Here is a 72,089-nt window from a genome sequence, read left to right as displayed (position 1 = left end):
ATGCTTAAATTCCCTAAATGTGTTTCAGTGTATGCCTGTTAAAGAGACCTGATTATATGTGGTTACCTGGAATAGCAGGGACTGGATTTAATGATCCAGGAGGTCTTTTCCAGTTCAATATATTTAAGTTCCTAAGTTAGGCACTGGTGGTTTGTGTGCAGTTCAAACCAACATTTCAATGGTAGATATAGCACAATTTAATACAGAACTTTAAAGTGTGTAACTGGGATAATAGCAGTCCTTCCTTAATGGTCCTGCAAAGATGTTCCAGCCTGTTACAAATACTGTGGCACAGAGCATTAGATTTCTGAGAAGGTTACAAGTCTGCTGCCTGAACTACCTGTGCCAGCACTATTCATGCGCAAACCACCTAGTGAGCTCTGGTTCCAGTACAGAACTTGGGTTTCCTTTACCTGGGTAAAGCAATGTGTTGGAAAGCACAGTGAGAATGGGAAGCTTATACTTTGGTGGATTTGCCTTTCAAATATTTAAAGAAGGAGAAGCTAATGTTTAATACATGACACTGTGAACCAAGAATGAGTGGTTTGTCATCTGTTTTTCTACTGAGTGTTGTGTGACCCCAAAAAAGTGGAGATGATACCAACATTAAAACCTCACTTGTCTATTCACCAAAATCTGCTGAAATTGTTCTGCACTGCAGTTAGCCTGAACTTGTACCTAAATTGCTTTCATTCCATATGAGACTGCTGGTTAGATAAACAAGGGTTCTGGACCATCTGGGATTGTAAGCTTGAGTCTGAATTCTGCCTTCACTTGAGCTGAATCCATCTGCTTTGTTGTGAGAATAATTCCAGAGTTGACAGTGCTGAAGGGTTTTTCCATCATCATACACTTTTATCCAGAAGGGCATATACTTTTATATATTTATATTTTTATACATATATATATATAATTTATAACTCTATAACTAATTTATATGTATATTTATAATAAAATGTATAGAGAAAATTTATATTTCTATATATATACACCCCACCCCTCCTTCCTCAGCTTGATAAAAAGAGCCAATTGAAGTTTAAGATAGGTGCCTGTGATTTAAATTTCTTAACTCCCCAGTAGGTAAAGTCCTAATTGAGAGAGCTGCTCAGCTCACCCCACAGGAGGTACCTTGTGCTAGTCAGCTAAAGCTGTCTTCAAGCTCTAACTGCATCCTGTCATACTCCATTGTCTCTAAAGGAGGTTTAGGCACCAGCATCCTGCTTAGGCAACTAAATTTTGTACATATAATCTTAAAGCAAGTCCTACTGCTGTTGACTCACATTAGTAGAACTTGTACTCTGACTGCTTGGCAAGCATAGCTTGGATGCTTAGACCTATTGCTGACTAATAAGAATATAAAAAATACACTCCTAGAGTAAGGTATTCTATGCTTAATAAGGTTAATCTGGAATTTCTCTGAATTTGTCTTCACCATCCGTGAAGTAATGATGATGATATTTATTTGTTTTTCTGGGTTACTGAGGTTTTCTGCAAACCCATTGAGATTCTCAGATGACTGATACCACAAAATTGTAGAGGAGGACTAATGAGTTGTTTTAATCTTCTTCTTGTAGGTGTTGGAATAGTAGTAACCAAGAATCAATTAGTCCATGCTCATTAGCATTGCTTTATTTTTATATGAGAGTTGTCTGGAACAATATTTTACAGTCTACTCTGGTATGTATTGCTCTTTTAATACATGTACAGTTCATTTGGAAAACTGCCTTGGCTTTGCACTGCTCTAATTATGTTTTTAAAATTACTGTCACAGATATACTTCATGGGAACCTTTCTTTTATCGATTCTTGTTGCATTTGCAGTGCAGTCTTTTCAGTCATTATCTGGTAAGTATGTGTCACAGTAAAACTGAAGAAAGAGGAGTGATCTTTTTATTTCGAAAAAAACTTCAAAAGTAAAAGCAGGAATTCTAGGTACCTCTGAACAGTAGCTTCTTTGACATGCAAGTCATTTTTTTATTGTTGAACAGGGGTGGTTGAAGCAAAGCTTAGCTTTAAGGTTTCTGGAGAATTTCCCTTGATAGAGGAGGTGGTTAATAAAAACATTAATTGCATGAGATTATTTCTCATCTCTCAGCATGCAGTATTGTTAGAGTAATTATATGACTTTGATTTCCTCCGTTGGGAGAAAAAGTATGGTTCTAAGAGCTGGTACTTTGGAGTAACTTAGGAAGAGGCAGTTCAGCCTTTTCTGGCCAGTAACAGAATCAGTAAATGCATTTAGTCAGGAGTTTCAGACTTCTCCTGTCCTAAATTAGAAAGTTTTGCTCTATGTTGTCTTTTCTGGTGGGATGGAGAATATTAAGGGACAGAAAATCAAATGCCAGACTTCAGTCTGTTAACACTCACATCACTTTTTTTACCACATTGAAAGAGATATCAGAGACAAAACAACATTGCTGATGAACGGGGAGAAAACTCCTACCATCACATACAAAAATGATGAGGAATCATCTAAAAAGCACTTTCAGCTTTGATCAAGTGTTTCAATTCAAATCACAAGACTTGTTCTCAATAAGGAAATTGTGAAATGAATATGACCAGTTATGAAAATAATTTCTTCCACTAAATAAATTTTCTTACATCGTGTTTTAACCCCAATAGGCAGCTTAATCCTATGTCAGAAAATAATGTTTTCTGACATATTTCTGTAATAAAATACAGAAAAAATTACTTTCACATTGACAACCTAAACCTATAGGAAATAGTATTAAAAAACCCAACACCATTAAGTCAAAAGATTATTTGAATTAAGACATGTAGCTGTGAGTAATATGCTGAATATGGAAGTAATTCTGAAATCCTGCTTTCTTTTCTTACTACTATAATTTATGTAAGTTGGGAATCATGCAACATATGTATAAAGTATATAGTTAGATATTCTTCTTTCAATATTTCCTAACCTTTGAATATTATCTTTATATGTAACTTTATATCCACATAATATTTAAATATTGATTAATAGACTTCCTGGGCACAGTGGGGTATTTTTAATAATTTCTTTTGACATTTTTTTGAAGCCCGTAATTCTCCTGGAAGAAGATCAGAACCATTGTCAGATGACGCCCCTTCTTCCTCAGAGAATAGCAACGAGGATGCTGCCAGACTTGTACAGCAAGATGAAACTACTTTTTCAAATGATTTAGCACAGCAGGAGTCAAACCCTCAGAATCCTCTTATTACAAGCTGAAGTGTAGTTTTCTTAAGGTTGACATCCATTGGGAAGATGGGATATGAACAACTACAAATTTAAGAACTGGCAACCAACCCTGTACATGGCATTAATAATGCAATCCAACAACTGAAATTGTAGGGAAATTCACTGATCTGATTTCTCTGTTATAGAGGAAAACCATCCCTATAATTTATTTAACGCTCCCAACAGATAATGCAGAGTATCTCACTATACCAAACACATGATCATACTGTATGGCATTGAAGGACCTGGAAGGAAACATGCAAAGTCTTTGCCTAATTGAAGAATGAGCAAACATCCCACAGGTTTTGATGAAGAAGTTTTACTTACACATCTAATCTCTTATTAAATTAACTTTACTGCATTTGAGCTTATTTATTGGTCAAGTTACCAAAGTTTTCCAAGTTGGAATCATGGAAATTACACAAAAGTGAAACCCAGTGACCAGCACTTTCCAAGTTCTGTGGCACACCAGCCAGGACTTTAGTACATGCAATGGTAACATTTAGGGAGTTTGTATTTTATATTGCATCCTATTTTTTCTATGCAGAAAGTGTTTTATTTTGAAAGAAAATACACCAGGAGTATTTGCAATATGGTCATAACATAGTAGTTCTGCTGGCTAAGCCCTAGTCAAAGTTTTACAAGCATCAGCAGTTCCCTGGTGGACACAACAGAATATTTCCTTCCCTGCCAAGAGCAACTGACTAGAGGAAGTAGCTCCCCTAATGAATAAATAAAAGAATATTTAAGTGTGATCAGGTGACACAAAGTGGACAAACATTTTGGGTTTGGATTCTTCCATAGATAACACTGGCAAGGATTTATTTTGTGTTTTACAGTAACTCTTAAAGGCACCTATTTAATTTTATAAATGTTGGATGGGATAAATGGATAACATGTATGGAGTGCAAATACCTTCTGTCTGATTTAAAGCTATCTGTAAAGTGGCTATAGGAAAGGTCTAACCTTTATAGCAGGTGTGCAATCACCTCTGCAAAATGGTGTAGATCACTGACTAAATTGCATCAATCTATGCATTATTGAGGGTTAAATCCACTCGCCTTGCACTACATTATTTACTCTTGTAAATAAAAATATTTTTCTAATTCAGCCTGTATGTGGAAGAATTTCTTTTAAAGCACCGGTCAGATAAAATATTTGCAAATTCTCCAGATCCTTATTTACATGTCTGTTTTCTTAGCTGCAAATCAGCCGTGCTTTATTTGAGGAATGCAGTGGTGTTCTCAGAGACCAGACCTGGAAGAGTTTTTGTTTTGTTTTTCAAGCGAGACATAGGAGGTTTCAGTCAGAAAGGAATGATTGAAAAGGAAAAAAAAGCTCTGACCTTCAAGAGAGATTCATATATATATATATATATATATATATAAGTGCCTGTACACACATATCATCAGGGCGTGTTTCCCTTGCTGAAAACTGAAAATTCCAAAATGTTGAGAGAAGACTTGATGCTTTGTGGCAGCAGTTCCGTTGACAAATCAGAGGAAAAAAATTAAGATATTGAAGCTCCCTCCTTCCTCCAGCTCATAAAGTAAATTATGGGCCATGGTACTGAGTTTTTCATTTATTTGATCAAGAACTGTGCAAAGAGTGCTTTTTGTTCTTAGTAAAGTTGTAGATACATCTTTTGTTCTTTTTATGTATAGGTAGGTATTTTGATGTGTTACAAAGAAGCTTGACTTTTACATGCTAAGTTGCTGTTGACTTGCTGGGGTTAGATGCTGTGCTTTTGATATCCATTGCAAATGAATTCCCATTATTTTTGAGTCTGTTTTGAGTTGCAAAATTTGATACATTTAATTACATCAAATTCCTTAACACAAATGTATGGATATTTCAAGAGCTCTTTCAACTTTACTTTTATCACCTAATAAAGAAAAGCAGTATGCATCTGTATTAAAACTGGGACAAGTTTAGATGGTAAACCCTGAAGTATTGCGGAAAGTCAAGTGTAGCCCTTGAAGACAAGTAGACAATTGTCGCAACATAGTCATGGTGTTAGGTACCAAATGGCAAATAGAGCTAAATGGTCACAAAAAACTATTTGGACATGCATATGGCAAATCTTGCTTGTAGTTAGCTACACATGCAAGGTGTATTTTACTACAAATGTCACATGTAGCAAAATTGAAGCCCCTGGTGAAATATTAATCCCATGGGAGTTTGTCAGTGGTGGTGGTGTTATTGCAACCCATGTGTTGCAATCCAGGAGTTTAGATTGTGTACATACAGGTTAGAGTTAAGTGTTAGCAGTCAGGCTGACTCCATTTTCCTCTCCAAAGCCAACGTTCTCTACTCTGGTAATTAACTACATCTGTATTTCAGAAGGCAGTTGCTGAAGCTGCAATATATTTCTTGACGCCAGCAGTTAATAGTTTAGTCTTTGTTTATTGTTACCTATTACATCAGAAGTTCTACCAAAGTATACTTAAAGTATGTTAAGATAAGCAACTCTTCACAATAAACTGGCAATCCTTAAGGCTAAAATAATAAGTTACAAGAGGTGAAGGATAATAATGTAAGATCCAGGGGGCTATTATTTGACAACCTGGAGAATCAACCAATTCTCAGAGAAAAAGAGAGAATGGTTAGTTAAGCAAAGCAGCTACGTAGTTCTGCTACATCCACAAGGAATGGGGGGAGAGGGGGAGGGGGAAGAGCTGCTATATCAAGAACTATTTTTTGTAAATTGAAACAAGATCACTGAAGTTTATAGGTTCTGCAGCTGGTGCTGGGTGGTTAGGATGGGTATGAGGAAATAATAAATCACCCTTATAGAGCTAAAATGCTCTATATAGCTGGCTTATACACATTTGATAGCAGTCCAGTCTTCTTTAACAACACAGGTCACTTGTAAGGCAGTTCAAGTGATGCCCATTTTTCTCTTTCTCTCTTGTTTGAGCCCAGAATCGTCTTCAGCAAATGAATTAGAGACAACAGAGAATTTCAGAGGGTTATTTACAAAATAGGTGCTCAATTATCTGAAATTAATGCAGTTTACACCAAGTAAACCAATTTGCATGTTACAGCAAGTGACAAGGGAGAGAATTTGTTACATGCAATGTATCAAAGCCCTATGGGAAGAAGGGAGGATTAGATAGGTGAAGATAAGCTTAAAAAAATAAATCAATGTTGAGTAGTTCTGACTAGTTAACAACTATAAGGTTATGAAGAAGACAGTTCAAACCAGTTATGAAAGATTTGAAACTATGCTGAAAAGTTTGTTCATCTTAGAATTGCACAGTATGGTAGTAACAGGACAGCCTCAAATGTAGGAGGCATCCTTATGGGCGTGTCTGCAACCACTGACTGCATGGTGCTGCTTCCCAGTCCATGCAGTGATGAGCATTACATCCCAATAAATAGGCATGAGGACGGAGTCAAAGTTCTATATTAATATATCTTGCAATAGAAATTTTATTCAGTGATAAAGGGGACAATATATGGGAATTAGTCCTGGTGTACTGATTACCTATGATAAGTACACCCTTCATTGGTATAGCTCCCATTTGAGCTACTGGGAAAGATTAGATGGTCTTTAAAAACCATGTGTGAAACATGGATTATCTGTGAAGAGAATTGATTTATAGCAGATTCTTGTCTATATAAGCTGTCCCCATTGACTAATGGACTATGACATTTAACACTGGCTGTTGACCCTTATCCTGGATGAGAGACAGCACAAAGGTACAAAACAAGTTGAATAAGCTTTACCTGGAGAATTCCACCCACGTACCCTCTCCTTCTTTCCATAAATGAATGAACTGCATTAGAAGACTGGGATGTAGGAAGAGAACAAAAGTAAAAGAAAAGTCTGGAATTTTTTTAGGACAAGCCCAAGGGTAAGGAAACTAAAGAATATCAAGGGGAATCTGAGCATGGAGCAATTTCCTATGCTATCTTCTAAGATGTAGGTGGCAGGAGCAATTCCTGAATAATCAACAGAACATGGTAAATGAAGAAAAAAGAAAAAATGCATCACAGCTTCAATGTTTATCAAAATACCTAATTCCTATGCCAAAAGACCAAAATATTATTTGGAATAAGAAAAGTAGCAGTGAGTCTATGCCTAAATAGAAGGTGTCTGTGTAAAAGCAGCCACATACAGATAAGTGAGCATGAAAAGTAGGCAAGATCAGGAGTAATGAGTAACCAAAATGGAGACGATCACTTGCATAATTGCAGTTACAGTTGCAGTAAACATTAAATATGTATTAAAAAACCAAAACGAAAACCAAGCAAAAACCTGACCACCTGCAGCAGATTAGACATTCTGAAGCACTGTTGTTCCAAACTTAAATTGCACCAGGAGTGTTGTGTGCCCATTGACTTAAGGGACTTGGGTTGTTTGGCAAGTGCTATCAGATACCCATCCACCTTTGGGCATTTTAATAACCCCTTAGAAGAAAACCGGCTGCAACAGGTTTATTTATAAGTGTGCTCAGTGATCTTTTTGCTAACGTATTCCTTGACCTTACTTTCCTTCCCAGTTTGCATTTTCTGATTCCTGTTGTTTCTTTCATTTGTCCCCAGTGACCTCTCATTAATCACTTATCAACCTCCTAGATAGCTCCTAATACTCAGCATTGCTATTTGCTCTTATCAGTTCTGCCAGGTGAGCAGGAAAAGGCACGAGTCTGTTAGCAGAACCCAGAGCCCTTTTATGACAGTCTGCCGAAGCAGGAACCGAGATACCTGCTTGGCATTTTCTATCTGTTCATTACAGCACAGCCTGAGTAATGGATTTACACAGCAAGTACTTGTGCAAGTTAAAAGCAAATCTCCCTGGCTAGATATGTATTAATGAACTAATCAAGGTCAGGTTGTGCTGTCTGGCTGCAAGGAGTTGAATTCTTCCTGGAAATTCATTTAACTCCTCTGCTGCTCGTTGGAATTAGTCCTGGTCCATAAACCTTCCCTAATGGTGCCTGGCCATTGTTTGTCTAGGAGGATTCTTCTCAAATGGGCCAGCTCCAGTTGTGCTTGGACGGCTCTTCTGATTTCATTTTTGGGTCAACCACAGCATGCTAGTCCCAGGAAAGAAGTTAACCAGTGCAGTTTGGTTGGTTACAATACCAAGAGGGGAAACCCAGATATACCTGCTGTAATGTAGAAAATTCTAGACTATTATTGTTACAGAAATAGGAGAATTTTTGGAGGATCAGGCAGCCTGATCAGGAGGAGCAAGTAGATGAAGCTGCCTGCAGTCAGATAGAAGCAGCCTCAAAGTCACAGGCACTGGTTCTTATGGGGGAGTTGAACTACCCTGACATCAGCTGGAGAAGCAACACAGCAAAGCACTAACAGTCCAGGTTATGCAATGATGACAGATTCTGACAGAGGTAGTGGAGTATCCCAGAAGGAATAGCATGCTTGTCAACCTCATACTAACAAAGAGGGAAGGCCTCCAAGGTTGGAGGTGTGAAGGAGGGAAGGGGACAGCCTTGACTGCAGTGACCATGAAATTGTGGAGTTCAGGATCAGGCAAGAAGGAAGCACAGCTGCAAGTAAGATTGCAACCACAGACTTCAGGAGGGCTAATTTTAGCCTGTTCAGGGATCTTGGAAGAACCCCAAGGAAACAGGCTCTGGAGGGAAGAAGGGTTCAAGAGAGCTGGTTGGTATTTAAGGATCACAGACTCAAGAACAGTGCATCCCAATGAGCAAGAAGTCAGTTAAACGGGGCAAGAGATTTGTGTGAATGAATAAAGAACTCCTGTCATTACTCCAGTGTAAGCTGTAAGCAGAAAACACATAGGAGATGGAAGTAGGGTCGGGGCACTTGAAATTAATATTGTCAGAATAAATACGAATGAGACAAGGAAGGCCAAGGCCCATCTGGAGTTAAATCTGGCCAAGGATGTCAAGGACAACATGAAGGGCTTCTTCAAATACAAAAGGAAAACGAAGGATAACGTGGCCCTGTAACAGAATGGAGGGGGAACCTGGTAACAGAGGATGCAGAGAGGGCAGAGTTACTGGATGCCTTCTTTGAGTCGGCCTTCACTGACAAGAGCAGACCTCAGGAATCTCTAACCAGGAGACCAGGGTAAGGAAATGTTGGAAGGAAGAATTTCCCTAGGTCAAGGAGGATTGGGTTCAAGAACACCTAGGCAAACTTGACATCCACAAGTCCATGAGCCCTGATGGGATGCTTCCATGAGTGCTGAGAACTGGCGACACCACAGTTAGGCCCCTCATGATCATCTTTGAAAGGCTGTGGCAATCAGAAAAGATGCCTGAGGACTGGAAGAAAGCAAATGTCTTCAAAAAGAGCAAGGAGGATGTCCTGGTTAGAACGGCTGGGACCAATTCATCCCTGGATGGGTGTAACCCAAAACTGTGTATTCTATAGCCTCCATGCCATTTCCCAAAAACTGCTGTCAGTAGAGGCCTGCAAGGTGGGAAGATGTTCCTGTACCCTTTTATGGAATTCCCTGCTCTGATATCCTTATATGGAATTCCCCGCTCTGATAAGAGGGACTGAGCATCCGCATGCCCTTTTATGGAATTCCCTACTCTGAGGGAGGGACTGAGCACTCCCGCCTGAACTGGAGAGTATATAACTGGGAGTTTCAGAGCCTTGGGGCTCTCTCTCGTGGGACCCAGAGGAAGACAGCAGACCACCGCTGCTCCCAACCAGGCTGAGACCACCACCCTCGACTGGACTGCAATCACCACTTCTGACCAGACTGCAGCAGCTCTCCCACCAGCAGGTTTATTCCCTCTCCCTTTGCTTTGGACTCGGGGGGTGGGCCAAGGTACACCACTTTTGTTCATACCCCAGGGTGCTGGGTTTGTACATTTGGGTTTTGTGGATTAAAACCAATTGTCTGTCTGTATAATTGTACTTATTGCATTATTTTAATAAATTGTTATTCTGACTTATAAATCTCTCTTTTGAATTGAGTTCATTTTGCCTTGCTGGTTAACTTTTAAACCAGCACAGAGGAGAATCCAGGGAATGACTGGCCAGTCAACCTCACCTCAATCCCTGGAAAGGTAATGCAGCGCCTCATTCTGGAGGCCATCTCTATCCACATGGATGACAAGAAGGTGATCAGAATTAGTCAGCATGGATTCACTAAAGGTAAATCATGCTTGGCCAACCTGATTGCCTTTTATTATGAAACAACTACCTGGATGGATGAGGGGAGAGCAGTGGATGTTGCCTGCCTTGACTTCAGGAAGGCTTTTGACACTGTCTCTCACAATATCCACATAGGCAAACTCAGGCAGTGTGGACTGAATGAGTGAACAGTGAGATGGATTGAGAACTGGATGAATGGTGATACCAGAGGGACATATTCAGTGGCACAGGGTCTAGGTGGAGGCCTGTCACTAGTGCTGTTCCTCAAGGTTCAATATCGGGCCCAGTACTGTTTAACTTATTCATCAGTGGATAAAGGGGCAGATGCCTCCTCAGCAAGTTCACTGATCACACAAAGCTGGGAGGAGTGGCTGATACCTCAGAGGGCTGTGCAGCCCTTCAGAAGGACCTCAAGAGGTTGGAGAGATGGGCAGAGAAGAACTGTCTGAAATTCAACAAAGGTAAGTACAGAGTCCTGCACCTGGGGAAGAGTAACCTCATGCACTGGGACAGGCTGGGGGCCAACCTGCTGGAAAGCAGCTCTGGAGAGAAGGACCTGGGGATACTGCTGGACAACAAGCTGTCCATAATCCAACTGTGTACCCTTGTGGCTAATAAGGCCAATGGTATCCTGGGGTACAGTAGGAAGAGCATTGCCAGCAGGTGGAGAGAGGTGATCCTGCCCCTCTGCTCAGCCCTAGTGAGGTGCACCTGTGGTACTGTGTCCAGTTCTGAGCTCCTCAGTACAGGAGAGACATGGAGCTCCTGGAGCAGGTCCACTGGAGGGCAACAAAGATGATTAAGGGACTGAGCATCTCTCTTATGAGAAAAAGCTGAGAAAGTTGGGCTTGTTCAGCCTCATGAAGGGACAACAAGAGAGGACCTCATCGATGTCTATCAGTATCTGAAGGAAAGGTGTCTAGAGGATGGAGCCAGGCTCTTCTCAGTGGTGCCAAGCAATAGGACAAGAGATAAAGGGAAGAAACTGATGCACAGGAAATTCCACCTGAATATGAGGAAGAAATTTACCATATGGGTGACAGTGCACTGGAACAGACTACCCAGAGAGATTGTGGAGTCTCCCCCACTGGAGATATTTAAGAACCATCTGGACACAATCATGTGCCATGTGCTCTGGGATGACTCTGCTTGGGCAGGGAGGTTGGAGCACATGACGCACTCTGGTCCCTTCCAACCTGACCCATTCTGTGACTTTGTGATCAGAAATTTTCCCCCTAGATCTTTTTAAGATTTTACTGCTCAGCTGTGTCTGATCCCAAGCAATAAGTTATACCTAAAATCACCAGCAGCCTTCAGAAGCACCAATAGGCTAATATTTAATAGTTAATTTACTGACCTGAAAAGCTACCACAAATTAGAGACATTAATCCAAATATTCCATAGCCTAGAGTAATTCTGACCATATTCTTTGGATACCCAATTTGGACTAACAGAATTAAAAGTGGTTATCTACGCTAATTGAAAGCATGTCCTTACAGAGCCTGAAATCCACAACAGGAGTGACAGCCAGGCAGAGATAACCGTGACAAGCACAGGTGCGAGCTCAGCAGCTCTTGGGGCCAGAGGCTCTCTGGCAGCTGTGTTGCTGCCCAGGCAGCTTTTCAGGCTCTCCTAGGCCAAATTCTTCTGTCCCACGTGGCACTGCATTAGTGTGTTCTGCAAACATACCCTCTGTGCCTTTCCAATGTTAAAAGGAGATAAAAAGCTTAATTTCCACATCTTGAGTATCAGGTGAGAATACCAGGATATCCTGGGCACTTGCATACTATCAGCCTTGCATGGGTTTGTGTGGAGGAATAGTGTTGGTGATATCACTGTTGGTGATATCAGGGATAAAAACCACCTTGTTCAGCATTTTGATTAATAGAACATCCACCTTATAATACCTATGGACCTTTCCAAGAAAGCTTTGTTACCCAACATGATAATTCAGTTAGCAAGAGAGAGAAAATAAAAACAACAAAAAAAGAAAGAATCAGAAAGAATAAGAATCCAATAAAAGGATTTTCTTTGAAACATTTAAATGGTTGCACTAGTGTTAACAACTACATGCCTAGGACAAAAAAGTTCAGCTTAAAATATGCAGCTTTTGCAGATACACAACATCAATGCTCCTTAACAAAAGAATAATTCATCTGAAATGTCTCCAATATTTGTTTCACCCTTGATCTCCTTGACACGTTGCAGTTTAACCCCAGTGGGCAACTAAGGCCCACACAGTCAACTCATTCACACACTCATCCCAGGATGAGGGAAAGAATTGGAAGAATAAAAGTGAGGAAACTTGTGTGCTGAGATAAAGACAGCTTAACAGGTAAAGCAAAAGCTGTGCACACAGGCAAAGCAAAACAAGGAATTCATTCACCACTTCCCATGGGCAGGGAATATTTCTAACACTTTCTTTAACACAAAGGTAACACTCAGGTAATGAATTTTTAAAAATTCAAAATAGTTAAATTCTCAGTTCAAGTCTTTTTCTACCTTACAGCTCAAATTTGGACACCTAATTTTTGTTAACATTTGCAGTTATAAGTTCCCAAATCCATTTGAAATACCATATGTCCATATTTTTGCCTAATTTGCTCCAGCACTCTTGAAGACTCAGAGAAATAGTACTAAGGAATTCGAAACTCAGAGACATTTGTGGTACATATTTCTGACTATCTTTGATTACAGCTTCTGGTTACTCTAAATGCCAAAAAAGTGTCAGCGTGAAGGTGTTCCAGTACCTAGCATGTTCAAGAACCTGCTACTCTATTGCTACCTTTTTTTTCATATATATAAATAAAATATGTATGCCTAACACACTGATAGGGTTATGTGATTACACTACTGTCTTTGTATACAAAGGCAGATTTTTTATTTTTAAAACAGCTTTGTGACTAGAGAACCTACTCAGGATGAAGCAGAACTCAAGAGTCTCTTAGTCCAAGGAGGTTCATGTCTTCATCTCTCGCTCCACAGAAAACAGCCCTGCCCCTACAAATTATTGATATTTCAGAGGGAAATGTGAAAGTCATGTCAACATCACCTGTGTTTGTGCCACAGGGATATGAATGGGAGCTTGGCTTCAGAGTATCTACTCCATAAGCATTATCAGGAGTTATTTTACCCTTTAGTGCTATCCTAACCCAGAGCCAGCATTTTGAGTACTGCTGGTATACATTAGTTTTTCTCAGTTTCTACATGGTCCTGTGGAAACCAATATAGGGCTAAGATCTGTCCCTTTTGGGGGGGGATTTTGGGGTTTTCTTTACTGATGGCATCTGATCTGGGACACATGCACCTAATGCTCTTCCCAGAAGACTAACAGGAAAAAAAGCACAGCTATAACCTCCCTAACATGCCAATATTTCCTAAATTCAGCAATCATGGAGTCATAGCTCTTTTCTGCTTAAGTTTTGAGCCAGCCCTAGGCTGAAGACACCGAGGTTAGCTCACAGATAAATCAAGTCCCTGAAACAGTGTTGCCATCTCACATTGTCACAGAAGCGGCAGTCCATGCACACATCACTGCCATGCAGTTTATAGCCTATACCACTGGTAGGTAGTACCAGAGCTGTCTGTCACAAGGCTGGAGGATCTAAGTATCACACCACACTAACCCTCACCTTGTTATCCTCTCCAGTGGATGGCTTCTCATGCCGTGTGCTGGCTCCTCTCTCAGCTGCCTAACTTTCCTTTCTTTGCACAGATGTATCCTCAAGCTAGGCAGTGTAATCCAAAAAACTGTGCTGCTTCATCTTTACTTCCAGGAAAGGAATTCTACCACTCAAGGCAAAGAAAAACAGGCGGGATTTTTTCTGTATTAAACATTGTATTGCCTGACAAACTCGAGTTAACCATAATGCAGTGTCTCTCAGTTCCTTTTGGTTTCTGTAATCCAGAATATTGATATGTTTTTAGTGAAAAATCTTTCAGGAAAAACATGACATGGTATGCCATATTTTGTAGTGATTGTTAGACTCATTTTATGCCATTTCCCACATAACACAATGTGCAAGCTTTCTTCAGAAAGACAAGCATTCTACCCTGTATTTAGTAGCACCCAAAGCACCAAAATCTGATCCATGTCCCTAAAGCATTATAGTGACAATAAGCAATAAGTATGTGTAGATATGTATTGCCATACTCCTTTTTTTGCTCTCCTACAGACGCAATAAATCTTAACTGGTGTTTTCCCATCATGTCCACTACACATATAGCAGAGCTAGTTTTGACTGTACTTAAAACTTCCACAGAAATTAGCTCATGACTAGGAAAGAGAAAAATAACACTCCAGCAAGAAAAATCAACAAAAAGATCCTTCAGAACATCACTGATATGCCCAAGAAACAAAAAAAATCCTTCCTTTCTCACATATCTCCTCTGGTTCAAGAAAATACTCTGAATAGAAACCTCATTCCTTCCTGCTGCAATACAATGGGATCAGAGCACGTTAACAGGTACCAAGTTACAAAAGAGTTAAACACTTACCTCACATTAAACATCCACAGTCTTAGACAATGTGCCTCCAAGAGCATCCTTGCCTACCATAAGCTAACCTTCAGACTCAGAAATACAGAGCTGTTTCTGACTCACACCAGTAAGCCAGAAGCTGACTGCCCATAGCAAGGGGTTTTTATTTCAGTCACTTTTCAGCTGTTTTCAATAATTTTATTTTACTTTTAATCCTCACCAACTGTGCCCCAGAAGCCCTGACTCAGCTATTTGAGATACTTTTTCTCTCTAGGGCAATTTTCTCATCCTTCTTAAGCGGAAAAACTGCTTGAAGCTTTTAGTGAGAAAAGAAGTTTTCCAGTCCATCTTGAATGGTATTCACTTGTAATCCAATAGATATTAAGTAATATTTTGAGGGCTATTTAGTTATTTTTCATTTCTACTTCATTTTCTTATTTGCATGTGTGGAAATACATATGGTTACTTAAAAATAAACAACAATTTTGCCTGCTTTGATATCTTATGCAGCACCAGTTATCTTACAGACCTAAGACTAAGAACTGCCTATCATATGTTGTGCACATTCAGGCATAGGCACACTTTGAATATTGTGCCCTACAGAGGCCAGTGTTGATGCCTACTCCTGAGGTGACTGAGGCATCTGGCCCAGGTGAGGCAATTTTAAATTCCTCTAGGATTTCCATCTAGGAGAATTGCCAGGACGTGTCAATAGATGGTGTTGAAATGGCCCTTTCTACCGACCAGGTGCAAAATCTGTTCTCAGCACTGTGATGTTCTCCATTAACCATATTTTGCTTCACTGAAGATGCTGTATGTATGGATGCTGTAGGAATTATGCCATCCACTCTCCCTTGTCAATTTTTAAAAGGTTGCTAAACCTTTTAAATGCTAAATTTAATAAGAAAACACTGAGTGTCGTAAAACTGATCTATCTGACATTTTGGCTTGAATCTATGACAGAACAAATGAAGGAGGAACCTCCGCTGATCTCCCTCTCCATGCTGCCCTGTGCCTGAGCCAGCCCAAAGCCCTGAGTCCTGATGTTTGAGCTCCCAGGAATCAGGGTGTCTTTGAGACCTGACAGCTCCACCATGCTGATGGGGCAAGTATGGGGACTGCCTCAGGAGAACATACCTGGCTGTTGCATCCTGCCACATCTGCCAGGTCTTCGCTGCCCTACAAATGCCCTAACACACCCAGGTGTTGTGTCTTGCACTTGTGGATCCTACAGCTGAGTGATGTCAGGAGATATCCATATCCATCACAGCACAGCTCATTGCAACAGTGGAAGACCACTTAACAATCAGAATCTCCAAATTTGCCAAGAACCAGACCTCTCATTCTCTGGAGGGGTTAGTGGTGACCGTGAATGACCCACACAAACTCTCTGACTATTTTTCAGTTACTAGTTTCAACAGTGTTGTTTTCCTAGCTGTAATATTTCAGCTTTTTAGCCACTGGTATATGGCTACTTTCTCACTTAGGTCAATCTTCCAGCTGCAGACAAATGTCCCAAATGTACCACATGAAGTGCTTGCACTCAACGCATCAGCACCCCTCCGTGTGTGTGCATACCCAAGGAGAGGTGGCCTGGCTGCTGTCCTGCTGAGGGAGAGAGGTGTCCTCTACCCCTCCCCAAGATGAACCACTGAGATGGGGTGCCCTGAACACTGAGTTTCTTTCTCTGAGCAACTTCAGTGAATGCTTTGAGCCCATCTTATTGAGGGCTTTTTTGAGATTGTGAATGCTTGGGTGGTGGTCTCCTACCTGTCTGAGAAGTGTGGACAGGAGGTGCTCCATCACATCCATGACCATGGGGTACCTAAAGAAGGACCGCCAGCTCCATGCATCTGGGCTTAGGATGCCTTACTAGGCTCACCAGGCATTTTGTTTTATTCCAAAGGAAGTAAAAGGTATTCCTTTCTCTGTGATTCAAGGCAGTGTTGAAATTGCTAATGATGAATACCAAGTGATCTCTGCCTGCTGAGATGTGCATGAAGTCATTTAACCATCAGGTCCAACCTGACAGTCAGCTCCAGTATCAATTACAACTCATCCCAATCCCAGAAGGTCTGGCCTGTTTTGGATCTCTGTTCTTCCAGCCCCATTCCTGCTCTGCCTATGATTCCTCAAGCCCCAGCATCCCAGGCTTGCCATGTGAGGGAGGAAGGGGACAAAATAAAATGTCATTCCCTGTCCTTACTTTTCCCAAGTGGGGTGAACCTCAGCTGGGGTGTTCAGCTGTTTCAGCAGCATTGGTATGTTTAAGGGGAGGGAAGAAGGGCTGTCACAGGTACAAAGGACTGTACCACCTGAGACACAATAAGTTGCTTGGGATTTTTCCTTCTCCTTTCTTCTTTCCTCTTTCCATACAGAAGTGCCAGCTCTGAGGGCAGTGAGGACATTCCCAGCCTGGCCAAAGGGAGCAACCAGGCTGAGCAGATTTCCCCAGGACATACTCTGACTCAGTTTCTTTCCACTTCCAGCATAAAAGCCCACAATTTGAGCCATTGTGCTGCCAATCTCTTCAGAAATGCTCCTTATGTTACACCTGTTCTCAAGCACAGGCCAAAGGATGCTCTGCACCTAGTGGGTAGGAGCAGCCATATGCTTCCCACTCTACTGGGGAGTATTTCAGACTGTTCCAGTACAATCTTTGAGGAAGACAGAGAAATTGCACTGATAGGTATTTTTAGGAATATATTTTCAAGTAATATAGCAGCTGGAAACAAGAAGGAAGAGTCAATACCATATGTTTGTACTACGCAGCAACAGCAGAGCCAGCCTTCAGCTGGCAACCATTTGAGACTCCGTGCCTGAGGCCATTGCATTAGTCAGCTCACACGTGCACCAATTTTCCTAATGTCAATTCTGGCCACATATTGCCTCACCAAGGGCAACATTTGGTCCATAAATTGTTTGCATGTCCTGTAATTTATGCATTTTGCATTGTGTAAAAAACCCCAGTCTACCATCTGTGATGTTGGTTGCAAAATATCTGCTCCTGTAATTACCCTGACTGTTTATGCTGTGGTAATGTGTCCTTAGATGTTGAGCCATGTAAAAATATTGATACACCCCAAAAGTGTAAATGGTAATTAGAGAATTTCATCAGGTGCTGAGTAAGACACAATGCTTGTGACACTTTAATTCTAGCCTTTGCTCTGCTTCTCTGTCTTGTTGAAACACTTGGATCCCAATTTTTTAGGGGAAACCTGCTTAGGAACAGCTCCATGAAAATCAGTGTAACTGCTATCCAATAGGCAAAGTGAACACTCAGTTCTCTCATGGGGATTACGTGTTTTCTTTGCAGCAGAATTGTCAAAAAGATAGTAAGATCTACAGATTGTTCGCTGTAAAAGTATCATGAGTGGGTTTACACATACAGTCTCATGCCTCTGGCATGTGGCAACACCAGGAGTGCCCATTAGATAGTGAAAAAACATCCAAATACAGATAAAGCATTTGCATGGAAGCACAGCCCATTGAGATTATGCAACTGAAACACGGCCTGGCATTCCCTGGTATGTGAGTGGTATCCTCCCTTATGCAGCTCTTGAAATAGTGGAATTTGTCTCTGCGCTGCTCACTATTTTTAACAGACCTGAGTAGATGCTGTGCTATTGTGTGTTGGTTCAGCTGTTGCCAATGGTACCACACCAGCCTGCACCCTGAAATAATTCGCTGTAAATCAGAGAATAGTCTTTCTCAATGGCACAGCCAGCGGATGTCCTAAGGACCTGGCTGGGTGCCCACCACTGTATGGTGAGATAAAGAAAGAGACAATGAAGCATTTAACCAGCATTGCTGACTAGCAAGAACACTTCAGTGGTAGGCCTGGTGCAGCTCAATGCAGTCTTATCAAGAGTTTGAAACTAGGGAAGTAAATGTGGCACAGCAGAGGATAAAAAAGCACAGGAGCACCAGCAGGGGCTGTGGACAACATGGTTAAGTTTGCAAGCAGAAGGGAAGAACAGTGCGGAGAACAGAGTGGAGAACAGTCCCATGAGCAACTACGCAATCAGCTGAAGCATTGTTTGAACATTTTGAAGGCTTCTGATGAGTACAGCGCTCCATGACTTGACTGCTGTTGGTTAAATAGTGACAGGCGTTGCTGAACTTTGCCCCAGGTAGCTCTGCAAAGGGTTTGGAAATGGAAAGGTGGGTGACACAACCTGTGCGTGTTTCCTGGGTGCGCTTTGATTCCCAACAGACAGTGAGTCATGGAGGGTGATAAATTACAGTATTTCTGCATGGGTGTAAGAAGCTGTAAGTTTTAAATCACGGGCCTAGGGTGCTTACTGCTTACTGCATTTTCAAAAGAAGACAGTTTACACCATAGTGCATAAATATTGGTGTTACAAGAAATACTTCTGCTACCTTCATTTCACTAAAGCATGGTATAATTGGGAATGAGAGCTGGTTTGGGGGATTGTTCCTCAGCTACCATTTAGCTCATAGTTAGGAAGTCTAATGTCATTTTTAATAATCTCTAAAGCATTTAAGGAGTACTTTTTATTTCTCTCTGTCTGCTTAATTTTAAGCTCCATAGGTCATGTGTGAGACTAAAAAAAAGAGTAAGATAGATATTTTTTTCCCAGTTATAAGTCAGACATCACAGGCTATAAGGAGCATTTTGGAAACACTCTGTTTGCCAGAGAAAACAGGGAGAACCTGAGTTTAGTGCAGTGATAGAGATCATTTGTTATAACTCATCATGCACCCTGTTACCATAATAGCACTGGCTTTGCTCTCCCATGCTTGCCTTCACTGAGGACAGTCTGCAGCAACCTGCCAGAAAATATCTTGACACACACAATTGCACTGAGCAATTCTGTTTATTTTTCTTCATATGAAAATCTCTCATTCATATGAAAATATTGGACACACAGGAGCTTTTCTTTAGTGCTTGATGATAACCTCATTTCTTGCACATTGCATCAGCTCAGGCTAGAACTTGCCTGCATACTTATTTTTCTGTAGGCTTCCATGATATGTATATAAACAGATATTATGAAAAGATCTTATTTTTCTTAAAACTTCTCTTTATTTTTACATTCAATGAGGACAGACAAGATGAATATTCATGACAAAGTATAAAGTCATATCCTGTCCTCAAAACAAATAAAAGATAGTGTTTAAGAGTTTAAAAAAGTATTTTAGAAACATTGTATTTCCAAAATTTCTCATTACAGAAAATTCACATCTTTTAGAAAAGTAGAGTTCAATATCCTTGTGTGTTAAGCCATATTATGAAAGTATGTAGTTTTTTTACACCTTTACTTTAAGAAATCTGTCTCTGCATTGCTAACAATCTTTAAGTAACCTGCTGATGGAGCCAACAGCCTCCATAATATGCAGTATACACAGTTACAAACGATTTGAAAAGTTATATTACAAAATATACAGTAGTTCCTTTTTACATTTTTATAGATAAACATTGCATAGTTTTCAAATACGTAATATATAACACAATCATGAGCCTTTTTCTCTATAACTTATGAAAAATTCTGTACACTCCAACAATTATAAATAAAGTGTAAATATCTTTTAGTAAGAGTAAGGGGGGAAATATACCAAGACATATTGTGCTGTCAAGTGAAAAACAGAAATATTTGTTGGAATCTGCTTAACACAATGGAACAACATGGCTTGGAGCAAGAAGAGATCATAGGGGAAACGTTACAATGAGGAACCATAAAGTACTGATATGTCTGACAATTATTATCCCGATTCTTTTGTAAGAATCACTTTCTCACAGTTATTATCACTGTTCTTGATGGCTATGCTTCAAGATGCAAAATAAGGTGCATGGTGTTTAAGAAATGAGTAAAAGTAGACTAAAATGTTTCCTCTTTCAATGGGTGGTCAATGGAAACTTGAGATAACTTGGAAAGAATTCTGAGTATTTTTCTCATGTTTTTCCCAAAGAAACAAGGCATAGGAAATGCACACAGGGATTTAAAGAAACAGACTCTAAAAGCATCCAGAATTGTGAGAATAAAATGAAGAAGAATTATTGAAAATATCAAAATTCAACTTTAAAAATAAGATGTTGACAAAATTCTTTTCAACTCCATGAAGAACAAGGAAAATAACTTTTGAAAGAATAGTTTGACATAGCTCTGCTGTTTGCTACTACACTCCAAAAGAGCAGAACTATACCAAAAGTATATATTTTTAAAATTCACTCAGATTCTAAGCGTTTTGTCACTGGTTCACAATTACAGAAACAGTTGGAATCTCAATGTGGATGCAGTTTGCAAACACATTTTCAGCAACATAGTTTGCCAGTTTGAATGTCAGTTTAAAAAAGTAAATGAAAACAATTTTCACTTCTAAAATGTATGTATTTACCTAATAGCCAAATTAAACCTACTGAATTCCAAGCTCTGCAGAAAACAGCCATTCTGAAATAAATGTATTCTAGCAGCACTGAGTGGCTACATCACACTAAGGGTCTTCTCAGTGTTTCCATTACAGATTTAAATTAAAACTCAGCCACTTAAACTGGCTCTAAATGACTCTTGGCCTACACTGAATCACCTATTTGTTCTAACATTACTGATTGGACTTCAGGTATTACCCCATACTCACTAATATCTGAGCAATTGAAGGCCAGTAGAAGTACTCAGTGCATCTTTGAAATGCTCTTTTCCTGACATTGAAATTATGCCTTGTCAGCCCATGATTCAGAACAACCTCCCAAGCATTACTAAAACATCAGTAATGGTAAAATTTGAGCATAAGCAGCTTCCCACCAAGTATTACTCTACCTATGGATTTGCTACACATGATAGTGACTAGATTAGTTATGGATTTTATGTGGGATTTGTATTGCTACATACAACTGCCAGTAAAATTCACATTATTTCCAAGGAGGGTGGTTCAGAGCACAAAGGGATGGTGAACACCCCTTTCTCTCCAGTAAACATTACCATATGTCCCGTGCTAGCCATAATCTGCTGTACAGGTTCCCTCTTTTGTAGCTCTAAAGCCAGTCTTCACCACTACTCTGAAAACTCATTTTGTGGCTCAGGCCACAGCTGAACACAGATCTGTCATCAGCCCAGACTGGGGCAGCTGTCTCCTCCCCTACACTGGTCACTTGTCCTTCCTTCTGCACCATTCCTCTGGTTGTGGAATTACATGGTGAACAGGATTGAAGAGGACCATCTAGAGGGAGGAATGGCAACACAACCACATCCTGAGTCAATCAAGACCTTTGGTAGCCACTCGATGCCTCTAAACACAGTACAGAGGGAGCAGCAATTACTTTCATGACCTTTAGCTTGAGATAACAAAAGATTATCACTTCTGTTCCCAGTGTTAAAGGAGACATAGAGGGCTTCAAATGGGCTTATGTACACCCTTACGCCAGAGCAGGATTCCAAGAGCTTCTGAAGGATATCCCAGCATTTCATTTTCCTTCAGGCATATAGAATAGATTTTGTCCACTCTAGGAAAACTGTTTTCCATTTTGACCACTGCAAATAGACCAATGAAAACATTAGGATTCCCCTTTTTATCTTTTTTTCCTTTTTTTTTTTTAATTTCCAGAGCTTTTTAGGTATTATAAAATAACTTCTGCTGAATAAGTCGGTAGATTAGATAGGCTGTTCTACAAGTGCATTGTTTGTTTGTTTTTTAAGTTTGAATTGATTACCACTCCTTTCATCTCTCTCTTCATGGGACTACAGCAGGATTTCTTTTGTTTGCTACTGATAGCACTGGAGGAAGGTACCTCATAGTAGATCCTCTGTGAGCAAATCTGTCATTAGCTTTGCAACCGAGCACAGATTTTCTAGGGACTCTGTCAAGCTTGTTTGACTCCATTCCTTGATGAGTGATGTATCACTGGTTTCAGAAACCTAACAAAATGTTCACTCTGTCCTCAGTGCACAGTCCAAGGTATTTTTGAAGAGCCTGACTGTCCTATGCTGTATTTCTGCTAATATGGGTTGATCCACTACTATAAGGCTGTGTTGTTTGTGACTGTTTTGTCAACAGAAGCTGCAGCTGGTGCTCTTCTTCCACCTCTTTCTTCATCAGCCATTGCTATGGTGTTTTCATAAACCTCTGTAGTTTTTAGTTGCTTGTCTTTGGCACCTTCCTGTTCAGCATTGACTTTGCAACACTTGCAGAAGCCACAGCAGTGTTTCCCACAAAAGGCGATTGAAGCCATAATTATGTTGTCCCAGGGCTCTAGGGAGTGCATCCAGATGGGTAGGAAATCCCAGTTTTGGAGCTTTTCAGGCAGCGAATGTGGTCGCCTTTTCTGCATAACATTAATTACAACCACAGCAATAAAAAGAGCGAATAGGGGAAGGCAAACACCCAAAAGGACTGGCCACCCTGCCAGTGACAGACCAAATACAAACAAAGGCAAAAGAAAGAAGCAGACTAGAAGATAAAATATAGCAAACCATCTGTACTGGGCTGTTGTATTTCCCAAGGTCTTGGCCATGCGTATTGGCAGCCGGGTATAAGGTATTGGGTAAAACAGAATAATCCCAGAGACGTTGAAGAAAAAGTGGCACAGGGCAATCTGAAAGCAAAAACATTTGAGAAGTTCATTAGCCAAAAGGCTTTTAAAATGCTCCTACTGACATTTTAATAACTTCCGGCGGCACTCAGACTCCATAGTTTCCCTTTCCTTACTCCCTACTGTTGTTTCTTGTCTTTCATGCTATTTCACTGCAGGGCCTTTCCTAGCACAAAACAAGGACTCAGTTATGCCTCACACATTGCAAAGATCACTGCCTACAAACACAAGCCAAGCCTAGAGCGGATGTCGGATCCCCCTGCAGATGGAGAAGTCTTAAAATGCAGCTTCCAAGTGCAAGAAATGGAGTCCATCAGAAACAAAGCTGAAACACCAAACAGGTCTCAGCAAACAGTTCTGTTGTTAGTAAGGCATAGGAACTATGTGAGAATTGTTCATTGTTGGGTTCTGCATCCATAATTTTTAGTGAAAATATGGGAAGTGTAAATTAGATATTACACAGAGGCTATTTAAAATTTTTAATGATACAGACCTGGATTTTACAAAAATTAGCTATAAGTTTATAGGGCACTGAGGAGGTTCCTGGAATAGGACTTTGTCTGGGTCATTATAATCATTCGATTCACATATTTCAATTTTTTTTAAAAAAAATAAGCATCAAGAGACATCCTCTCGCTAAAGCTTTCAGAAATTGCTTAGACAGAATAAGCATATACTGAACAAAACAGTACATTCCTTTCTCACCTTATCTTCATTCTATAACTGTTATCAGACCAAAGTAAATATGAAAGTACAGAAGTTTATTTTTAAAGTGCATTATAAAACCAGCATGTTATCATGAAATCTGAGCTTTATCAAGATAGCATCTTCTCATGATTACATCTGTTCTATCATGCCTGAGGACAATAAAATGGCTTCACTAATTTTCTTGATTTATTTGGGCTCATAAAAAACATTTGTCTTATTCACAAAGGAAACGTCATTATCTTTTCCCTCTTTGATGTAGAATGTTAATTCAAATGTGATCTGCTGCCAGGTTCTTTACCAGGTGGAAAATGGAAGGCCAAAGCCAAGCTGCCTATTTTCAAACAGTTTGAGGCAACAAGAAATTCAATAAAATCCACTGAGATTACATTTACAATGAGAAAAATACATGATGCTCACTGCAACCTTGGACAGACAGAGAGCTTGCCAGCTTAAGGGTTGTGCAGCCTTCAGTTAGGTTACAGGAGTCCCTGTACACTGCATGAACTGAGTCAGGGTCCTGAGAAGAGAGCTTACAGAAATCAGTAACCCTAAGAAGGTTGTCAGATACATGGGCACTGAATTCCAAGCTGCAGAGAACCCACGCTCAGGGGTCAAGTGGCCCACCCTGTCTCAGTTCTGAATTAATTCACTCAGATCAAGCCAATTCATGAAAGCAAGATTTAACTGTATACTGACATTCTGGGAATGTTTAACAACCTTTTTGCTTTAGCAGTTGAAATGAATGAGCTGTCAATAACAGTACACACAAAATCAGGCATGACATCCATGGCATAATTGCATCAGATCAAATTTTGCCAGGTTTTTCTTCAGAAAGGTTGCAACTTCTAAATGAAGTCAAGGAAGCATTGGTTTATACTGACCTGTAGTGAATATTTTAATGTGCTCCCTGGACTTGCTAAAGCCGCAAGTATAGCTGTCGTGGTTGTGCCAATGTTAGCTCCTAAGGTAAGGGGATAAGAGCGCTCAATGCTTATAACGCCAATGCCTGTGAGAAAAGAAGTAGGATTGAGTTGGCTTCAGGACAACGGAGAAGACAAAACATGGGGATATAGAACACAGTATTGACAACTTACCAACAAGGGGTGTAATAGCAGATGTGAAAACAGAACTACTTTGGACAACGAAGGTCATACCAGCCCCTGCAAGCATAGCCAGGTATCCAGCTAACCAAGTAAAAGGAAATGGGAAATCTAAAAGAATAGAGGGAGAACACTGTTGTTAGCATAACGGAATGCTCTGTGTAACAGTAACACACCAGTGAAGACTATTAAGCACTCAAAATATAGATATATTTTTTGCCTATTTTCTCTTAAATGACAATTTGGGGTCAGAGTCAGTCCTACTACTCTGATTTATTCTGTTAGCTGCACTCCTTCTCCAGCCTTCCACCACTGGATGCACTTTGAGATGTGTACTAGACTAGGCAGACATTTGTCCTAACCAAGGGTAGCATATATGTTGTAATGCAATTAGGTATCAGAAATGTTTTTGCAGAGGTCAACACAAAATCCTCTAAGTGTCTTGAGAGTCTTGGTTTCAGCAACCAGGCACCTGCTGCATGAATCAGATCTTCAGAAAGCTCTGAGGAGCATCCTTAGAAAATCAGGTGGTTTGTTCTAACTAGTTTCAAGCAGATCATCTCCGAAAAATTTACTTGTTAACTCTTGCAAAGAAAACTAAAAACGCTGATTAGAAAAACTAGGCACAATGGTCCCCTGCAGTCTGCAGATGTATGAGTGAGCTGAGAAGTGAGAACTTAATCAGTTGGGAAGGCACAGAGGAACACCGAGCAGCTCAGAAATGAAATAAATGGTAACTGGCAGCTGTTTACTTTCTCCCCCTTGTTTTTAATTCAGACCATATTCTTTGTCAAGGAGAATAGAAGAGAGCTTGGGGACCACTTTGTTGCCTTCCCCATTTCTGTGAACCTTCTCCTCAGCCATAGCCTGGGATCCATTCCAGGACTTCTTTTCTCTGCTACAGGTTCTAATCTCTGCATTCAAGAGAGTATGCAGGAAAAGCAGCCAAGCGAAAAAACCTCCAACATTTGCACTCAGTGGATCCAAGCAGAAAAAAAACCTGGAGAGCACAGGGCAAGACAGAAAATACCACTATTGAAAGCTGCCTTATCCTACTGAAGAGAGGGTTAGGCAGTGGAACAGGACAAGATCATTAATTACTACAAACTTTTGTCAACTTGCTTTGGAAAGAACATGGAGGCTCTGTGCCAGAACTGGCAATCACAGTCAGCACTTCAGTGCTATCTTTTGAGGATGGGAACATTACATTTCTAACAGCTAATGATTATACATCAAGAAACCGAGCCTGGACTTTGGTCTCTGATGCTGTTAATCTGCTGCATTTCTCAATCAAGCCATTCACTATTACATTTTTAAAAGAAAGAAAAAAATATGCTTGGGAGAAAAAATGTTGGGGGAGGTGGGGGAGATTTTCATTCAATACTATTTTCTTTAAACTATTTTATGCTATCTGCCAGAATGGGAAATATCAATAAATGTGTTCAGTGTCCTTTTCATTCCTGAAAAAAATCCTCAGGAAAAGCAGATAATTACCAGTGTTGATTGTCTTCTTGATAACACTCGCCACTTGTCCTTTAAGCACAGAGTTTAATAGCTTAACGATCATTATCAAACAGGAGCACAGAACAAGCAGGGACAAAGCCAGAAGGATAAGACCGATGGCAAGATCAGGCAGGTCTGAGTTTACAAAGAGATGTTGGCCTGAAAAAGAAATGGAAATTTAATTAGCCTAGCCACATTTTTGCTTGTGATCCTAACTAAGCCCAGCCCTGGTTTTCATACATATCCCTTAGAAAATGGGACCAAAACACACACAGCTTGAGAGGTTGATGCAAAGAGGGAAAATGCCACCTCCCTTGCTCCACAAAAGCCATGTCTGAGTGGGGTGGGAGAAGCTCTTGTATGGACATGCTTATAAAACACACAGCAGGCACCCCGACAGGGCAGGCAGGAGCTGAGTGACCAAGTACAATGGCAGGAGGAAGTTTTGAGGTGCTCCAAGCTTGATGGTGAGTCAGGTTTTCCCAGAGGTGGCTGCATGCCTGAGAAGGGCCATTGAAACTCCTGCAGGGCATGCATAGGGATGGAGATATCCAAGAAACCATTACAGCAAAGTAACCATAGCTCCAAGCCATCTGAACAGCGAGGGTGACATGATACTGAAGACCTCAATTACTGATATCAGGAAGCATGGAAAGAGATCCATCTGCAGCCAGATACCGTGATGATGCCGGTAACTCCAGCTGCTGTAACAGAGCACAGGCTCCTCGGACAACACCTGCACCAGTACCATGCGTCCGTACGCAGGCAAGGGCTTCCTGATACACCTCTGAAGTGGTCTGTTAACACCATCAAAAAGCTATATACATATGTAAAGATATTACCATAGAAGAAAGAATTCTACTACTTACATTTAGTGATATAGTTTGTTTCTGTTACATTCTTGAGAGTCCATGTCATGTTTCTGTCAGTCCAGCAAAAGTCAGGAGATGTGCAGTTTTCTGGAAATGGAACTGTGACATTCTGCAGTGTCTAAAGATTGCCAGACAGAGTAGATAGTTCAGTCATTTACAACCCTTTATTTAGAGCTCATATAAAGTGTTAGATTTTTACTACAACCAAGGATTCATCAACTAAGGGCAGATTTGTAAGCTGGCACCACATTAATGTCAAGGTGAAACTTTTGCATTCTTGAAATAAATCATTGTGCTGTTACCCAAGCCAATTAGTACAACATTTAAAGATTAAAATATCCCCAAAATCTTCTACATTGTAATAACCATAGCACCAAGTCATTAATAGTTAAGAACCTTAACTGCTGATGACAGTTAGTGGAGTGGGGTTCATATAAGGCTGCAGTTGCAAGACAGTGACATTCCTTTTCCAGGCAGCACCACAGCTTGCTTGGTCAAAGAAAGACCTCTTTACTGTCATCTCAACAGCAGTTAATGGTCTGGTGAGTACTACACCAGGGCTGTGATTCAGAATGCTACAATACTAGTACAGCCTTTTTTGTTGGATGAGCACAAGCTGCTCGCGCTGCCTTCCTGTGCCTCAGTTTCCCTGTCTGTAGAAACAGAAGTGCTGCTACTACTTTCCTTTTAATGTTCAAATGCTATCTAAGAGCTAATTACAAGAACTATGATTTGCATTATTATTATGGAGCTGAACCTAAATTTCTATTTATATCACATTAAAACCTTCCTTATAAGGACTCCTAGCCCAGACATACTACATTCTGACACCAAGTCCATAAGTTCTTATGCAGACTAAGGAAGAGTTCGTTGAGTGAGCTGTACTTCCACACGAGAGCAACTAACAGCCAAATGGACTCTGAACCATGCTGCTAAACAGCAGGTATCTTTCAAACGTGTTTGAGTGTTTTCTTTTGTAGAAATGGAGAACAAGAAATCATTGCTGGGTACTGCCTACAGACACCTGCATTCTCAACACCTTCCAGCTGATGCAGGTGGGCAAAGATGGGAGTGGATCTAGTGCCCCCGCACCAGGGCTCCAGCCTCCCCATCATGTCAGCCTTTACAAACACAGCACAATCTTTTTTCTCACCTTCCTGAATTTTTTTCAAACATCTGAGTTTCAAAGCAGCTGCATTGGATCAAAATGTTTATGTTTTGCTTTTAACATGTTTCCCCACCAAGTTCAAGTCAAACTGTTGTGGGGTTCATATGTTTTTGTAGTTTGACTTTATCCTTGAGCGGTAGGTACACAGCCAAAATATAGACAAACACAATACAAAACCATGTATATAGAAATAAATATTTCCTTCAGCCTACACTTTCCACATAGAGTAGTTTCTTGTCCTCTGTAGGACTTGGAGGCTCAGCACGGGCTGGGGTCTGACAGCAGGGCAGCTGCCCAAGCCCCCTGCCCCCCTGAGGTGAAACACCCACTCAGCAGTGTAACCTGAGCAGAGTTTCAGATGAGCACAGCTCTGCTCCTGGCACTATCTCCCTAGCTAGCATTTCACTGGCCATCCAGACTGTCATTCAATAGGAGCTGGCCACTTCATTTCAACCTCCACTCTGTGTCCTTAAGTATCTTCTGCCTCAGGACTTCAGGAATTACTTTTCTATACATGACAACAAGTACAATTAATAACTTTAATTAGAGAATCAAAGGATATTTTATGCTCTAATTACTAGTTAGCTGAACAATGCAAACCAAACACTCAGCTCCACAGTTTATCAAAATACTCATAGGTGTCAATCTGGGCAAGAGATTCCTCCAAGCTGCAGTGCTGTTTAGGTGAACAACAGGGCACAGCCCCACAGAGGCTTTCTCCAAGGGCAGTTTTCCAAGAAAGCTGCAAGTAACCAGCTACCACCAGATCACCCTAATATATGTAAAACTAAAACTTATTAGATCAGTAGATAAATGGTGTTCAAAAAGATCTTTTCTTTGGCCTATGTTGCAGATTTTTTCCACTTTCAGGGAGTCAGTAGTATTGCAGTTTAAAGACATTTGTGTGTATGAAAGAAATGAAAGACTTGGCTCCAAACCAGCAGTACTGATAAGTGAGGGCCTGTGTGGTACCAAAAGTAGCCGGGTCAAGGTCACCACTGGTGACCATCCTTTGTTTAAGTGGAGGAAAAACTACCTTAAATTGTTTTCATTCTTTTTCTGCTGAAAAAAACCCCATCATTTAAAAATCTAAGTTCACAGTATTACGATAAGGATTGTCAGCTACAGATCAGTAATACACTTCCTGAGGTACCTGACAATTAATTTAGCATAATACTCACCACATTGGTTTCAGTTACACACCAGACTTTGACCAGGCTTTTGTTTTTTGCTGATTCATCATTAGTAGCAATTGCATTTATTACTGATTTATCAAGCTTAAAAAAAAAAAAAAAAGAAGAAGAAAAAATTTAAAAATGCATTATTCCAACTTGCATCACAAACTTCTGTTCAGCTCTACTCAAACAACCCCCTTTGGAATCCCACCATGATAAACCTGCATGATCATCTCTAATGCTGGAGCTGCCCAACATGTAGGAGGGGGTTTACTCTGACAAAAAGGCACAACTCTACACGCACAAATACTGTGTCTCATTCTCCCCAAATCATCCACCACTTCATCTCTCCCTTTCTGTTTAATCAACTGCCTGATTGTATTTACTGCCATTTTAGAAGATGTGTTCTTTCCCCCTGGCCTCTAGATGCACGTGATTATGTCAGGTCCTACACTGATTTTCTGGCTGTGCCAGGTTGTCTCAGCTAGTACTGTCTGCCAATATCTAGGCAACAGGCTGCCTTCCCATCCATCTCACATGGCTGTATTTGTCCTCACCTGCCTTCTCCTTCCTCCTAGCTATGTCTGTCATCATTAAGGTGAAATGTGGGGGAAATAGAAACAGGAACTATAGAGCTGGGGTTTTATGAAATGTGAATAAAAAGGAGAATTCATCTGATAATGAGCTTTAAGCCAAGGACAGAGAAAAAGAAATGGGAACCCTTCTCATATTCAGAGCGTTTTGATTAGCTGTGACTGAACCAAGTAAGCAGCTTGCTTGAAGGGAGAAAGAGCTTACCTCAATGATGAGCTTTGTAAAGGGGTCTGTGATAACTTTTAGTAGCTCAGGGGCATCTTCACCACTTTCAAGATGAAAGGACTCAACTATAACATTGGTGAGATGGTAAAGATAGCCAGAAATAACTTCAATGGGCAACAGTGCAAACACAGCAAGCCAGTTAAAGAAATCATGGATTGTTGCCCCAGCAAAGGCCCTGCAAAAAGAAATTAAAAACCAGGATTGCTTTTAATTAGATAAAATATGTACAACATCAGTTAGATATGAAATCATAGTAGTGGGGATGAAGCCCATTTCAAGGTGGGAATCATTTCATTTCCAGGGTCACAGGAGATGGCTACTTGGATATGGAGCATTAAGTTGTCTCCAAGCTGTTGACCAATTGAAGACCCAGCCCGGTGAGTAAAACAAGAAAAACTAGAAAAGGCAAAAGAGATCCTTAACACAATGCTGTCAAGAGTACTTATCTGAAAAAAGAAGTGGCTGTAGAGCCTACATTTGTTTTGTCTCTCACCCATTTTTGGCACATTTTTATTCCTCAGCCAGTCATTTCCTCTGGGACCTGTTCTCCCTGACTCCTGGGGCAAGAGAGCTTTGCGGCCCTCTCATGTGTTCCTGCAAGCCATTGGTGTACAGCTCCCTTCCATCTTCTCCTCTAAAGCCTGAGGAGACACAGCTCTCCCCTCAGAGACTTTGGCAAAGAGTATTTCATATGTCCAGTATGCCACAGATGACAAGGTACCAAAGTCTCATATCCCTACCAAGTTTACTGCCCATCTCCAGCAAGCCAAAAGCTCTCTCAGTGGCAATGTCAAGTGGTGGTCTGAAAGCTGTCACTTTATGTGTTTGACAGCCAGAACACATAATTTCTCTGCAGTTACCAGATCTTGCTTACTGTAGACTTGAAAAACCTTCAATATCGAAATCTTGTTTAAGGAGACTAGACCAAAATAATGTAACATTAACTTCTTATACAGCCCTCCAATAACTAAGACATAATAAAAGGTGGGTGGTATAGTGGGAGCAGCTGAAAATTTATCCTTGTGTAAGATTATTAAAAATGGTGGATCCTTACAAACCCACAAAACTTTTACAGGAACCCAATATGCTTTTCTTCAAGTAATGAAGTCACATATATAGGCAGCATTGTACCTTTGCCATGGCCATGCTTGTGACTTTCCTAACTAGAAAGGTTGAATGGCTGTAGTAGTGATAGGGAAAATGGAAGAAAACCTACAAAGAAGGAAGAAACAACTTTTCAGGAGTAGTGTTTAAGTACAATACCTTCTAAATTCATTCCTGTCCCCAGCTTGCATGAGTGCCACAATTGTGTTTGTAACTGAGGTGCCAATGTTTGCTCCCATAATGATTGGAATAGCTGATCGAACAGTTAGCACTGGAAGCAGAAAAGGAAGCATTGAATGAGAAAATCAGATCATCAGCAAGCTGTATGCTTCAGTGAAGATTTCTATTAATGTCACTGATTCCGTGACTTCCCTTATTGTCACTGGGATTAGGTGCTGTGATCCAAATGTTTGCTTTAATCAAATGCCATGGGAACATGACACTCCTATAGTCCTGACTGAAACTGCAGCCCGTGGTTATCCCTTTTCACCACATATTAGAGGGCCAGAGTAAGATAAAGTCTCTTCTTTCCCAGGCATTTGCCTACTTACTGCAGAATTTAGAAATGATGCCACAGAAACAGATGAAGTTTAGTAACTGCCTAACATTAGAAAATTATGCAGATAATTTCAAAATTAGGGCATTCAGTGCCCAGGGGGTCCAATGATTTTCATGGCAGTTTTGGTCTTACTATTATTACTAGTACTACTAGTATTGCTACTACTATTAATACTATCATTATTAATTTTTAAAATTTTATTTTATATCAAGGCAACAGCTGTGAAAAGCTCTTCCTGCAGTCTCTATTCTTACACCCAAAGCTTCCACAACTTGAATGCGGGTGGGAATGTTTGCACCCCAGACAAGATTCCTGAGTGATCTGTAGGAAGATACTGTAAGGAGACTTACATGTGGAGGACACCATGCTGACTATGATGGATGAGGAAGTACTGGAGCTCTGGACCATAACAGTCACCAGAACTCCAATCACCAATCCCGCGACAGGATTAGACAGCACTGAATCATCTTTAAATATGTCCCCTGCTGCTTTACCTACAAAAAATATATTCTTGGAGTGAGGGAAGTGCAAGGTAAAGTCTACAGAAATTATCGGAGTGTTTAATTAAAGATCATTCAACCCGTTTGATTGATACATATATAGCCATGCTTGCTGGTCAAAAAAAGCACAAGGTGATGCAGCCCAAGGATCCAAATTTAGGTCCTGAACTCTCAGCTTCTCAGTTGTTAGAGAATACTTTATATTTTCTAATTTCAGTGACTAAACAAGCTTTACTGAACTCTGCAGAGAAGCATATAAAACCATTACCATCAGAGGAAAGACTGTAGCTCAAAAACCACATATGCATAGATTTAAATGCTATTACTTGGTATTTTTGATTACTGCTTCAAGGAAAACTCTTTTAATAATACTGATTAATTCTGTCCCTGTAGCTTTCTGTGTTTCCAAAAATCCAAAATATTTCCACAGAAACTCATATGATAACCACTCCTGAACCCCTCATCCGAATTCAACCCTTGAAGATTGGCAAATGCAAAAAATACATTACAATAGTTCTCATCTTTGATAGTTTTGGAGGATATTTCAGTGCTGGATGCTTTGGTCAAGAGCACAGTTTTTGTATTTCAACTTGTTGAAATGTCTTTCACATGTGACAGATTTATGCACAGATCTATCCATGTAAACTGTCAGTAAAGTAACAGGAAGCTACTAAGAAATCAGGGCCAATAACCGCTACATCAACAGCTCTTTGGAATTTGAGAAAGAAAGGCCCTTCCAAACAAATGAAGGTCAGTCTTCAGTCAGAGCTACTCCTCAATCTGTATCTCAACATATATGAAGAATGTTCTTGAAGAGTGAGAGTTGTAACTAAGTTGCTCAGATGAAATTTCCTGTCTTATTCAGTTTATTCTTAATATTTTAGACATTTTCATACCTCCTACCAGTTGGAAAGCAGAGCTCAGAACATCCAGAGAACACACAAACATGTAGAGTAATCCAAGTAGCATAATGAACTTCCCTATCCCGTAGAGTACACGAATGATTTTTCCTTTTCTATCCAATTCTGCAAAACAAATACATTATGCATAAAGGACTTGCTTGAAATGTTCTCTGGAACACTCTAGCACACAAGCAGAGACTATGGAGACAAAGACAGAGCTGTGACTTCAATGCATGATTAAATCCAAAAGAATGTTCTTAATCACATTTTAACTGCAGAAGCAGGTATTTTGTTTACTTAATTTTACCACCAGAAAATAAGTTTTTTGGTATGTGACAAAAGCCTCATAAAATTTGCGATTGACCCTTCATTTTATAGTCATCCTACCGAGTAAAGAAAGACCAACAAGAGCCTGGATATAAAACCATATTAGTGTTGGACTGTTTTCCATATATCTCTTTGTGTTTTCAGGAAGGTAAGCAGCATGATTTCCAGATCCTTCTTAACTGACTAAGTATAAGATCCCCATTAACTCTTGGAGAAGCCGAGAGAAGAAGTGGTGGGAAAAAAATGCAGGTGATTTATTTGTGGAGAAATGGCTACCTGACCACTTGACCCCAGTGTCCTGCAGTTCCGGCAGAGCCCATGGGTCCTCTTCCTCCGGCCTTGTCTCATCTATCAAGGCTATTGTGGAAAATGCAGGTTGAATTTCCCCTTTATTTCCAAGTGAAGCCACATTGCCTGCTGAAATAGAGCACGTAAAAAATTGTTTAATTACTTTCCATCCTCTCCAAAGATCCCCAAAACTTATATACCTCTATAACTCACTGGTGAGCACATGTTACCTTTGTGGTTTTCTCCTTCTTTCCCAGCCATGTTCTGGTTTTGTTTGGAAGAGTCCCCAATATAGTTATTGGTTTCAGGCTTTTCTACCTCAGGCCAGGGAGCCATGATCTGTGACTAATAAAGTAGTGTTGATTAAAATGCGTGTGCAGTCTATATTCAACTTTACAACAGGGTATGTGGGAGATATGATTAACATTAAGAACAAAGGAGATGGAAATGGAATATAAGCAATTTGCCTTTGAACGCAACTTTTTACTAATCTTTATGAATTATTCCTTAATTTCTGAAATTGATTTCTCAATTATTTTTTAAATCACTGTTTATTTTTTTGTGTACAAAACTAAAAAAATTCTTTCCATCTCACATCTGTATTTTCATACACTTTTAACTGTCATGAAAGCAAAGATTCCTCTGCTTTCCAAACAGTAGGCATTTCTTCTCTTAAATTAATTTCAGCTCCTTTCAGGAAGAAGTCAGAGAACTGTTTTACTTTCTTCTACCATCTAGATTTAAGAAACTGCCTTTACCAAACTGGTAATTCAATACATCGACCTTAGCAAAAAAGTTCTTCCCTAAACGCTGCTTAGTTTGGGTCATGTAAGATGAACACAATGTTCTTGTTGCCTTTACTGCTTCATTCCCATGGAAGCACAGAGAGGAGAACCCTGGACAAGGTGGAGGAAGAGCCCAGGGTTTCAAGCTCCAGAAGGATGCTTGCTGAATGCCTGGACAAGAGCACAGTTAGAGATCAGTGACCATTTGCAGGTCTATATTTGCCTGTAACTCACAGCTGATGCTGTAAATGAAGATGAGCTAGTGGAGCAAGGTCCATCTCACCCATATCGTGTAGGGTCTCCCCCTGAACCTCATCCTTCCTGACCCCTTTTGAACACATTTGACATGTACCGGAATATTAACAAATAATAACTTAAAAAATAAGACATCACATGGGCAAATCCTGCCAGCACCAGTTCAAGCAGCCGTAACAGACCCTAGCTCAGGCACAAGAGAAGGCAAAGCCTAGAAGAGTCCTACCTATTTACTTCACCCATGTTGGAAGCCAGAGGGAAGGACATGAAAGAGGGGGAAGGTGACCATGGAGAGACAAGTCAATATACACAACAATTCTATCTTTCTAGGCTTGTTGGTGAACTCAGTCAGCACATCCAAAACTCAGTGGAAAGGATGGGAGAAGTGAACCCTACCCAGGAAAGCCTCACCTTCAGATCTGTCTCTTCCACCTTCTCTGCCACACAAGTCAGTCAGTGCTGCTGGCAAAGCTGCCTCACAGCCACCACATCTGGCACACACGCGTCTGAAACACCGGTGAGCAAATTTGCTTCCTATGTTCCTCATAAACAAAGCCCCTGTGCCCAGCCTCCAAAACTCAGAGTTGGTATCATGCTCCCGTAAACAAGGTTCAGCTGCAAATAGCAGCCACTCTAAGGGAGTATAATTAATCATTCATTTAATCATAATCCTTTATGTAGCTGATGGTGAAAATGTTTTGTCCCTGCCCACATCAGTAAGCCACACATCCTCTTCCTTTACCTGGGAAAGAAAAGGTCACAGACAAAATCACTCATGTCTTACTGTAACAGAGGAGGGTATTGTTTGCTGGCACTCCACAAAGAAAAGAGTATCTCTCCTTCCACATTAGCAGGAAAAGTTATTCTACAATTCCATTACCAAAATCTATGCTTTTACACATTCTTTATCTGTGGTGTAAGAACTATAGCAGCTCCCAAGATACACAAAGATCTTAGAACAGATGAAAGTCACTCTTGCTTGTTTCAACAAGGGTTTCCATTTGCTTGAAGCAAATTCTCGCATTTTCACCCAGGTCAAAACAACCACCAACTCCACCCATGTCAGAACACCTCCGCCTTGTTAAACGAGTTTCATTTATACATGTTCAGCATTTAAAGAGCTATTAAAAAAATAACTGCTCTACACAAGTTCTTCTTGAGTGAAATGCAGTCATGAAAGTGCACTGGGAAGTCAGATGTGAAATTGTATTGACAATATATTCCAACCATGAAGACACAGAATATGCTGGACACTGCTATTCCTAGAGATGCCATCAGTACTTCTACAGTTCTTCTCTTACACTCAGTATGGAAGTGAAGGATTCAGCCTGCATGATTACTTAATGGAAACTGAACTGATGCATTCACTGAAGAAACAGGAGCTTGAAAACCACCAGATAAACAGCCTCGTGTCTCCTCAATAAACTCATTCAAGAATTCAGCAGAGAGTTTTTTCATAAGCATCTCCCATATTCCTGAGGTGCTCAGGATCCCACAGGTACGTCATGTATTATTATGGGGTTTGCTTTATGTGATTAAATGTCGTAGAATGAGAGTTGATCACCTCTGTGGAGGAAGTTTTTGTATAGGTATGTATGTAAAGTTATTCATATGAGCCCTAGTCAACCTCTGATTTGAGAAGGTAGATTTGAATACTGAAAGTCTTTACAGCATTTCCTCAAGCATTTGGATTTACAGAGGTTTAACTAGAACAGCCCATTCTGTGTGAGTGGTATCAAGGAGTGATGAAAGCAAAACCATCTAGATCCTTGAAGCACTACCAAAGCTGTCATCTTTTTCCAGATCCTGACTCTTGTTAAAAGGAACAGCTGAGAAGTTTAGAGACACCTGATACTATTTGCTGGAGTCCTGCTCACAGCTACTTGCTGTTAATTAACTGCTGTGCTACAAGGCTAATCTACATTCTACAGTTTTCCCTTCAAAGAATTCTTCCTTGGCCCAAATACAAGCATTAACGTCTTGAGAAAACACTCAGCAGAAGATGTGTGTGCTGCAGAGCAGTGGGGTGACAAAGCTGACTGCATTGCTCCCTGGCAGCTCACATGTGCCTTTGGAAAGGCTGACGTCAGGTGCTGGGTAAAAGACCAACATCCTTGATGCAAGATATAAATGACAATGAAAGCCCTATTAGTGGTTTACTTTTGGACACCAAAGACAACCATGCTGCAAAGGAACATGTTAGAGAATGGGCCGATGACAGCACACACTGAAAAAACTTGCTGCGTTCAGCTGGACGCACAGGTCCAGGTCCACAATTGCTGGATGAGGTGCTGGAGTGATGAGCTCTGCTCACCCCTGTGCCAGCCCAGGTGTCTCAGTGATGTGCATCTTGTTCCCTTCTTGGCTGGCAGGACACCAGCCAGGGTGCCTGCACCCAGGGTGAAGTCATGGAGCTCACATCCGGATTCACATCGGCACTTTGGATATCCTCCTGTTTGGAGCTGTGCTGAAATGGGAGCTAATTTCCTGCCGAAAGTGGCAGGTCACAATATGCTATGCATATTGCAAAGGTCTGAAAACTAATGCCTGCACAAACTGTAATCCAGTCCGTTTTGGTGAACCTTGTGGCAAATCCTCTCACACCATCATGTGTGCTTCTTTCGTTGTAAGTATAGTCTTTCCTTGTCTTTGGGAAATGCTAACTATGTGTGACATCCTTTCTAACTTCAAAAGAAACTGAACCTTCTCCCTCTTAAGAGGGAGATAGATGGAAATAACCAATGGCATTCAAATTTTAAAATAAACTGTGAGGGAGGAAAAACTCAGAGCCAAGTGGTCTCTGATGTTTTTTATACCCATACTGACTCTCTCACTGCAGCATTTCAAAGAGTTAAAGTCCCTGGGGAATTATCTGAGCAACACTAGGTGTCACACAGTTGCCCTATATTGCATTCCTCAGTGACTCACTGGGCTGTAACAGCTTTGCCTCTGTTGCAGGGCTGCACTCTTGGTGCTTTGCAGATTTAAATTAGAAACAGTTGTCGATGTATTTGTTTTGCTGGATTTACCACAGAGAAAATGAACTACCACTTGCATGTGCCCAGGTGGTATTGTTCGTACCTCTCCACCCATGACAGCTCATCGAAAGGCCACCTTGTGCCTGAAATAAGAGCTACGAATTAGTAAACCTTAAAGAAATCTCAATCCTGGGGAACAGACCCGGTCAAACCAACATGAAATAAAAAGTACTGAAGAAAATAGCAGTATTTTTTAAATTAACTGGTAATAACTGCAAGAACTGCCAACGTGACCATGCATACTGCTTAAGCTATCTACAGATTGCTTAAGCAGCTCAATGTAAGGTTGTGGGTTCAGCCAAGCTTTCTCCGTTTTCTCTCTCTCCCTCCCCCTCCTTCTCTCTCAGTTTTCTACAAAAATACATCACTTCCTTATCATTCACCATAGAGCTACAGTTTTTATGTTAAAAGGGATTTATCAGCTAATCTGATATCCGACTACATGACTTAGTAAATATGAATATTTACCATACATACTTCATAAGAGTAAATACCAAGCTACATGGCAACCTTTCTTGTATAAAGTTTGAAAAAATATTGTCTTTTTCCCCTCAAAATATGTAATTTCCAACATAGAAGCACATTATGTAGAGACAGAAAAAGAAAGATCCTTAGCCAGCACAAATTCATTCAATAGTTTTACATCAGCTGATAGTTTTGCCCCAGAACCTGTTCCATGGCAGCTGCAAAGCCCCAGGTGCAACAGAACCAGTAACAACTAAATAAACACCCTCAGTGATTCAACCTTACTAGGAGCAAGTCTTCTCTTTTCTCTGGCACCAGCCACTTCCCTGGGGCTTTTTCTTTGAATAAGTTAGCAGGCTTAACCAGGATGTAAACTTTCAACTCATGTAGTAGAAAAAGAAAAAAAAGATATTTGAAAACTACAAAAAAAGAGCATTGTATTCGCTGTTTATCCCTATGGATTCCTGAAATTCATTGCTCACAAGCCTGAATCTAACACACAGCAAAACTGAAAAAAATCACATGAAACAAAACAGCAAAGAGAACTAATTTCTAAGGAAGTGCAGAGAGAGAACAAATCCCAAATATTAATTTTTGAGTTCACAACTAAGAAAAGCACTGGAAACTACCACTGAGGAGCCAGAGCCAGAAAATATCAGTGAACTACTTGAAATGCCTACTAGGTGTTTAAATAAAACAATTGCTTTTTCAGAATAAAGCAACAAGGAAATTAAAAACCCCACCAACAAGGAAATAGAACAGATCTACCCCCTCCCAAAGACAAAACATGCAGTAAAGAATAGAGAGAGGAAAAAGTAATGACATTGAAAAGACTTACTGATCTAGTGGAAGAGCTGATAATAAAAGTTACTGAGAAACCAGCTGATTTCTGCCCACTGCCACATTAGTTGAGCAAACTACATTAGACTAATGTATTCCTTTTACCTCCGTGTATCAAACCAAATTAGCATAAGAAAATGTTTCCATCAAGAATAGCCTGACACGGCCGTGGTGAGGAACACAGACTTTACACAAGATCTATGCTAACACGCGAACTGACCGTATTCCCTTCCAATGTTTCATTAATACTATCCTACACATTTTCCAGTATCCAATACCACTGATTATTGTGACTTAAAATCTCACTTCTTTTCAACCCAAATAATAGTTAAAATAATACTTTCTTTTGCTACAGGCAGTTATTTCTGGCTGGGTTGTTTTTATTTTTTTTTTTTTGGGGGGGCAGCTGCTAACAAAATGCATTTTTTCTTTATCATATTCCATAAAAATAAACCTAGATGTTCACAGGAAAAAAAGCACAGTTTGTTTTCAGAACTACTTTTTTGTCACTTCCTTAAAACATAAATGCAGTTGAAAGAAAACAAGGTGAAAATGCTAACAAGTGGATGGCATTTCATATGCCACTAAAGTTCCCTGCGTTAGCTCTCTGTTGCCATTCCTTAAGTTGCAAAAGCAGAACTTCAGATTTGCAAGCTAAACAAGTTCAAAGAAGAAGAAAACTCAGTCTTAGTTGTTCTTACTTACCACGTCTTTATTCCCAGACAACAGAGTGAACGGATCAACTGGGCAGCCACTGAAACCTGCAATATATATAGACAGGTGTTGAGCAAAGTTTGCTTTCATCACTGCACACTAACATTCCTATTTTACAGTCCAGAGGCACTGCCTACCTGCAACTTAATGATCACAATAAAACTTTTTTTAGCAGGAGTGGGCAGCAACCAGGACTGATAAAACTACAGGCTATTTCACACTTATCACATTCTAAAAAATGTCCCATCAGCATTTAAGTACAAGTTACAAATGTATTCATGTGAGTGCTGGGGAACAGTTTGTTCCAGCATGAAAAATTGCTGTCCGCCTGATCATTCAGTAATCTTTTTTCCAATAATAATTTTCCAAAAATATTTTGCAATTTCAAAAGTCTGTCAAAAGGGTGTGAAGGAGATGTAGTACTGTTATTTGTCTGTTCAGGTGCCTATTAATCTGCCTTAGAACAGAAGTGAAGGAGAATCAGATAAAAAGCAGTGTAAGTAGGAAACACGTAAGAACTTCTTAGAACAGAGGATGGAGTTTCATTCTTATCGGTGCTCAATGTTTGCAATTAAGGTAAGCTCATTAGCATTTTGGCTGTGGCTCTCCTTCCAAATGAGATTTAAAGATGTAAGGACACTTTTGATTATCAAATTCAAAATGTCAGTGATGAAGACCACTGAATGATAAATAGATATGTTATTCAATAAATACGGTGTGGCATTATAGATTAGACAAAGCAGTCACCAGCACTGCTGTCTGTTCTACTGATGAGCTTAATGAGGAACTGGGGAGGGGGCTGCATTAGGCACTGTACTTAATTATTTTTTGATTTTTTTCTGTTTCAACTGGCAACTTATACTGATCAAATAAGCTGTAAACTATCTGTCTAATCAGCAGATCTGCTTTGTCTGCTTGTACGCAGTCATATCTCCCAGCAGCTTAGTGACTTAGTAACTCAGTAAAATAAAACTCTTGCTTTTGCACCTTTCAGTCCCGTGGAGACACCCAGCCTTTGGAGCAGTGAGTTAGAACTCACCCTTCTCCTGCGTCGGCATCAGAAATGTTTAATAAGCGGTGACCACGAAAGCTTCCACAGCCCCTCATGCAGCATCACATCCTGGCAAAGGAACCACCAAGCACCTCCTCTGTCTGCAGTGACTCTGCTGGTGTCGACCCCACTGCCCACACCATACTGGGCAGGGCTCATGTTGTAGCCCAAGGACGGAAGCACCAGCCCTTCCTCGTCCTCCCCACCTGCAGTTTGCACAGAGGTGGAAAGGATGGAAAGGAAACTGATTTTTCTTCTGTGCAAACTGGAGAACTGTCCAAAAGTGGAAATAAATAATAGAAAATGGACCCAAGGTCTACCTTGGTGGTTCACAAGGGAAGTTTTCTTAACAGAACTGTACTTTAACATTGCACCTAAAAATAGTAGGTTTTAATTGATGCCCTGCATGTCGGAAATCAGGTGGATCTTTTAACTGGGAATCCTTGTATTTCTCTGAGCTGCGGCTTATTCTCTACTGAGTCTCTGTGAAACCCAGCTCTGACAATGGGAAGGTATGAGATGTGTACATTTCAAGTACCCCATCATGGCTCAACCAAAGCATGATGACGTCTTCCACAGCATTTTTATTCCAACACTGCTCATTCCATTTGCTAAGCACAATCCTATGCAATGACCAAGTAAACATGTTAGAAAGGGAACAATTCTATATCAGACCCATTGTACTCCCAAAAAGAGCTTTAGGAAAATAAAACCAGTCACTTATACAAAGGCAGTCTGTCTTTGGAAGTTCAGGGTGGACCTTCTATAGAGTCACTCTGGAAGAACCTCCATAAGGACCTAGCAATGAGGGATGAAAGTGGGTGTTATTTGTCCCAGAAGCCTTCCCTTCACTCAGAATCAGAGGAGAAGAGGCTGAAATCCTTCCCAGGACAGCAGGGCAGTCAGAGTGATAGTCCAGAGTGCTTTTCTTGCATCTGGCACAGACTCAAAAGATGCTGCTGCTGCTAAGGAAGAATAACCAAATGCTCTATCTTCCCCCTTTAGAGATCACTTACAAGCAACTGACCTAATTTAAAAAAATATTCTTGGATAGGAAACATTTAGTAAAATAAGGCAAGCAAGCAAATTTCAAGGCTCCTGATTTCATCTAATAAGGTGCTGGATTACTCTGCAGCTATTTGCAACACTACCTGTGAGAGTCTAGCACTTAACAGGAAGTACAAACACAGAAAATCTTTCAAATACAGAATAAGAAAAAAATTCCAAGCATGTGCAAATTCTGTGAGAGGTGAACTCTGTCCTGTCACTGTTACATGTTGCAAGAAGTTATAGCACAGGCAACAAACACGCCTACATAGCAGAGAGCTGGGCTACAATCTCCCTTGTAGATCTCCCCCACAAAAAAGGATGCTTGTAGTGCAAATATCAACACCATCCATCTCTAAGACCCAGACGCTAGTAGAGTAAACCAAGTGCACCTTAGTCTCAAACAAAACAAAAATAATTAAAGGAAAGTAAAAGAAATGGTCATCCATCCTTCAAAGGTGTCAGAGCAGTCCAAGATACATATTTACTAACAATAATACATGATGAGGTTTGCTCTTTTAGTAGACACAGCTTCAAAAGACAGCATGCACGAGCATGGCTTTCAGCTAACATCAGAGAGAAACTCTCTCTCATACAATTTAATTTAATTTTCAATATTCCACAAAGCCAAAGAAAGTACTGCTAAACACTTAACTGTGCATTCAAGATGGTAGGAATCTAGAAAACAGCTACATGGCTCTTTACCAAAGAGAATCAGTATTGTTTCCATCATTTAGAAACACCATTGTCTATATTATCTTGTTCAGAAACCTTGAACAAGTCTAGTTGTCTACATTTGGGAACAACATGAGTATAAATCAGCCTTTCCTCTTATGGATATGTAAAACACAAAGCCCTGATCATTAAAGAGAGAGGCCAGTGCTGATTTCAGTGGGAATTACAGCCAGAACAGTTATTTGTATTACTATACTGTGCATTTCATCTCACATAAATGATATGCAAAGAAATTAATGGAGTTACAGTAGTCAGTGTATTTCCAGAGCTAGGTAATGAATAAAGTCATAAAGAGACAGCATTCAAAAGAGCCAGTGCCAGGAATCAGAGGGCGAAATAAAACAAGTGAAGGAGTCACAAAGAGAAAAATTACAGGAAGGGCTTTCAGACATAAAAAGGAAAATAAATATTTCAACACAGGAAAGACAGTTTTTATGGAGGAATAATATGGCAAACAATTTTAGACAGAAGTGTTTGTTTGGTCTTATAATAATTGAGCAGCACCTTCATCACAGAATGAGTTTATTCTCATTACTACCATGTCTCAAATGTTTTTGTCAGTTCAAATGCGTTCTTGGGACATGAGTTAAGAGGGTTATTTTGTTTACATCTTCCATGATAACTATGTTTTCCACTAAAGTCACTTATTACAACTGTTTTTATTCTTCCTGAAGTATCTGATTTTGACTTCCTATTTAGTTGATATTTTGCTACTAAGATGCACCAGTACCCATTCTCAGCATTTACCGACGTGTAAGAGACTGCTCATCTGGAGCCTGCAGTACCCGCAGTGGTGGTGGTGGGTCCAGGTCAGGGGGAGTTCTGCACAGCCCTGCAGCCAGGCACCAAGCACTTCCAACCCACTCCCAGGGAAGGAATGGCCAGAGGCAAAAAGGTACAGACTAAAACATGGCACAAATGAAAAAATAGCATCAACAGTAGACTGAATTTGATTTCAGTCAGAATGCTAAAAATGTGAATCATATCACTGCTTTGACCACTAAATCCCAGAAAAATTTTTAAAACTTTTCTTACCATAGCTGTTCAAAACTTTTATTGCTTGTGTTAAACACATAACTAAGAGTTTTAAAATATGCCTGTTAAAAAAAAATCCCCAAAACAAAGACCTGGTAATGTTTTAGGATCAGAAATTTTTAATCACAAAAGAAACCTAATCTTATTCCCCTCTTGCTAACCTTTCCTACACTTTTTATAGTCTATTCCCTTACCTTGCCCCCGCACCACACCCCTCTCCTCCCTGCTCCTGTTCACTCTCACAACCAATCTTATATTCCACATCCTCCTGTTGCCTCCCACTTTGGACACATATTCATGAATGCAAATAGCATCTTCCCAGCAAACAAGTAAATGGGGGAAGAGGAAGAGAAGAAGCAAAGGGAAATGTGAGAGCTCTTAAATAAATAATAATACTCGCACTCTTATGCACACCTTAATTTACAGATTCAAGTGCTTTGGGAAAGTAGGCATTGTTGACTCCTTTTTTATTCACAGACAGTTAAAAGCTATCTGTATTTCAAGAAATCCATTGTTTTCTTCCTACCCAATTTGTTAGCTCTTGGCTGACACTGGACATGGTGTTGCTGGTAGCAGGACAAGCAAGTATCATTACCAGCAGCCAGTTGAGCATGTTTACAAAGAAAAGAAGCTTCATCTCACCTTTCCAACCTGTACACTCCTTCTGCACCTGCGTTGTGCAGCCTGCTGGCCTCCACACATTGCCTACAGACCGGCTGCTCAGATTCCGTAGCTGTGCTTATTTGTCTTCTGCCCAAATGACTTCTGCCCTAAAGACAGATTTGAGAGTGACATAAAATGAGGATTGTTGACAAAATAAATAGTCTCCCACAAACATGCTACTCATTCAAAGGCCATATATATATGTGCTAATTCTCTATGGAAATGTACATTCCAAATAATATATTAAACACCTCAAACTCCAGGTGAAAAATCACAAATTATTTCATCAATGGCACCTTTCGTTACTTATTGTTGCAAAATGCTTGGCAGCATCTTCTGTCTGAGCCTGCATCCATGAAACAAATTTTGGGCAACTCTAGGTGAGTTATCTAAAGGTGATCTGTTGCTATAAAGTGAGAGAACAGATCTATCTTCTTTGAACTTACTTTCCACACAACCAATTGTCCAACACACTAGTTCTGTACAGATCATTAAACTATACCTGCAAAATTAACAGCAAAATCCAACCATCTGGTATTTAATAAATATCAAATACAATAACTGTCCTTAATGAATAGTTCATAAGCAATTACCTATGATTATCATCTAGTAAAAAAAGGTCCTCAATTGTGTCCAGAAAACAGCAACAAAGCCGGTGAAGGGCTGGAAGGAATGCCCTGTGAGGAGCCACTGAGCACTCTGGGCTTGTCTAGTTTGGACAAAAGACGGCTAAGGGGTGACTTTGTTGCTCTCTGCATCTTCCTGAGAAGAGGAAGTAGAGAGGGGGAGCTGATTTCTTCTCCCTGGGATCCAACAAAAGTACACATGGGAATGGTTCAAAGCTCCACCACAGAAGGTTTAGACTAGACGTTAGGAAGCATTTCTTTACCAAGAGTGCGGTCAAACCCTGGATCAGACTTCCTAGAGAGGTGGTCCATGCCCCAGAAATGTGAGTGTTTAAGAGGCGTTTGGACAATGCCCTTAACAACAATGCTATTCTATTCTGTACTGTTCTGTTCTATTCCATTCCGTTCCGTTCCATTCCTGCCAGGATAATCAGGAAAGAATTTCAAGTCAGGTGTGAGGACAGCCCTCTCCCGTGTGAGCGCTACAGTAATTTTCTTACTACATTAGGCAAAACGGTCTTGCTACATAGTTGTGAGATCTTGCAATTAGGAGTGTGCCAAACATCAGAAAAACTTTCTCCTTCTGTCACAGCAATTTCTCTCAGTGATGCCTGTGCCTCATAAAATGTTTTGATCCTATCTGCTGCCCCCTGTTAAAACTGAATCCTTTTAGAGGATTTAATTCTTGGAAACATGAGATGCAAGAACCATCCCCACCCTCCTTGCAGTATAAATTCAATATAAGTCCTCAACCTTAAGTCTCACATGAAGAAATGCAATGCTTTTTTTCTTTAAATATAATTCTATCCCCAGGATGTTCTATAGACTTCAGGTGCCTTTCTTGATGATGCATGCAATGAGTAACTCCACTAGAATAAGAAGACATATCTTCTTGTAACCTATTGAAAACTGAAATCTGCTATAGACACACAATTACAGTTCCTATTGACTCAGAAGAACTTACATGTGCATACGTAAGGCATCATACAGACCAAGGCATGCAGGTAGTAGCTACTTTTTAACTGTTTACAGTTCATCGTTTTATACAAGTATTTTTGGCTTTATAAGAGATAACTAAGGGAGTATGAAGACCAATATTTGCTTTTACAAAGGAAGACTGAAACACATGCAAGGTAAACCTGAAGAGGAACCCAAGACAGAAAACATTTCCTCACAGCCCTGTTGTGCAGGGTTTTCCTCGGCTGCTTCCCTTAAAGAACAGAAAGTGATGTGCTTTTACCACAGTTGTTTCTCTTCACAAGGAAAATCATAGAATCATAGAATGGCTTTAGTTGGAGGGGGCCTTAAAGATCATCTAGTTCCAGCCTCACTGCTATGGGCTGGGATGGAACTCACTAGATCAGGTTGCTCAAAGCCCCATCCAACCTGGCCTTGAACACTGCCATGGATGGGCCATCCACAGCTTCTCTGGGCAACCTGTTCCATCCTTACCACTTTCCCAGCAAGAATTTCTTCTAAATTCTAATCTAAACCTGCCCTCTTTCACTTTGAAATCATTGCCTCATGTTGTGGCACCCCGCCTTTATAAAAAAATCCCTCTCCCCCTTTTTATAAGTCCCCTTAAGATCCTGAAATCTGAAACAGCTTTTCATACTGGGTACACAAAGCAGACCGCAAAGGTATTGAAAAAATATCCAAACCTTTGGGCTCAATGATGACAGAAAGATGCCAGCAGAAAGTCACAATAAAATATTCTCTGTCCTGTTCTTAAGCTGAATTAGTGAAACAGGAATTTGAACATTTTTTGGAAATACAGAGGTATACTTCACAGATTTCTGACTCCATCATTAACTAATTTTCCTAAAGGAAATAGATCTAAACTTTGGCTGGTTGCTCAAGCCCAAAGAGGCAATACTATAGCAGAGACCATCTGCTTGCTGCAAAAAGTGGATGTTGCTAACTTTTAAAAGCATTATCAACAATTCCTCTGAACAGGAAAACATAATTTTATTACTATAAAAAAGATCAATTGATAAACTCTGGCATAATATGACCAAATTAAACTATTGTTTTTAAGTCTTGCTAAGTATCTCTCTCATATTGCTGGAACACAGTCTTAATAATCAGTTAATGCATTTTAATTAAAATTGCTACACTATCAGTAAAAATGACACTATCACAAACCTACAGCTTCCCTTACTTTAAAATTGTTTCTTTGTTTAAGTAACAAGCATAAATTAGTTCAGCAAGAAGACAAGAATTGGTTCTTAATTGTACTGGAAGGACACTTTCTTTTAAAACCTGAAGGTAAGAAGTGTCATTTTGCATATATTAAGATTTAAAGAGGTGTCTCTGTTACAGCTGCTGCGTAACTCAAGACTCTCAGAGTTGTAAAACTGTAACAGTATGCTAATTTCTATAAATTATATATAGCCCATTTACAATTCGTTACGTTCTGTTCTTGATCCCCACATCATGCTTGGATTGGTCTGCTATTTATTTATCAGCTCTGTCTCCACAGGCCTCATAAATTGTTACTGGTTGCAGGAAATAAGATTTGACTTACCAGCCCTCTCCCCTGTCAGTCACAGCAAGGGTTTGCACGTGTCACATGTCACAGAGCACTTTGTTTCATTATTATGTGAGTTTCAAAAAAGTCCATGGAAGTTATTTATTGGAAAAATGCAGTTGAATGCAATAAAAGAGGAATGAAATACAGAGCTTGTGATATTCAGAGATAGTCAGAGCAGACATTTCAGAATAATTCTTATGTGTGACTTTTCCACAGGTTGAAGTCCTTGATCAGATTTGATTGTCCTCTGCTTGCGGCTGTTCTTTTAACTGAAACTTAGCATCACAAATAACAATCAGGATTTTTTTCAGACCAGGTGCACTAAGAACAACAGGGACCACTGTGTGTGGGATGAAAGCCTGTCTGAGGCACTCACTGCGAACTGCAGCCTGCCAAGACAAGCAGTAAGGAGGATGTGGACAGGACAGAGCTGCCCACCTGTGCTCGGGGACCTGGACATGTCCCAGCTCCTGCAAGGATGCTAAACGTGCACAGGACAGGTACACCAAGTCCTGGCAACAACTGAGCATCAGTTTCTAGATGTGGTGCCTTGGGAGCACATGCCTATTTCTCATGAATGAATAAATAGTGTCACAAAGTACAAGCCCTGGAAAATGGGTAAATGGGAACACAGCAAACTGACAAGGTTTCCAGTAGAGTTTACACTATGATTGCATACACCAAACAAGTGCGCAAGGCTCAATCCAGCTCCCTCCCCTTTTACTCATACAACTAGTCCACAAACCATCACAGAAAATGTTAGCATGAGGAAGCAGAAATAGCTTGTACAACCCCTTTATTTGTAAAATCAAACATGCTATTGTGCCTTCTACTGACTGACTTACTGATATTTCCTCTGGAAAGTCACTGACTCTTGTTCTTAGTCCCACCATTTCCAAAAGGTGTAGTATTTACTATGTGGTGGATTCAACTGCTGGTCTTGCATTTTGAAAATTAGAGCAGACCATAAATGGTATTAAAGCAAAATCAGCATGATCTGTTCAGAAGGCATATAGAACAGTTCCCAGAACCTTTAGAGTAATCCGTAAACAAAATACATAAGGCTTATTATGCCTGATAATAGTATAATAATATCTGATGTTTGCATAGTGTGTTTCATGTTAAAGGGAATTAATCTGTTGCAGCATATTGAAGATGTAAGATTAAGAGAGAGAGAAATAGTTAAGAGCAATTCCTTATGAAGGACAAGTTAATATAGCCTGGGATAGATACCACAGCATACATGAGATACGGACACATCTCTAGTCTGCAATCTTCATTTTAAACTTTCCTCTTTCAGGTGGTCCTGAGCTTAAAATTGTTCTGTGAAGGGGAGGACATGGAGATGCCCAATTTCAACAACCATTTTTGAAAACCTTCTCTCCTTGAAATACTTTCCTATAAGAAGCGGTTCAGTGGCAGTTTTATCCAGGCCAGTAAGCACAGGAACATTGAGTTGGCTAATTTGAAAAAGCAAAAAACTTCCTGCTGAATTCTTCAAAATGCGTCATCTTTCAGTCAAGAAGCAGCATCATACGACCTCTACCAGGGGAGCAGCTTCCTCTGACTCCCAGTGGCCCCTTGGTCACCAGGTCAGGCTACCTGTAGCACCCCATCTTCTGCTGCCACCATTCAAAACAATATTTGGACTTATACAAGCTTCAAGGAAACAGTGGAAACCTTCCTGCCCTCGCCACAGCTCTTGTGGGACACTTTGCTTTGAGCTGGATCCCCCAGGTCACCATCAGTGCAAAGCATTCCCCCACCAAACCCCTTCCTCCTCTTTCTGCCCATGCTGCATCTGCTCCCAGGGCATCCTGAGCAGCCTGCAGCTCTCTGGCACTACCAGGAGAGGGGAATTCGCTGCAGGTGGGAGCAGCCATGAGGCTCACACCGCTTCAGGTGCCGCGGGCGGCTGCTGCCCCTTGGGATGCAGGAACAACCCAATACATCAGCGTTCCAGCCATCCCAGCATAAAAGTGCCAGCGCTCGCAAAGGGGACTACCCTCCGGGAACAAACTGGAGTTCACAGCTCGGCAATGAGGAAGAGCTGGCAGGGCTGGGGAATGGCACAGCAGGGGCACTAACCCCATAAATCGCACATCTGACAGCTAGGCTGCGGTTTGCAATGACAGGTATGCAGAGGGAGGGAAGGGGAACAAGGCTGAAGTGCTCTCTGCTGTTAATGTAGGAGCCGGTCTTCACCCTCAGCCGCTAACAAATCCAGCTGTGCTGTAATAGGCAGAAACACGCACCAGCTCTGATGAACAGGGTGAGATGTGGAGATCTCATCCTCTCCTCAGAGTTTACAGCTGGCCAGAAGGAATGAAAGTTCACAGGCCTGGAGGTTCAGAGTGTAACTTGCTGATGCTTTGTCTAGTCCATAGATCCTGGTGATACAGTAAAACTATTCACAGATAAGAAAATGCATAGTTTTTTTGTGGGCTTTGGTTTGCAGGAATTGCAAGATATGTTTTGTGAGATAACCTCCATCTTATCTTTATTTTTTCTGTTCTGAATTAGGGCAGGCTGGATGCTAAGGCCATTTCTGCCACAGTGTTAACTCCAGCAGGCAGAACAAGCTTCAATAAAGGAATTTTAGCCTTGGCCTGAGATTCAAGGAGTTAAAATGTGGCATTAGAGCTACAACGAGTTTCTAGCATTGGAAGATGGCTCCTTCCACACTACAGAAGAGCAGGGAGCCACAATTGGCTAGATAAGGTATTCTCCCTAGACTTACTTCTCTGGCTAAAACAAACAATGATTGACTGCTAATATTCTTACCATCCACCCATTCTGTATTTTATATATGTTTACACTGATTTTTAGTATTGCAGTCCTCATGCAGTTTTTTTGTATGATCCTCTGAACCAATACTATTTGACTGATATATGTCTGTCAGACAGCTCTTCACCAGCGTCGCACTTCTCACACTAATACTTCTCCAGATTTAGGTATTACTTCTTTCTGAGAATATAGTCACAGTTTCACAGGAGCACAGATGAATTCAGCAGGCCTAGAAAACAAATGTTTTTATTCAAAGTTTATGTTTTTATTCAAAAACTAAAATAAATTTGTGGGTTTGCACATGCTACCTGCACCTGACTTTCTGTTTTATCAACCTTCATATGCTAATAAACGTTGCCTTAAAATTCTTTCTGAGGCCTTGCACACTACAACATATCTGCATTGTTCTGGTTACTGCTTTCTCCCTTCTTGGATGGATAACATGTCACACTTGCTATTTCTGGTCATGTTGTTTGCCTCCTGGGCTGGCAGCCATTTAAGCCATCTGAACCACAATTACCTCTGCCCATTGTCTCAGAATTTCTTCTCAAAAGTGACCAGCCTTCCTAGTGCCTTCCCATATTCCTACACCCCTGACCCTAATTGCTGCCTGGCATTCTGCCCCTGGAAGAGAAATCTTTTTTTTTCCCCTCGAAGATGCATCATTAACCTGGTGATCAACAGGACACACAGATACCAACATCACCAAATTTCTTTCAGTAATAAAGAAAGGAAGACACTTACCTAAAGCCCGTCATGGAATAGATCCTCCTGTGTGAGGAGTATAAGCAAAGTATAAGCAAAGACAAATTTCTGCTATTTAAAGACAAAACACACATCTATCATTTTCATGGCCAGAAAGGGGTTGCATGGAGGATTTGTGCAGTTTTACCTCACGAGCTATCTGTGGCTGTAGGTTTTTGAACATAGTAACACTTTTTAAAAAGTCCTTTCTTAAATTCCTCTTCTTTAGGTAGATCTTGAAGGTAAGAACTGCCTTACAGAGCATATCATCACCTTGCCATTACATCACACAATAGCATTTAAGAGCCCACTGTATCTAGGATTGTACGTGCAGCATGGCACTTGCTGGTATTCACCAAATGCAATTGCCTACAAAGCAGTGTGTCAAAAATGCCTGAAAAACAAAATGGGGGACGCTTTTAGTCATTACAGTAAATAATACTTTCCTACCTGACAGCAGAGAAATTTTATTCAGTGTGTCACGCAGAGCAGCTGGCACAGCCTTCACCTGGTGCAGCCTTCATCTTGTGCCAAGTCACACAGCTCGCACCTCTGAAAGGTGCCTGCTCAGTTCAGGACACTGCTGTCAACCAAAGTCACAAGCAAACAGAGCCAGCTCAGGATATCTGCTAAACTTGCAGAGATGGGTCTCTTATGCCCACCCTCAAATGAAAAGGCCAGGACAGAGGCCTTTCCTCCTCCAAGGAGGAGGAAGCTACTTCACAGCCCTTGAATATAAAACCAAAGGGTGGAAAAGCTCACAGGAATATTCTCCCACCTTTCTTGTGAACTTGGTTCAACTTGCGAACACAACTTGAGCCTTGTCCAAAACAGAAATCACAGAGTAGGTGAACCAGTATGGGAGATCTCAGGACCTGGAGAAGGAGGAGACCACTCTAAAACCCTTCACCTTTAAGCCCTTTCAATTAACTTGGCTTTTCTTACATTTGATTCAAAATATCTTGTATAATTTATTGTTTGTGTTTTGTAGAAGGGCAGCACAGTAAACATGGGCTTGTATTCAGCAATAGTGTACATAAAGGTAATCAGGAACTTGGAATGAAAATTAGGTATGTCAAGACGCTCATCACAGCTTGATGGAACAACATAATACTCCAATGTCTCACTGGTCATATATTCAGGGGTTTGTCATTTGAATGCTTCAAGAGAATGGGAACAGATCACTCAAGCTGCCTTTCTGAAGTACTCCCTAAAACCCCAAGGAGTCAGGAAAGGAGGTTAGAGATGGAGGTAGGTCTTTGGGACCTTCTACATACGGAATGATGATTTGTTAAAACTCTTTGTGATTCATGCATTTTGTAATAAGAAAATTTCTGAAGGAAAGGTTCTTGGACTGAAAATTGGAGTGTTGTTCAAAAAAAGAGGAAAGATTTGTTGGATGTTAGCCCAAAAAATTTAGTTCATGAGCAAATCCCAGTAAGGCCTGACTGTACATCCTCTTCTAACCATGGCTATTCCATGCAAACATCTATGGACAGGGTCATTTGAAGAGCAACTGCTGGGGTCAAGAGCTACTTGAGAGCATTTTCACTTGAAAAGATTAGGAATAGATAACCTGAGCAACTCCACAGCAGAACTGGCTTTGGAACAAAGGCAGCTGTCCAGCAGGGGCCTGAAGATGCTCCTCATTTAGCTAACCCAGTTGCCCTTCATACAATAAGAAGTGACTAAAAATTTCAACAGTAATCAGCATATCAAATTTTGTGTGTTTAACACCAAATACCAATTCTCTGGACAGTAAGACTACAAAGTAAATGTGACAAATCAAAATGTATATATTTTTATTCACCTTATGCTCATAAAATCGTTGCCCATATCAGATGTGTATCACTCTTGGAGGATACTGAGTACTGAGGACATCTATAAGAGAAATTCTGCATCCTAATAATAGCAAGTCACAGTAAAGCTTTTTTTTTTTTAATCATTTGTGGGCAAACAAAGCAAAAAGGTCATAATAAATTAAAGTTTAAAAGTTAGAAATTCAAAGAAGGCAAGGAAGAAAGACAAAAACCATGGGTATAGACAACAATGACAGTGCCACATGAAGAATGTAGTTAAGTACAGAGCTTACTACGTGTAAAAAAACCCAAAATAAACAGATGTACAAAGCCGTTTCCAATTTTTAACATTTCCTCAAACATGTTTCTTCTAATGACTCATAGGAATAATCTGAGGACAACATTTTTAAGAGATGGTCCTACGGAAACACCTCCCTCATGCTGCTGCTTGCCATATATTCCTGATACAAAAGCAAGCTATAAGATAATTACACCTTTCTTTGAGAATTAATTCACATTAAAATTCCCTTTTCTCTAGACCACTATTCTTACATTCATATGATCCAGATGTTTAAACCTGATTAGATCTAACAGTGACTGCTTATAAGAACAACAAGTAATTGCCAAGAAGAGGTAAAAAGTGCTCATAGATGTGATGAGTATCATCAAACAACTTGGAGATCTGTAGAGTTTAATGGCATTACTAAAAGCTGATATTTCTAGTGATATAGACCAACAAGAAAGTACAATACCTTTCTAGTGCTGATCTTTACTTTCCCTGTTTAGAAAAATGCTGCTGTTCTGTAAATCCCTTATTTTTGTTTCCAGTCAATCATAATCGATGGAAAGAGACCAGCTCTTCCAGAAAGGGTTCAGAAGGTAACAACATACCACAGTACTCCTGCAAAACCAGCTTTTTTTCTCTGCTAATTGAAGAGACAGTTTACAAACGTGCTTATTTGAATTCTTTCCCTAAACTCATTTTCTGAACTAAACCAGTACACTGTGACCCCTTCTGACTGGTGGGTTACATCAGGACAATAACTTCAGTATCCTGAGCTCCCAAAAGGCAGTGATAAGTATCTTTCCTGTCCACTGGACTAGGTTGAAGGACTTGACTTCAGATACAACTGTGGTCAGTCCCCTGCTTGGCAAGATGGGGCTTCCTAAGCAAAGGCAGTGGGGTAAGGCCAGAACACGGAAGAATAAAAACACTATGAACATTAGGGGATGATCCCTCGAGAAGAAGATAATGGGGGAAAAATACCCCCCGTGTTTCCAATTATGATGTAGACTGGACCAGAGTCTGAGCTTGGTGTCTAAAATGACCTTTCCAGAGATCTGAGATATATTTTCATGTTCAATGGAGTCAGTACTTAGTTTTGTTGACCTACTGCCAAACAAGCATCACCTAAGTAGTGCTGCAGAGAGGACATTGTAATTAGTCTGGACATAGTGCCATCCTACAGCAGCAACACCATCCAGGTGGCCTTGCACTAGGGCCACATCAGGGCATTGTACCACACTGATTTCTCTTGGAGAGGTTGGCTGGGATGATGCACAGTGCTTGGCAAACACCAGCAGGTATCACCAGGGTGAAGAAAGATTGGATGTTGACTTTTGAATTATGCAGTTCAGGAAAGAAATGTCGTGGTTTATTTAAACGTGCTAAATAAATTCTCAGGAAATCTAATTTATGTCCAACTGTTGATTGTACAGAAATCTCAACTTTGCCTCTGATGACAAAGAGTAAGCAAGGAATGGGGAAGATTACAAAACAACTTTCTATGATTGCAAGCCAAAAAAAAAAAAGGACAAATCAGATGTTTCCTTTTTAAGGAATGTTACTTTTCCTTTTAAGTAATCAGGGGATTACAGCTCTATATAGTTAAGATCCAAAACCAAGTCAAACTTCAACCAAGCAAAAGGAAGACCAGACTTAAAATAGAGACACCCTAAAATATGAGCTTCTTGTCTAACTCCACTATTTTCATCTTTCTCTAGTAGTGGAACCTTTTAGGTTAAAAAAAAAAAAGTGTAACAGACTAAAAGCATAACAGACTCCTGTTCAATGTAAAGAGTAGTCCAGCTTCACCATTTGCCCTAGCTCAAGTTTCTAGGTCAAATTTTCTGTAGTTCATTTCTGATATCTCTAAAAGAACCTGAAAGAGGTTGCATCAGCTTTTAAGGAGCTGTACCTGTTGCACCAGATCTATGTGTATGTTGCAAACTTCTTTTATGCTTATTTTAACTACTCTCGAAATTCAACACACATTCTAAAGTAGTTTCAGTTATTCCAGAAGTAGCATTAAGACTTTAAATAGATGGTTTTACCAACTGTTGAACAGCAGCATGTCTCAGGCTCCTTTCTTACACTGACCTCCACGAACTGCGGAAACAGAGCACGGATACATCTAAGTGAGCAGAATTCAGAGCGATTGGTGATGTTGTCACATCAGTGCCAGGCGGTGTCTCACCTACCAGGTCATACGTGACAGATGCAGCATTTCTCTAGTGCAACTACCTTGATTTTGGCTCCAAGCACGCAACTCTGGGCAAAGGCACTTTTTATGAATAGATGAGCTTGGGTTGGCCCTACTTCAAGTCTTTCTTGTGCCATCATTCATGGCTGGTGTGGACCTGTCCTCTGTGAATTAGAAGCCCAAATTCCACAGACATCTAATGAGACTGTTTTTGACATTACCAAGGGCTTCATTTTACTGTGACAAATACTCGTCTTCTGGCCAAAACAGACAAGTCACAGGCACCCATGAGGAATCACAACATCCCACGTTTCAGGGCAATTCTTCAGCATCCCTTATTCTCCTAGCTGTTCTTATGGTTGATCACCAACACTATTCATGACTCTGAATATAATTAAAATATATAATAAAGCAGTATAATAACAATAATATGCATATAGAATTATATAGAAGAGTTTCATTAAAAAAAATTTTTAAAAAATAGAGGCTAGGCCTGTAAGAGGAGAAGCATGGGCGAAATTGCAGGCTGTGAGATACAGCTCTCCAGACCTGTGTTGCATGGGCAAGAGGGCTCCAGAATCATATTTGACAGCTGTGCAGTTTCCAGAACAACATAGAAGATGCTCATAATTAGCTGATGAGAGGCTTAACCTCTGAGGTTTGGTGGTGTTAAATACCAAAATCAAGGCTCTGTACATTTGCTTGCACTTCAGTACAAAATTCCTGTGGAGCCACCCCTCCTTTTCTGTGGCTCTACAGCCCTGGTATTCACTTGTTAAGCTTTTCACTAAACACAGATAATAAATTTTCTCCATAATTTATAACACCCATGCTTGGAGGCCTTTGCTAAGAACAATTCATTTTACTCTTGTGTTTTATCCTTGTGCTAATACCCTTGTAGCCAAGCGGATGGAGCTGAAATACAGCTCCAGTAGAAGAGTGATGTTAATGGATTCTCCTCATTTCAAAGAATGGGAGAAGAACATGAAAAAGGAGTGTGAGAATTTTTTACCTCAGTTCTACTTCTATTTTGCAGTATCTGAGCGACCAAATGTCTCCATTGCAATGGCAATGAAGAACAGATAAAAACAGACAAAGAAGCTGAGAAGCCTGTGGTTATTTTGGCCGCTGACAATGTCAAATTCTGCAGGCTAAGTCTCTATTGAACAGCTAACATTGCTTCATTCCTGAGCAGTACCACAGAAGACAGCTTTATGATCTAATTTTAAATTAAAGTGGTTTGTTTGAAAAGCTTGTTAGCCTTTGAGATAAAGTCAGCTTAGCTGCAAACCTATCTATCAAAGTTTTATTTGATTGCAAATAAAAAATCCAAATTAAAAGGCCAAGCAAACACCACCTAAATATGAAGACTTACATACTCAAGGTTCCCAGGTTCTCTCTTTGTTTTCTTTGGCTCTAAAGTCATGATTATTCGTTACTATTTTAACACCAATCATGTGCTTCTCTCAATATTAAAGAAACAAGCAGCATCACATTCCTACAATGAAAGGAAAGTCAAACAGACAATACAGCACCCCAATCTAGTTCTAGGAAGACTATGCATATGGAAAGAGTGAGTCCAAGTAAATGAGTAACACCCCCTGCAAAGTTTACAGGTATTGTGCCTCAGCCAGACATGTGCAGGTACTAGCTGGCACAGAATAGGCCCCAGCTATCCTGATTCTTGGGCCAGTGATCAAAAGGTGTGTCAGAAACACCAGCTTACCACTCCCTGACTTCTCAGGGAAGAGCTGAGGCTTCCTCCCTTGTGGTCAAAAAGAAAACAATATCCAGAAAAAATAGCTCTGGATAAAACAGCCTTTGCAAGAAATAGCTTTGGGAACAACAACCAACCAGTGCCAGGTTTCAAAGCTGTGTAATACCCAGAACTGCAGGTATCTGCAGTGCTGACCAATTAAGGACTGCATGCTTGGGACGCCCAAAGAATAGGTCTTATTTTGGAAAATTGAGAAAGCTGAGTAAATACAAACCAATAAGCATTGCATAGCACACATTGCAGGTAAGAGGGGCAGGTGATGGGCTGCAGTTTTCATTTCCTCACTCACAGCAAACAGCCCCTTTCTCCCTAGAGTAGGAGTATTTAGATTACCTGGCCAATAGAAAAGCTTTCTCAACATAAATATCAGAATCTAATAGATGTATTTTCCATTTGCAGACCTGGACCTGCTCCAGAAAGACAAGATTAAAGACTCAGGAGGGAGAATAAGCAAAATATTTAGGTGATTTGTCCCTGGTGGAGAAAGAAGCAATGGCACTAGCACTAGTTTACTAATAGTTTGGTGACTGCTATCCACTCTGCTTTCTCCTCCAAATTGAGACTGCAGCTGCCATACCTTGTTGCTCAATTGTGATGATAATTTTAGTTATTTCAGTGCCTGAGAACATGCTCTATATCCCTGAAATACATTCAAGAAAGTGTAGAGCTCTATAAAAGTAACAACTGAGGAAAAATTTTAGGTAGATATGAGAGAATTATTATTTATTTTCTTTTCTGACTTGTGCAGCTGCAGTTTGACCAAATAACTTTGCATCAAACCCAAAATTTTAGATTACGTTGAAGCATCTAACTTACAGAAAATACTTAATCTTGGTTAGAGAGACCAGAAGATGAAAAAGCCAATAAGTCCTTGAATTAACTGTTTCCAGGTAAATGATCCTCAGTCAAAAACCTGAAATGCATTCTAAGCTCCTCCGTCCATCATTAATATCTTGAATATTTTTCCTCATGCAATGAAATTAAATATCTGGTACTAACCAAGTTCTGGCTTGGGCATACTTAAAATTATGTCTGCCACCCTGCCAAACTGAAAAGAAAAGTTAAAAAAAAAAAGAATTTAAGGGCAGAGCAAGTAATTTTTCCAAGATAATTTTTTACTTCAAAACTGAATGCTATGGTCAAATCTATGCAAAAATCCATTTTTCACTTTCTTTATTAATTCTAGTATGCTTATAACTAGAAGATAAATTTAAATGGCTTTAAAATTGCAAATAGACATTCACAGATAAGAAATATAAATTATGCTATAATGTGGAAGAAAAACCATTGCAAAAATTAAAAAATAATTTCTATGTCTATTTGTTTTATTCTATGGTTTCTCTTCCATTGTTTACCTTGCACATTCCTACTACCAGACCTTTCCCACATCAAGTAAAATTTTTATTAAGCTTGGTCATGTATTTACATTGAAGACTACAACAGCAGTGACTGAAAATCAATATGTGTACTAACACACTTTTCCCACAGCTGGTAAAGTTTTAATTCATCTCCACCATGTATTTACATTTGAAACTGCATCACCTGTGACCATCTGACATCCACTACACTGCCTGATGATCAACAGACTTAGTTCCCTTTGAGCAAACAGCTGAATCACACAAATCTTGTTCACACTTGGCTCTTTCAGCATCCTTCAGTTATAATGTCACCAGAGGTGCACCAAAAGACTACATATTCCTACCAGAAACAGCAAATCAATGCAGTCCCTTTGCCTGACAATGGATTATTGTGAAACCACAGATGACAACCAAGCATCTTTTTTTTACTGTATTTACTTTTTTAATCTTTGTTCTTTACAGAAATATTTACGTAAACAAATCAAAAGAGTTGTTACAGTAACAACGGGTGCCAGGTTATGCATAGCCAAAGGTGTGCAAGGTGCCTCCCCTGCTTCCATGCAGGAGAGTGGTGGGGCTGGAGGCCCACAGGTGCTGCAGTTCTGCACCCACCTGCACAGCCCACAGCAGGTCCCTGGCTCCCCTGCACGGCACCTGCCAAGGACCATCTACCTCCAGAAGCTGCAGTGAGAGACCAAAATCCCCACCACATGCATTGGTGCAGCCATCCACTTTAATCCCTGTGATGGATGAGCAGGCAAAGGATTTGTAAGGGGGAGTCCCACACTGGCGCCAGTGCTGCAGCCCCAGGTTTATGAAAAGTTGGCTACCCCAGAGCAGGATTTCTCAAACTTGTTTCTGTTATGTCTACACTTACCAAACAAAAGGTACTGGGCCACACCCTACCTCATGCTAGGTGACATTCAGATGTAATGCAACATTTAATTTTATGAAACCTGTCTTGCCAAAGTTTGCAATGACCTCAGTCTGAGTGCATTCCCACCTTCATCCGACACAGGCACCTGAACTCTTATGCTTAGTTTTGTTACCTTCCTTTCCCTTCACTGCCAGCCTTCTGCTTTTTTTTTGTAATTCTCCTACAGTTCTCATAAAAGGTGTTTGTCTTTCCAAGTCCTGCAACTCTCCTCCACTTTCTATTAGCATCCTACAAGTCTTTGACCTTGATTTCTTTCTCTTCATCTTCAAAAATTCCACCCAGAAGTGCAAACAAATTATAGCTACAATTTCCACAGCACTGAAGTGTTAAGGGTAGAGAAAGCCTAATGATTGTTTTTTTAAAGTTAGACTCATTTGCAAACAAAAACAGCATCTTGTGTTAGAGAGCTTCTCCAGTGTTTTGATGACTGGTTGTGTGTGTGACTTACCTAAAACTTTATATACAGTATAAAAAATTAACCAAGCCAGAGCTATTATAGAGCTGAGTTCAATTGTGTTCAGTCTTAAAATATGCGCCTCAGTTTCATAGAGTCATAGAATATCTCAAATTGGGAGGGATCCATAAGGATCATCAACTCCCAATCCAAAAAGCTGCAGAAAAAAACGTGACCTGACTGTATTATTTAAGAAATGGTATGCTATATGACAAAGACAAGTAAACAAGAAGCAGCATAAGTTTTACACATGCAGGCTTAACATGGCTGCATTTTGACTTATGAGTTCCTGCTACAGGCTTTTTACGTTTTCAGATAATTCCTTGAGAAGCATACCCACAGGTTACTTACAGAGATAGCTGTCAAGTGTCATGCTTTGAGGGTTATGAGCATGGAAATAAGAAGCTATGCCCAAGAGACAACTCTTGGTCCTTCTGAAAGAGGTGTCAAAGTCTCTACTGACAACTCCAGCTAGATTTTCATCATCACATTTGAACCCAATGTAGCCTATTTTTGAAGCTTTATAGTGTCTGCATTAGATGAGAGGATTGCTATGCTTACAGAAACCATAAGCACTATCAAAGGGAGTAAAACAACATAACAGCTCTTAAAAACACCAACTATAAAAAGTAATAATGGTTTTTACACATAAAGTAATCTGAGCTGCCTTTGTCTCAGCACAGCTCTTAGACTCTGTGCTCCAGCATTGCAAAGCCTGCACCAGCCCAGAGTGGCAGGAACAGCGGCAGGTGGAAATAGTGCTGGAGATAGGAATGGGGAAGCCTGGTCTCCAGTGTCTGTGGTGGCCTCAGTGACACTACCCACCACCAGGAGTGCCATTTAACCTGAACAAAGTTGTGCAGAAACAACAGATTGGGAGATAAAACAGATTTAGAGTCTGGCATGAATTGATTATCTAATAGTGAGGAGTTGCAGTCATAGTTGGTCATCAGGGTTGGCTAGGTAAGGAGATTAGGGTTTAGAAACTGATGAATTGTCTAGGATGAGCAAGGAGGGAGACAAATCTGAGGAGTACTGGTAAGGCTGGTAAAGAGTGTGAGACAGAGACCGGAAGCAGGAAAGCTTAGAATGGAGGGACAGACTGTGGTAAGAAATTATGATTGAGAGGGAGGGAAAGATTTCACAGTTCCTATCCAGACTGCAATAGGAACCAGCTAAACAAACAAAATGGTAAAAAGATATTGGGGCACTGATGGGAGACAGGACAAGGACACCTGTAGAGGCCCAGAAAGGAGGTGAGTGTCTGAGAAGGGAGAGAGGTTTATAGGTAGGAAGCTCAAAGAGCTTGGATAGTGATTTTCATAGACAGCTCAAGGATGGCATCTGAGATTGCCTGGAGAAGATGGGTAGAAGATTCTTAAAGAGAACAGAGGAGATGACAAATCAATCAGGGTGCACAAGGGACAGGGTCTAGATTGGGCTCAAATTGGAAAGCTGGAGAGAGAATATGACCAGCTTGGAGAGAGGGAGGAGATGAAGGAGTGATTGAGTCTGTGCCACCAAGTACACCACGTTTTCTTCATCCCCTGGGATATAAGCCAGCACTTGGGAGCCTTTTCAGCCTTTCTCTGTGTCCAAAATACAGTGCTACTTTGTATTTCAAAGCAGCACACTTGCTTTGAATGGGAGTGCCTGCAGAACTGAGTTAATATCATGTTATTAACCACCTCCTAGCCCAGAAGCAGTTACAGTCTGTTACAAGAAAGTTGTATCTTTTTGCACATTCTTTTCCCATCTATGAGTTCCAGTGGTGAGTTTTAACGGAAGTATAACGCTGTTTATTATACTAGCACTTGTTATAGCAAGTGAGAACACAGAACTTGAGAAACTGTAAACAAGAACTATCAATATTATTTAATGGTTCATCTAGCCTGGTTAAGGAAGTTTTAAATGCATTAAGTATATTTCAGGAGCTGTTTTGCTGTGAGAGGTAATGCCTGACTTCTGGAGAAAAACCTGTTCACATTATTTTAATCTTAGAAAAATATTAAATTGCAGAAAAGTATAAATAATCAAATCTCATTATTAATTTCATTAGTGCAGTAGCGAATACTGTTATCAGAGTAGGAAAGCAGTTCTAAACCACTGTTTTTTTACAAAGATGAAGCTGAGCTCAGAGGAGGCCATCTCAAACTGGACAATTAGATATTAGCTTGATGAATTTGTTAATTGTCTTTCTGGTCTGGCCTTCAGCAGCTATGAGCATCTAGCTACAGGGTAAGAACATATCGCCAGTGCAGGGGAAGCAGGACAGGGCTACACTGTGGTGACAACCTGTTCTCAGATCAGTTTACATCAGAAATGAAGACTGACCCCTTGGAATATAACAGTCAACTGTAGACCTGTATTCCAATAATTTCTATTTTTGCTTGAGACAGTGGGTATTACACAAAACTGTTTCATTTGCAGATAAAAAACCCCACATTTCAATTGCATTTAGGAAAGAAAAACAGTCATTTTTAAGATCACACAATGATAATTTGAGGACCTGGTTTTCCTATTGTTCTTGGGATATACAACTTATATCTGGAAAGTAAATAGAAACAGTGTTCACAACAAAACAGCTTATTTTTTTGAATGTGAATCAAATTCTTTTTACTACACCTAGTAGTATACCTACACACATGTACAAGTATTTTTTGTGAAATGCAGCTTGATAGATGCATGTCCAGATAGTTATCTCTCAGGAAGGACAAAACAAACTGAACCTACAGCAACCATAAAACGCATTTACTCACTAACCTGCACTGATATGTTTTTGCCAAAACCAGATGAGGATCATGCAGTGTCCTCAAAGAAGGCATTCATTACCACAGAATACCCTGTAAAACCCAAGTTGTATTTCCTACCTCATCATCATGGACTTTCCTGTCCCTCCCCTACTTACCCCAATACTTGGAACTCTTTTCCTTGTTCAAAGCCCCTCAAGTGGTGGCTTAGGGTTTTCCCCAGAGCAACAGGTAGTCACTCTCCTGTCCGCCCCTTACAGGAGAGGCATTTGTTATTGGTCTACCCCAGTGTTGTCCTTTGTGCTGTGCTCCCAAACTGCCTCAGAGGTCTTGCATTTCCCACGCTCACCTGACCGTGGCCCTCTCATAGAGGTGTCTGAATACACCCTTTCCTTTTTCTTTTTTCCAGATCTGCAGCCTCTGAAGGTGGTTGATATCACCCCAAGAATCCAAGTGATCTTCCAGACAAAACAAAATTTATATAGGAAGATTTCAGGTGAGGCTAGAAGGCTGAAAACAAAAGCATCACAAGTTTAGAACATAGCACAGCTGATATTTAGCTGGATACCTTCTGAGATACTTTTGCCTTCCTTAGATAAGAGTTCCCAGACATACCCCATTACCTGGAGCTGGGAACACAAGTTTTCCATCAACAACATCTCAGCCAGGTATGGAACAAGTTCCGAAATCTTCTAAGGCAAGTTAGAGGATGAGGGAAGGTTGGGTCCCATCTTCCCCTCCCTCCATTTTACAATGAACATTAGAATTGCAATTTTCATTTAGTACCACCTTCTCAGTACAAATGGCCTTAATACTGACAAAGCTTCTTGACAATTATTTCTATGCCAGCTTTCAGAGTTCCTTTACTGTGTTTGAGGTTAACATTTTAAAAATAAGATAAAGAAGCTGATAGTTTTGCTTTGGGAGCAGGAAGAAACTCGCTAGAAGTCACCCTGTCTGCTTTATGTCTGAGAAGTAGTGCCTATGCCTTATCGTCACACTGAATTATCTGAAGACTGAACCCAGACCTCATGTAGAGGATATCATTGGACTTAGATTCGCTTCTGGGGTCTGATCTTCTCATTTAATGATACCCTAGACACATGGCTTCATCCTACACCATTTGCTCATTTTACAGTCGTTACAGATTCAAAACATCAGTAAAAGTGTCTGTGAATTTTTTCCATGTGTAACCATCTTCTTCCAGTGATGAAGTTTTTCAGGTTTTACTTAATTTTTTATTAAATTATGATGATATTGTGGAAGTTTTCATTAAAAAAAATTAAAAAAATAATTTTCCTCCAAGGGAAACGTGGGTTGGGGTGTTTATTTCTAGCATCAGAGTCCTTGTTAAAGCAAATAAAACAAACAGAAATTAGTAGTACACATTCCTAATTCAATTTTCTTCCTGTCATATCCCTCATTTTAGTCAAGTTACTTCAGACTGAGAACTGAGAAAAATAATTATTCTTATTTATTCATTCTCCTCCTATTTGCAGAACACTCTTCTTAAGAAACAAAGCTCTCCTATCTTGTAGGTAGGAGCTTGCCATCATCCCTCCTTCACACTTGCAGCTCCTACTCTTTCTCTAGTACCAGAGCTGCTGACATCACATCAGGTGTATGAAGACCACCATGAAGGACTGGCCCAACCACAGGACTCCAGACAAAGTTTTGTGCTAGGGCTGTCAACTTGACGTGTACCAAAAAGTTGCTAAAACATCCTAAGAAAGGTTAGCCACTTCTGGATGCTATTCACAATCTAGGGAACCATGGGCATGACTTTGTATTTTCAGTCTGCTTTATAATTAATAGCAATTTCTTTACATCCACACATAGATGGATTGCAATCCAAAATCAGAGCTAAAAAACACTGTTAGCTTCAATCACAAATTCAATGCTGGATCAACAGTAGTTAGCAACTCTGGAAAATCCCCCCATAGAACAAATAATCCATAAAGCTTGTGATGTTTGGGGCTCCATATTCAAAAGTGCACGCATTACTTTTATCAGTCCTCTCAGGAGGGACTAAGTGTTTACACTTGCTTGAACACACAGTAAACTGTACAAAACAAGTGGAAGGGACACAAGTCCTGCGATGACTGGCATGCCAAAGATTTTCTTTTTGCCTTTATAAAATGAACTGATTTTGGACTACTTCCCCAACACAGCTAACACTGCTTTCATGCACACGCTGCGTTTCTGCTCAGAATACTAACTTTTATTTCATATCTGCACTTCAGGGATGTTGCAGAGCTCAAGATCTTAAATATTAGCAGTTACATATTCTGAGGAAGCATCAGGAACTGATGATACATATGCATCTTGCTGTCTTCAGTCTCCTCTGGAGAATAGTCATCCTCCACCCTTTCCTCTGGGACCACTTAAAGAAGGTGAATCAACTCGTAACTTGACACACCTAATTATTATATGCAGCTAATATTCAAAGATGCTGTCAGATAAAGAAAAGGGTGTAGCCTCCATGCAAACATGCTTTCCTGATCTCAAATCAAAGACCTTCCTTTAATTAGTCATCTAATTCATTTAGGTCCAAATGAAGCTTCACAGGAAAAAGCAGATTCAGAAGAGGCATCATAAATGAGCGATTACAAGTCACTCACTCATCTTTAATTATTAGATATTTTCAAAGCAAGCCTTACAAGGACGCTGAGGTCCTCTATTGTTTCTATCAGCTTCTTTAGTCCCCTTATTTTGATGGGCAATCAAATTCTTCCCTTTGAAACAGTTCTGGCAATTAGCCTGTATTTCCTGCTTTCCTGATTATAGAAAGGCTGCTCATATTTTTAATTTAGGAACTTCTCACAGAGGGAATCATTAATCCACCCCAAACATCACATTTCAGTACAGTCAGAGATTTGTACTGGATGAGTTTAGATAATGGGTCCAATATTCAATTGTATTCTGGTACCAAGTGATGGGTGTCTAACCAATATTTATCTGCAAGTTTCCCATTTACTTTGCTCCTAACTATCTTTCAGCACACACTATCCACTAATCTTGGCAGGAAAGGATGGCAGAATGAGTCCAGTATTATTTTCCCAACCTTTTTTTTTAGGGGGGGGGGCAACAAAGAGATGCAGCTGAAGGATGCTTTATTCTTCCAGCTATAGCAGAAACATAAGGTGAATGAGATGGGAAGAAAGAAAGAGCTGCAGTGCAGTAGGATTTCTGCAACAGGAAAACTGGCTTGTCTCTCTTTCTTTGCACCTGACTAGCACCTATCTCCAAAGTAGCACTGCTCACACAGGCTGTGGAAACACAGCAATAACTCCCTAAAAAAAAGAGCAGCCCTCATGCCATGGCTTAGAATGCAGATCCCTGTGCAGGTGAAAGAGAAGAAAGAAGTAGGATCTCAGTTCTCACTTCTGGACTCCCACAGCCCACCATCTGTGCTAGCATATCACACACTACTTTTCTTCAAGTTCTTTCAGGCACCTTCTGAAAAGCATCTTGAAACAGCAACCAAATAACTGAATCAGACACAAATTTAGGGAACATGATGCTAAAGAAACATTCACAACGACTCTGATATTTCATTTTAATTCATATAGAGGTAAAAACATTCTCCCCTCTTCATATGATTAATTCAGACAAGCTCCACTTTCAGTTAGAATAATTATTTGAGTGGAGTAACAGATTATAATGTCCTCAGAAGAAAGTTACTAACCTTTTTCAAAGCATAACACAAATGGGTTTTTGGAGACAAGGAATATTTTGGTTTTTTTCAACCAGTCCATTGCTGTAACAAAATTTCAGAGACTGAAGAAGCACTTCTCTTCCTTAAAGCAATTCTTTTTTTCCCAGCTATGTCTGGTGGTCTGAGAAAATATATTGATCTCTCCCTTATAAATATTGTCATTTAGAACATCCTCAATGTATCAAAACTATCACTACCACTGAACATGATAGGTTTAATACCGAGGAATCATTTTAGCTCCAGCTCTGAGGGAGGATTAAATCTGTACTTCTGAAGTGCTGATAATGCAGCCGTGGCATTTCAGACTGCACAAGCGAGGACAGTTACAGATTTAAATAGGCCAAATTAAGTTCCTAGTGAGCAAAGTACATTTCCCCAAAGCACTTTGAGGATGAATTCCAAATGTTCAAAGCATGGGACAAGATTACTGACACTGGCTGACCTGCACACCCTCGTATCAGAATACTCCCAAACATAATGATTAGAAAAAGGAGAGAGTGTAACTAGGCCTCCGGCAGGTCATTAAACAGAAGACAATGGCATTTGAAATGTACATTAAAGAAAAACATTGCTTGAAGGCTCCCAGAAATAAGTGTTTATAGAAGATGAAGACAAGCAGGAATTCAGCAGCAGCTTTTACAGCTGAAGAACAATGAATCCTGTAAATATTTTCCACTCATTTAATTTAAAAACAAATCCATCTAATCTGTGTTCTCATTTTATGCTTTTGCTCTCTGTTCTTATTATTGCAAACAATTTGGATCAATGGAATATTCTTAGAAACTGACATTAAAGCAATTACTAGGAAGAGATCACCTGTAATGTAGGGTGGTAAACATACACACTGAAGGCAGGCTGAACAAGTGTAACTCAAACAAACAGGGGAAAAAGGAAAAGCAATTCTGTGTAGTCAAAATACATAAGTAATAAAAGTAATGGTAGACTTGGCTTGTTAAGGCTCATATTCATTCCAGTCACATGCTCCCAGTCTCCTCAGAAAATACAGGAATCCCACTGAACATTTCTGAAATCAAACTTCACAATATAATTCCTCTTTTTCCCATCCCATCTGTTTCATACAAGATGCTGGATCTCTGGCTTCTTCTTAAGTAACTGCACTTACCCAAAGAGAAAAATGTTTCTGTCTTTCTTCTCCACCTAGGCTCTAACACTCCTAACCATCCCATTCCTAACTGGGTCTAACAACTGGAGGACCAGTCAAGAAGGCATGGTAATATTCCTATAGTATCACATCACAAATAATCAGAAATGGGAAAGTACAGGTTTAACCAGAAATCTTAAGTCACAAATATCATCTTCAGCTGAAACAGAAATGACATAAAGGAAAAAGGACAGTATCAAAAGCCTTCCATGGTTACTATGACTCAGGACAAAGGTAAAGTTTGGCTTTGAGAAAGTAATGAATAGGCCAAACATCTGAACCTTTAAAATAATTTTAGCGCTTTATGTACTAAAACATGCAAATTATCCAGCAGTCAGGAAGTAGTCACCAAACTTCTGAATCTTTCTGCCCACATAGACCCTCTTCTTCCCCTGTAGGTACTTTGTTTGCCCATTTCTCTGTGTTTTCTGGATATTAGGTAATTGCTGCTTCAACGGGGCTATCACGTATCTAGAAAGCCTTGACAAATGACCACTCTGCATATACAGACCAGCCCTACAATGTGTGCACAGTCACTGCAAGCAAGTTGAAGGCCAGTGGTTTTTTTTTATCCAGAGACAGTAAAAATAAAAATCAAGCCTCTCACCAAAATCTACACCAATCTGTTGTGAGGACGCCTCAGGTCCACATGTATTTCAGATGTGCTCATAACCACAGCAGCACGTGCCCAAATGCTTCTGTCCCATTCTCAGGAAATCTGACTGAAGCCCAGATATTAAGAGGTACTTTCCTGGTGTGCAGAACCCAGGAAGCCACATGAACCATCCAGTTAGTCCTGGTGAACCCAGGGATAACTAGAACTAATGTAGATTTATATAATCCAACAAAATTGGAACATTAGTTTTCTGCACATACTCTCTGTATGTTCATCAGAATTACATTAAAGAGAAGGTCTGGGTTGTTCTTTTACCAAAAAAAATTCTATTTGATAGAAAGATATGAAGACATGACTATGAAATAAATTGCTGTGAGCTAAGGTAAGGTGTGGATTTACAGCACACACCCAGCATTTCACAAAAGATACCCTTGAGCATGCCCTCATCAATGGTGCCATTGTGCTGTCACTGCAGCGTGGCTGCTGCACCTGGGGTGTGTGTATGTGTATGTGTGTGCAGGCACTCACCAGCCAGTAGCTTATTCTTATAGATCCAAACACTTCCACCACTATGCCATATCTTGTTTGAAGGTCCATACACACTGGTCCAGATTTCTAAAGGAATTTAGGCATTTAACTTGGCCCTTAAGCATTTAATGGAGTGACACAAAGCCAGACCGTGTTAAGTCACTGCTTGTACTACAGGGACGACTGTCTAGATTTGCTTTTTTAATTAAGTGATACAGCACAGGACTTTTTAAAGCACAGCCCCTTGCCTATGTGAACTTTTTGAGATACCCAGAGCTAAACTAATAACAGATGGTCATATTAGCATGCAGAAACAGTACTAGGCAGGCAGTGGGAGTCAACAAAAAGGGGTGCTGTATTTTAATTCACATTTTTCCAGATAGATAAGAAACTTCAGCTAGATTTTTTAAAAGAAGCGTTGCATACTTGGCATTGCATTAGTATTATCAGCATTTGCCTACAATGCTTTGAAAATAAACCTTTCATTATGTCCAGACATGATTTACAGATTCATTCCTGCAAACAGAAACCCTGTGTTAGTTTTAAGACAAATCCTTTCTTATGTTCATATCTGATTTACAGTTAATTTTGTTCAAATAAAAATGTATGACGCAGATTTCCATTTGTGTTCTGCTAGGAACTTCTATTTTTAGATGTAGGGCAACTTTATACTCCTTTAATGTGCCTACCACTCCTATATAGCAAAAGGTGCACCTTAGTAAGGGCTAACACATTCTGTTAGATAAAGAAATTCTGCAGAATGGCCAACAAAATTGTCAACATTGATAAGAACAGCAATGTGTTTGGACATCCTACTTGATGGAAGTCTGCTAAAGGAAATTACTTCTTTCTTTTCCTTTTCCTTTTTTTAATTGTAATTTGTTAATGTGGAGATAAACCAGAAAAAGAAGTAGCCTTCTGGGTACACTCCATAGCAAAACCACATTGCTCTGACAAAACATGTCCTCTTGCATCTGTCAAGTTGGGGCTGCTCCAGAGGTCTTCACTGGCTCCCATTGTCAATGTGAAGGTCCCATGTCATCAGCTTTGCCCAATATTGCCTCCACCTACGTCTCTCTCATTTCCTCTCACACTCACCTCCCACTCTCCATGCTCTGCCCAAATTACTGATGACTGACCCTTTTGGATTTTTTTATCCACTCCCAAATAGAGACTTTTTTATATTCCATCTGTGCTAGTAGAAAAACCCTCTCAGCCATGATCTACCAAATATTTTCCCTCCATCAAGAGCACTCAGAAAACTCCTGTCCTGAAAAAAACTGAACTATTAAAAACTATGGGAACATGTAGAAAACATGAACTGATAGGTACCCTGCTTTTGTCTGATAATTTATCTGGCATGTGTTTGGTAACAAACAGACAGTACAAAAAAATATTTTGTTAGCTAAAGGAAAAACAAAACAAGACTATTTCAGTACTTTCTTTTTCCCCAAGTGACAAATCTGGGTTTAGTTTTTCAATAAAAGCGAAAATTTGGTACATATTTGATACACACATATGGGTTTTTTCTTTTCCTTTTCCTATCTCAATATTGAGTCAAATAGAATTTTCCTAATTAAAAAAAAAGTTTTTCTATTTATGTTGTCTTCACGGTGGCCTGTGGTTTATATTTTATGAAATAATGACATTTTCAAAAACAAGAATACATAATGTGAGAGGAACATGCAGTTACTGCTCCTCCTGAAACTCAAAAAAAACTTACAATCCAAAGTGTGGAAACACAGACAAAAAGGACTTTGTTTACTGTTTTGTTCTCCAGAAGGCCTCTGCAGCACAAGCGATGATCGTGCAACTCAAATGCTGTGTTGCAGGGATCTGTAACATTCCTTGCTGCAAGCTTCTGGGAAACAATCAGCTTCTTCTGGTAAGAAATTTTTCTTCTATTAGCTAAATGATTTTGAGTTATTCAAAACTATGAATATTTGTCCAAATGTTTATATGACTGAGAAAAACTAAGTAAATTCCATCCAACAATGAAGCAACTTCCAGCAATGCGTAACAAAAATAGTGCCTCCCTTACGTATTTACTCCAGTAAGTGCCTTCCCATAATCAAGAATTGCAATCAGAAATGAAAGACAGTGGGAGGATGGCAACATTTGGAACAAAAACTATTTCACCATAATGTAGATAACGTCTGTGTAGGAGAAGAGACTTTGTATTTACTTAAATTTCTCAGGGATGTTCTCACTTATCTATTCCTCTCAATGCTTCCAGATTATTTGCTGCTTTAACAAAACAAAACTGTTTTTAGAGAATTTCTCAACTCTGGAAAAATATTTTTAAATAACACTTGGAAAGCCTACCAGAATGAAAAAGCCTCTTTGTTTTTCCCCTGCCTAGTCTATCTGGCACTATCAAATATTTCCCTTTTTATTTAAAACACTTGCATAAACCTGGAAATAATTATACCTAAAATAAGCCACAATTCTGATCTAATAGGAAGTCTCTTGAAAACAAAAATGCAGTCTCATTCACCTTAACAACCAGTTTCCTCAAAATCATCAATTACAGATTTGCAAGTGTTTAAAATTAAACATTAAATTAAGAGTTTTGTCAAGCATGCAGTTATATAAGCATGTTCTTACTATTACATGGGTTAATATGGGAGAACACGAGTATGGAGTATGCAGAAAAAAATCAGAACTGAGTTTTACCTGTAATAAAAATTTTAAGTTAACTAAGGAACCTACTAGATTATAAAAGCACTGTTTATTTATTTTTGTCTGACATTTTCTCCAATTTCTACAGAACTAGTGAACAAAGTTGAAACAAGAGTGTCACCTATGCACCTT

General features: G+C 40.0%; 2 protein-coding genes across 6 annotated transcripts in view; one reads left to right on the top strand and one right to left on the bottom strand.

Annotated features, from left to right (window-relative positions):
- Positions 1 to 4,326, top strand: part of SEL1L3 (SEL1L family member 3) — a 34,388-nt gene extending 30,062 nt beyond the window's left edge. Inside the window, exons 22-24 of the mRNA XM_027686576.1 lie at positions 1,575 to 1,677; positions 1,772 to 1,844; positions 3,038 to 4,326. Coding sequence (XP_027542377.1) covers positions 1,575 to 1,677; positions 1,772 to 1,844; positions 3,038 to 3,207 — 346 coding nt within the window. The 3' untranslated portion in view covers positions 3,208 to 4,326. The remainder of the gene's footprint in view (positions 1 to 1,574; positions 1,678 to 1,771; positions 1,845 to 3,037) is intronic.
- Positions 4,327 to 19,838: 15,512 nt separating this feature from the next.
- Positions 19,839 to 45,957, bottom strand: SLC34A2 (solute carrier family 34 member 2). 5 transcript variants are annotated; one of them, XM_027686658.1, is made up of 15 exons: positions 45,893 to 45,957; positions 44,983 to 45,110; positions 40,464 to 40,519; positions 34,606 to 34,720; positions 34,364 to 34,504; positions 33,755 to 33,883; positions 32,709 to 32,852; positions 31,959 to 32,070; positions 30,675 to 30,870; positions 29,883 to 29,978; positions 27,531 to 27,651; positions 26,653 to 26,820; positions 25,153 to 25,269; positions 24,940 to 25,064; positions 19,839 to 23,353 (listed from the first exon to the last, which is right to left on the bottom strand). In XM_027686658.1, exons 4-15 carry the CDS (start codon positions 34,709 to 34,711, stop codon positions 22,778 to 22,780), a joined length of 2,031 nt encoding a protein of 676 aa, XP_027542459.1. In that variant the 5' UTR covers positions 34,712 to 34,720; positions 40,464 to 40,519; positions 44,983 to 45,110; positions 45,893 to 45,957; the 3' UTR covers positions 19,839 to 22,777. The 5 variants fall into 5 exon arrangements, with proteins under 5 accessions (XP_027542459.1, XP_027542458.1, XP_027542456.1 ...); XM_027686657.1 differs by lacking the exons at positions 44,983 to 45,110; positions 45,893 to 45,957 and adding an exon at positions 40,610 to 40,693; XM_027686655.1 differs by lacking the exons at positions 44,983 to 45,110; positions 45,893 to 45,957 and having other exon boundaries at positions 40,464 to 40,598.
- Positions 45,958 to 72,089: the final 26,132 nt, after the last annotated feature.

Source organism: Neopelma chrysocephalum, unplaced genomic scaffold (genome assembly GCF_003984885.1).
Source record: "Neopelma chrysocephalum unplaced genomic scaffold, ASM398488v2 Primary Assembly neopelma1_71, whole genome shotgun sequence".
Lineage (NCBI taxonomy): Eukaryota > Metazoa > Chordata > Aves > Passeriformes > Pipridae > Neopelma > Neopelma chrysocephalum.
This window is presented reverse-complemented; position numbering and strand designations above follow the sequence as displayed.

Coding starts and splice junctions, on each gene's coding strand:
- SLC34A2 (XM_027686655.1), bottom strand. CDS start 40,562: ATGAAAGCAAACTTTGCTCAACACCTGTCTATATATATTGCAGGTTTC. Junction 26,821..27,530: donor AACAAACTATATCACTAAAT/GTAAGTAGTAGA, acceptor TTTCTTTTTCAG/GCCAACATCTCTTTGTAAAC. Junction 25,270..26,652: donor CAAGAAGACAATCAACACTG/GTAATTATCTGC, acceptor CTATTCTTTTAG/ATTTCCCATTTCCTTTTACT.